This window comes from Sphaeramia orbicularis, chromosome 16 (assembly GCF_902148855.1).
Source record: "Sphaeramia orbicularis chromosome 16, fSphaOr1.1, whole genome shotgun sequence".
Lineage (NCBI taxonomy): Eukaryota > Metazoa > Chordata > Actinopteri > Kurtiformes > Apogonidae > Sphaeramia > Sphaeramia orbicularis.
Window position 1 is genome coordinate 24,490,110 of NC_043972.1, and position 62,258 is coordinate 24,552,367.

General features: G+C 38.3%; 1 protein-coding gene and 1 pseudogene across 2 annotated transcripts; both read right to left on the bottom strand.

Annotated features, from left to right (window-relative positions):
- Positions 1-9,205: 9,205 nt before the first annotated feature.
- On the bottom strand, positions 9,206-53,502 carry LOC115435757 (ankyrin repeat and IBR domain-containing protein 1-like; annotated as a pseudogene).
- Positions 53,503-54,209: 707 nt separating this feature from the next.
- Positions 54,210-59,680, bottom strand: LOC115434947 (eomesodermin-like). Of its 2 annotated transcripts, XM_030157085.1 has the most exons (8): positions 59,457-59,680; positions 57,637-57,945; positions 57,223-57,528; positions 56,977-57,131; positions 56,651-56,772; positions 55,971-56,129; positions 55,645-55,706; positions 54,210-55,503 (listed from the first exon to the last, which is right to left on the bottom strand). In XM_030157085.1, exons 2-8 carry the CDS (start codon positions 57,762-57,764, stop codon positions 54,720-54,722), a joined length of 1,716 nt encoding a protein of 571 aa, XP_030012945.1. In that variant the 5' UTR covers positions 57,765-57,945; positions 59,457-59,680; the 3' UTR covers positions 54,210-54,719. The 2 variants fall into 2 exon arrangements, with proteins under 2 accessions (XP_030012945.1, XP_030012944.1); XM_030157084.1 differs by having other exon boundaries at positions 57,223-57,945.
- Positions 59,681-62,258: the final 2,578 nt, after the last annotated feature.

Consider the following 62,258-nt stretch of genomic DNA (forward strand, 5'->3'; position numbering starts at 1 on the left):
GCATGAAAGAATTTAAAAGGAGGAACAAAGACACAATGGTTAGAGGTACAGGGATGAGGGAGGTGTTGGGGATCACTGGGTGTTATAAAGATGTACAAATATGTGGTATGTGTATGTGTATATGCATGCATATGTATATGTATGTATATGCATATGTACGTATAGATACAGGGTGGGGAAGCAAAATTTACAATATTTTGAGGCAGGGATTGAAAGACAGTGTATGACCAATTAGTTTATTGAAAGTCATGAGAATTTATTTGCCACAAGAAAATTGACATAATAGAAAATGTTTTTATTCTATGTGTCCTCCTTCTTTCTCAATAACTGCCTTCACACGCTTTCTGAAACTTGCGCAAGTGTTCCTCAAATACTGGGGTGACAACTTCTCCCATTCTTCTTTAATAGTATCTTTGAGAAAGTCGACATTGCTGTGTGATGTTCTATTGGTAGCATGTTCTAAAACGCCCCAAATAGCAGAATCCAGAGGGTTTAGATCTGGGCTAGAAGGCGGCCATAAACATGATTCCTAAAAATTGCTAAAGTTGGATTTGTTGCTGTTGTCAACAAGTGTTTTGGTGTTCTTGTGTAAGATTTTAACTTCAAATCATATTTTACTGCATTTCTAACGGTCTTGTCGTCTACCTCAAGTTCAGTTGCCATTTTTCTCATGGATTTGGTTGGATCCTTTAGGATTTTGGTTTTGAGAGCTTTAATAAAAGCTTTGGTACGGTTTTTGTTGCTTCCTCCACTTCCAGACTTTCTCGTAATAGTTTTGCTCATAGTCATTCTCTTCTTTACATTATAAACAGTCTTTATGGACACTCCAACTATTTTTGAAATCTCCTTTGGTGTGACGAGTGCATTCAGCAAATCACACACTCTTTGACGTTTGCTTTCCTGATTACTCATATGGGCAAAAGTTTCTGAAAAGGTATGGATAATAGTGTTAGGTATGATTATGACATCAATATACGTTTGGTTTCAAAACAACTGATGTAGTGCCTGCTGAGAAAAAACAACTAAATGTTCATTGTAAATTTTGCTTCCCCACCCTGTACACTACCAGCCAAAAGTTTGGACTCACCTTCTGTTATGACCCTGGGTCATAATTTGTCTGTTTATGTGTATATGTATATATGTTTTCTGTATAGTGTGTATGTTCTCCCCCAGTCCTGTAGGTGTGCTGTGTCTGTCTTGTGTCTGTTTGTTTTGGCAGGAAGCTGATTGATGGAGCATGATTACCCGGCCCCTTTAAAAATGGCCCTGGATCCACCCGTTCTCTCTCTCCTTGCCTCCTGCCAGCTCCCAACCAAGTTTCCTGTGTGTGTGATCATCAGTCATCGTGTGTTCATGTATGTTAATTCAGAAATTGTTGATAGTTGTAAATAGTATTATAGTAAATTTGATCCTTTTTTCTGGTAGGGGAGGACAGCTTTTTGGTTTCCCATTTTCTCCCGTTTTTTTCATAGGGAGTTTAGGTTAGTTTTCTGTATTTTATTTCTTGCATTTATTTTGGATTAGGAAATTTAGTTTTGAACTGTTAAGAAGACTTTTTGTTTGTTGGTTTAGCCAAACGCTCCCCTAATCCTCCTTTAGTTGTTTAAAAATAAATATTGTGAACTTTAGTTTCGACTGACATATGTGCTTGGGAGCTGGGAGGGGACAAAGTGCGCATATTATGTACTCCCTGGTAAACCCCCAGGCCGGGGCGTAACACTTCTCATTTAAATGACATGAGATGGACCACAGATGGACAACAAGTGTTCAGCATCACTGGGAACTCCTTCAAGACTTTTGGAAAACATTTCAGGTGACTACCTCATGAAGCTCATCGACAGAATGCCAAGAATGTGCAAAGCAGTAAAAAAAATAAAAAAAATAAAAAATAAAAAAAAAGTAAAATGTGGCTATTTTGAAGAATGTAAAATATAAACCACACTTTGAGTTATGTCACACTTTTTTTAACTACATAATTCCATATGTGTTCATTCATAGTTTTGATGCCTTCGGTGAGAATCTACAATGTAAACAGTCTTGAAAATAAAGAAAAAAAGAGGTGAGTCCAAACTTTTGACTGGTAGTGTATGTACATGCATATGTGCCATTGTATTATGTGATTATGTAAATTATATTTGTTTGTAATAACATAAAGCCGGAATAGCCAGTATAGATATGTTTAGACTAGGAAGCTTATTATTGGTATTAATTATTTAAGGAGAAGTTATAGATCTTCTCACTCCTTTTCGAATATGCATTATATTTCTTATGTCTTATGTTTAAATGTTTTGTTTGTTTATCTATTTTTCTTCTTTTTTGACATTCATATTCAAAATAAATACATCAGTCAATCAACTTAAGTGCATACAGTTATGCAAATGATTGTTTTGACTCTCATAATCCAAGTTACTGTAAAGGTAAAAGTTTAAATTCTTTCATGTTTATGTTTTCAGGTGGAGCTTTAAGCTGATGATGATAACAATGAATTGTAAATTTGTATTCATTTATGTATGTATTTTGATACCTTGTAAACTGTATTTGCATTTTAACAGACCCCAGGAAGAGTAGCAGCCACTAGAGTGGAAGCGGAGATCCGTATAAACAATAAATAATACATAAACAGCTGCTATATGAGAGGTTCCAAGTTATTTATATGACTATACACAATCTGAGAACTGGACATGTCTTAGTATATTTGGTCAGAGTGTGACATTTGATGGTGTGGAGCAAAGGACGCTTCCAAAAAATGACCAACACCAGCAGGTTCTAGTAAAAAAAAAAAACACACACAAAATGTACTGAATTTAGTAAAGATTAGAAAATATGCTATTCTTTTTGCAGAGAGGCTGGATCTGAAATGAGCACTTTTGGAGCTAATGTGGTGAGGTATCAGTAAATATATCAAATATGAACAGAAAATGAAGTCCTTAATTGATGATCAAGTAAGTGTGAAGTAATCACATAAAGCCACAGTGATGCATTTTACATTAAGCACTGTTTTTACAGTCCTGCACTGGTTAAACATTACCTACAGGGTGGGGAAGCAAAATTTACAATGAACATTTAGTTGTTTTTTCTCAGCAGGCGCTACGTCAATTGTTTAGAAACCAAACATATATTGATGTCCTAATCATACCTAACACTATTATCCATACCTTTTCAGAAACTTTTGCCCATATGAGTAATCAGGAAAGCAAACGTCAAAGAGTGTGTGATTTGCTGAATGCACTCGTCACACCAAAGGAGATTTCAAAAATAGTCGGAGTGTCCATAAAGACTGTTTATAATGGAAAGAAGAGAATGACTATGAGCAAAACTATTACGAGAAAGTCTGGAAGATACTATTAAAGAAGAATGGGAGAAGTTGTCACCCCAGTATTTGAGGAACACTTGCGGAAGTTTCAGGAAGCGTGTGAAGGCAGTTATTGAGAAAGAAGGAGGACACATAGAATAAAAACATTTTCTATTATGGAAATTTTCTTGTGGCAAATAAATTCTCATGACTTTCAATAAACTAACTGGTCATACACTGTCTTTCAATCCCTGCCTCAAAATATTGTAAATGTTGCTTCCCCACCCTGTAAGTATATGATTTATAGTCTTATTATAAAGTGTTTCCAAATTCCCCATGTAGCAGCAATGAAGTTGATCTCATCTTATCACCTAGTCTGTGGCAAAGTGAAAATATTCAGTGTTTATAGCAGCGGCCTCAGCCTCAGTGTATAAAACTGTACTTTTGAGGCCTTAGAGCATGTCTGCAAACACAGTTACCTTTGGTTGATTTCCTGGACTATACTTTATGTTTACTGCAGCTCCTATCACCTCTTTTTACTGTGCAGAACACGCTCGGTGCTGAGCTTTTTTTGCCCGTCACTATGAATTAAATGTCATACAGATTGATTGATCTGAATGTTAAGATCATCGCTCCTCATGTGATCAGTGTTAGTGATTCTCCTGTTGGAACAGCCGTGCTTTCTCCATCTGAAAAGGGCAAACGGGCCAAAAGGCCAACTTCGCTCCTCTCTTTTGTGCCCACATCGCATTTCGCTGATTAATTATCCCGGATCGTTATATCCAGACTCATTAGTATTTTCTTGTAACTTATAGATGTGTGTTGAACTGCAATATGTCTTCATCATTTAGTAATCTGCCGCCTCACAGAACAGCTGCACTGCAGACAACCTTGAGTGTCCTCATTTTAACAGCAATGATGACTAAATGAGAGAATTTTCTGTCTCCGGTTTTCAGTTTTCGGGGCTTCTCACACTGGCTGTGTCTCTCCTTTTCTATTTTCTGATGCCAGTGGGACTTTACCTTGAAGAGTGTGGGAGCCTGTGGATGTTTGCCTGGGCTCTTATTTCATTTGCATTGCTTTGTACAATCCTCTGATCGCAGGTAAATGAAAGAGTGGATGTGTTTACATCCGCATTTGCTGTGAGAGAGGTTTGAAATTAATTGCAGCGTTGTGCCATTAAAAGCAGACAGGATGCACAGCCTTATTGCTTTTATTCTCAGAATGTAGTGGTGTTGACCTGTGTGCAGAAGAAAGCTCTCAGGAAATGCACCGGTGTCAGACTGATGCAGTTAAATGTGCTCTGTTTACAGTGACAGCTCAAAGTGCTTTACAGTTCACACAAATAACCATTCTGTTGATTTTTTTTAACTCTATTGTGCACAAGACAAATGTGCAGAAATCAAACAAACTCGGCTTAAAGACCGTTGTGTCCGCTCTTTATCAGCCTTTGGCACAGGGGGGTTAAACATACGGCCCATGGACCAATATCTGCCCACCAAAGGTTTCAGTGTAGCTCGTGGGATGAATTTATGAAATGTAAAAAGTTTACACTGAAGACGTTAACGGTCAACAGTGTCACACCGCAAAAATCAAAATCTTACCGAGTGTATTTTTCTCATCTCTAGTCAAAATATCGCATCACACTTAAAATAAGACAGAATCACCTAAAGAGGAACTTTTCAGTGAGATATAAGAACTTATTTTTAGACAATAGGTCTTGAAAATCTTATTTCAAGAAATCTTACCAAGATAATTTTCACTTGTTCCATTGAATTAAGCCAAAATAAATCTTGAATTATGCAAAAAAATCTTGAATTGAGCAAAAAAAAATCTTGAATTAAGCCAAAAAAAATTCTTGAATTAAGCCAAAAAAAAAAAACTTGAATTAAGCAAAAAAAAAACTTGAATTAAGCAAAAAAAAATCATGAATTAAGCAAAAAAAAAAAAATCTTGAATCAACAAAAAATATCTTGAATTAAGCAAAAAAAATCTTGAATTGAGCAAAAAAATCTTGAATTAAGGAACAAAAAAATTTAAATCTTGAATTAATCAAAAAAAAATTACATCGTGAATTAAGCAAAATAAATTTGAATTAAGCAAAAAAAAATCTTGAATTTCACAAAAAAAATCTTGAATTAAGCAAGAAAAAAAAAATCTTGAATTAAGCAAAATAAATTTGCATTAAGCAAAAAATCTTGAATAAAGCAAAAAAAAAAAAAAATTCTTGAATTTAGCAAAAAAAATCTTGAATCAAGCAAAAAAATCTTGAATTGAGCAAAAAAAAAATCTTGAATTAAGCAAAAAAAATGTAATAAATAAAAATCTTGAATTAAGCAACAAAAAATAAAAATCTTGAATAAAGAAAAAAAAAAAAATCTTGAATTTAGCAAAAAAAAGCTTGAATTAAGCAACAAAAAACCTTGAAATAAGCAAAAAAATTATATATCTTGAATTAAGCAAATAAAAATTTTGAATTAAGCAGGAAAAAAAGTCTTGAATTAAGCAAAAAAAAAAAAATATTTAAACAAAAAAAATCTTGAATTGAGCAAAAAAAAATCTTGAATTAAGCAAAATAGATAAATAAATGAATGAATGAATGAATGAATAAATAAATACATCTTGAGTTAAGCAACAAAAAAATAAAAATCTAGAATTAAGCACAAAAAATTAAATCTTGAATTAAGCAAAACAAATTTGAATTAAGCAAAAAGTTTTTGAATTAAGCAAAAAAATCTTGAAAATCTTGAATTTAGCACAAAAAAACCCCAACAACCTTGAATTAAGCAAAAAAAAAAAATCTGCCAATGTAATCAGTGAAAATTATCTTGGTAAGATTTCCTGACATAAGATTTTCCCAGACCTGTAGTCTAAAAATAAGTTCTTATATCTCACTGAAAAGTTCCTCTTTAGGTGATTCTATCTTATTTTAAATGTGATGAGATATTTTGACCAGAAATGGGAAAAACACACTTGGTCAGATTCAGATTTTTGCAGGGTAGAAGTCGAGTTCAGGACCCACATCCAGCCCAGTGCGATCTGAAGTGGCTCAGACATTCATGTTCTATTATAATCCATGCATATACGTTCCTCCGCTTACATGACACAGACTGCTGAACAGGAAATGTGTCCATGTGTTAGCGCCTGATCAGACCCTTTACTACTCTGCTCTGTTTGAGACCATATTGGAATAGATGTGGACCCTGAAATAAAATGAGTCCGACACCGCTGTTTGATCAGAATACTTCCCTCAGATTGGAGAAGGGGACACAACTGCGCTCACTTTTCAGACCAAATGATTGCAGCTGCAGCAGGAGAGTAAAGTGTATTATTTTCCCACAGAAAACTACTCTGATTACAGTTGAATCCCCCTCTGCCTGCCGGTATGTTATCAGTGCACACTCCAGCCTGAGAGCCTGGCTGTTCTTCATAACTACAGAATATGGTTTAGTTCAGCAGAGCCCAGGTGAGTCAAAAACAGAGCGACAATGACCTTTGAAAATGAAAGAAATGATCATCAGAGAAGGCTTTAATGTCAAGTGAGTGCATGTGATGTAAGATGCCATCCTTGGGCCCGGCTGCCTGCGTGCTGTCTGTCTCAGCAGTTAGTGTACAGAGAGACGCTGATGTTCTCCTGCCCTTTAATTTCCATTATGCAGCGTTTAACAGCAGTGGGCTTCATTTTCACAGCCACCTCTCTGCGTGCCTTTGGCATTAACAGCAAATGTTGTGACCCATCCAGTCAGCCGCTGGAACAAACTGCGACTGCACACAGAGCTGAATGGGGCTGTCAGCGCAAAGTCACAACTTATTTTCAGATACACAACTTCCACTACACATTATTTATACGGCTTGTTTATCTACATGGAGCCCCTCTCAAAGATAAGAAATACTGGCTATGTTTTCTTTCAGAGCGATTCCTGTAACCGGCTCTCAGTCTCTTTCATCACAGAAACAAGCTGCCTTCAGATGTCAGAGCTCGTAACGCTCAAGTATCTCATCTCTCTCCGTCTCTGATGTGTGGAACAGCGCTCATCCTGGATGGATATAGCACAAATACTGGATGAAATCTGCCCCAGAGGAGGAGGAGACCCTGGCTGCTGTCAGTCTGTGCGTGGACCTCATTGACCTGGACCTCCATGTGCGTCGAGGGCTTAACCTTCATGACAGACACTGATCATCTTCTACTGAACAAAGACCAAAAGGTCTCTACTTCCACCCTGAAGGAACGCTCAGACATCTGCTGCCGTTTACAAATATACAGGAGAGTTTGGTGTACCCGTGAAATAACACTCTGTCTTATTGTCACATCCCAAAGTTAATGTTCTTCTGCTGCGTTCCAGATGTTCACTAAAGACAGCTTTCAGCCTTTTACCAGGGGCAACTGAAAAGTTTTGAGCCTAACATGGAAAGGATAAAAATATGAAGACCATATTTGGTCCATGAAATCTTTCACATATCTTAATCCTATCCAGTAAATTTCTTGGTCATAGCAACCTTTTTCCCTGTTTTACAGCTCCCTGAACTTTCTGTATCAAGTGTTTCCTGAAAAATGACAAACTTGAGTATCAGGCTGTCATCAAATACACGTATAACCTTTGCCTTTTTTGGTGTCGGTGACATGGGATGTTTCCATTGTTTGGACTGCTCCTTGGTCTCAGGCTGATGGGGATGGACCCAAGTCTCATCCATAGTCACAAATCAGCCCCATACTCAAGTTTGTCCATTTTTCAGGAAACACTTGATACAGAAAGTTCAGGGAGCTGTAAAACAGGGAAAAAGGTTGCTATGACCATTTTGTAGTATTTTGTAGATAGGACATCTGTCTATTATTTTTTCACTTTAACCTACTTTTAAAAACATAAAAGGACAAAAAACACACAAAAAAATTATAAAATCCGATTTGAAAAATGTATTTAATTTATTGCATTAATAACACAAAGATGTTTAACGAACCTTTTCAAAGACTTTAAAAGTGAATATTGGTTCCAAATATTAGGTATAGAAAATTAAAATGGTAATAAATTAAAACTATACAGGGTGGGGAAGCAAAATTTACAATATTTTGAGGCAGGGATTGAAAGACAGTGTATGACCAATTAGTTTATTGAAAGTCATGAGAATTTATTTGCCACAAGAAAATTGACATAATAGAAAATGTTTTTATTCTATGTGTCCTCCTTCTTTCTCAATAACTGCCTTCACACACTTCCTGAAACTTGCGCAAGTGTTCCTCAAATATTGGGGTGACAACTTCTCCCATTCTTCTTTAATAGTATCTTCCAGACTTTCTCGTCATAGTTTTGCTCATAGTCATTCTTTTCTTTACATTATAAACAGTCTTTATGGACACTCCAACTATTTTTGAAATCTCCTTTGGTGTGACGAGTGCATTCAGCAAATCACACACTCTTTGACGTTTGCTTTCCTGATTACTCATATGGGCAAAAGTTTCTGAAAAGGTATGGATAATAGTGTTAGGTATGATTATGACATCAATATACGTTTGGTTTCAAAACAACTGACGTAGTGCCTGCTGAGAAAAAACAAGTAAATGTTCATTGTAAATTTTGCTTCCCCACCCTGTATTCAAATATTTGACATAAAAGCAGATCTTTACATACAGGTTTTTTCCCCTAAAAGCGCTGTAATCAAACACGGTTATCATAATAATTAGAATTTAAACGGTAATGCTAACCGTCTGTAATTTTACCGCGGTTTATCGTTATGCCGGTAATCGTTACATCCCTACTCTCAATAATAATCTACACTAAACTTTTAATTTGGTTGTACATATGTATAATGACAGTAAAAGGCATTCTATTCTATCTATTCTAAAGCTAATTTCAGATTAAACTTACTTCCCTCAGTATTCTCGTAGCGGTGGTTTCAAACACAAGCACAAAAACGCCGTTAAAACTCAACACATAGTTTATTGGCATCACACATCAAACATTGTTCATATAAAGAGGGAATGTATCAAGTATAGACTATGAAAGTGCAAATAGCATTTCAAGGATTAGTTGCTTTACAATAGAAAATCTTGATGAGTTACAAAATGTTATATATATGCCATTTTAAAATAAGTCACCTGGACATTAGAGGTGAAATACAAAGGAAGTACAAACTCCATTTCGACTGGTACCCAGTTCGTGCACAGCATACTGTCACACAAAAAGGGCTAAATACGGTCTGTTCTGGCTTCCATTTGAAGTCCACCAGTTAGCTCCACTAACCATATGGCACTCACAACTTCAAGACACTTATGTCAAGCAATCGTTCTGTACTGTGGCTCTGTACGTCTGCGGGACTTGAATGGAATTTTGTCAGTTTTATAACTCCAACACTGATCAGCGTGTCATTCAATATATTGGCTACTCACAACCCATCTGCGTCAATGGATCTGTTGAATTTTAATAAATACCTACTTCATATTGCAACTTTCCTCTGTTTTAGTGTCTTCGGGTAAAGTAAACGGTGCACGTACAGTAGGTCGTCTCGTTCCAAAATTAGTGATTTTAGCTTTTAAACCACAGAAAAAAAAAAAAAAAACCCAAACGTTTCTCAAGAAGCAAGGTCAAGATGCTCTGACTGCACAAAAAAATGACAAAATAACAACATTTGTTCCAATATCTGGGGGGAAAAAAAAAAAACATGAACTGTTATCATATCAACTCGTAGAAAGTCAGTTATCCTTTAAACGTAATACTACTGGAACAAACGAAAAGCCTCATGCTACAAATATTTCAATGAATACAAATCAAGAGCTCATGTTTGCACACTACAAACTTGATGTGAGAGAAAAAACTTTTAAGGTAACAGGTGTTTTGTCTTGTTTACACCATAAATACTGTGTAATTAGCACTCAGAAAAAGGTGTGACAAAGAATTAACGGTGATTGAAATAAAGGCACTGTGTCTCTAACCGCGTAGAGAACCGCTTCAAACACGTGGGACTCCCCACGTGTTTGAGATGCAATACAACATTCAGGTTTTTCTCTTCATGCGTGACCCTGTAATCCAGGACGTCTGCAACAGCCAAAGGAAGGCTTTTCTTATAGAACAGCTGAAAACCACCCAGTGCTAAGTTACAGTGACTTGGTTTTATTCATTAATTCGTTGAAGTCTGGATGTGATTGTGTGATTATCTCTGTCACTGTGTCCGTCCTGCAGTTGAAAACACGGCTGCTCTGTCAGTCCAGCTCCCTACGTTCAGCTGCTTTACTCCAACATTAATTGAAGATGCGCTACAATGGAATCTGGAGTCTACTGTTACAAAGGTGTGAACTAAATGATATTGAGCAGCCGCAGTGGGCTTGTCAGTGAAAGTTGTTTCTCAAGCTCAGGAGTTATTTCTCATTAAAAGTGTGAGATGAATAACAATTGTCGAGACCGTTCAGAAATGCTTTGAGGAAACCGCGTACTTTTCATTGGAATAATTAATCAAACTTCTTGTGAAATGTTTCACGTCATAAAGAACACAACCATTTTGGTCTTAACTACAGATTTACACTACAGCACACTACAGCTTTTTTTTTCTTTTTTTTTTTTTTTTTAGTGACATCTGAGAATATCACCCAGCCGAAATCTCAAATAATAAAAATATGGCTCGAGACTTTCACATTTCAGTTCAGCTGAGTTGTTGAGATTGTAATAAGCAGGCACAATTTGCTTTGAAGAATCCACTTGGTGACTGCAAACTGCTTTTGCTAGTCAGTGTTTGGCACCTATAAAGTAGGCAGAGGTGGACAGGAGTGACATCTGTGTCTCAGCCTGTAACCTACAGAGTCAGTCTTCAAACTAATTATTCATCTGATCTTTATGTACAGCTGACCTGATCTGAACACATACAGTAGGTTTCTGCTCCAGTGGAAAAAAAAAACCAACACACACACACACCTGCACTCTGCTAAAGTCTCTAAGCCTATGTGTCTGTATCGGATTTCTGGAAAAAAAAAGCATCTTAGTAATTTTTCTATCAGCACAGAATCTATTTAAGGAAACCTATCCTCGAAAATGGTTAATGTTTTCTTCAGTTCCTGTTTTCTTCTCATACAGTTGGTTGTTGTAGAGCTGACGTTACAGTAAATGAAGGAATCCCACCTTCTTCTTTTCAACCAGGTGCAAACTGATGTGTCCTTCATGCTGGTTACATTCGTTCTGATGAGATACTACACATACTCTGCGACTGATTTTGCTATCTATAGTGGTTTTTTTGGCCTTCTGATATCGCTCCGTCCTCTTTGTGCCCGTCAGATCATACCAAGTGCACTTGTTCCTCCCACTCAGAAGAGCTGGTGCTGGGCAGCTGGTCCGACATAGAGTCACACCGTGGAGTGTCGACGTGGCATACCTTCAACGCTCCCCGATCGGCGCGTTCTCCGCTTGGGTCGAGCGTGGCCATGTAAGGCAGCGGCACGGCGTCCAGCCCCACCAGGTCCAACTGGGTCGGCCTCTCGGCGACGGCGCACTCCTTCTCCTCCGTGTCGCCGAGTCTCTGAGAGCAGAACGCCATGTCTCCCGCCACTTCCTGAGGTTTCTTGTTTTCAGGGAGGACGACCACGCCGGATGCGTCGTCCTCGTCCTGCAGGCATCCGTCCTCATCTGCGTGGAGTGCGGCCAGGTTGGAGTCGGTGTCGGAGGAAGTCGGCGGGACCAGGGTGATGCCTTGAGGATTCATGTCATGGAACCAGGCCATGATGTTGCCCAGCAGGTTAGCGTTCGCCGCCAACGCGGAGGATGAGGACGGGTTGTGGCTGCCACACGTCATCGAGTCTATGGTGTCGCTGGAGGAGGAGAAGAGGCCTGTGGAGGAGTTGCTTCCACCTGGATTCACCGGTATGGGTACGGATGCCCTGTAGGTCCTGTGGTGACTGTCAGAATGCTGTGCAGAGGTGGGGGCACCCATGGGAGCAGAGTAGTGGGTGCCGAGTCTAGCCAAACTTTCCCCCAGCTCCAGCAGCTCGGAGCTGCTCAGCGAGGCTCTGGGGAGGGCGTCCACACCCGGGGCGCTCTGTTCAAGACGAGACGGCAGGGAGGTGCCGATCGCACCCAGTGACGCTTCATTGGCTTGGACCTCGTGGATGGACCCGCCCCCTGCCATCCCAGACTCCTGAAGGGACAGCTGAATGGCCAGGAGGATGTTAGGGTCGTCGTCATCCAAAGAGCCAAGACCCTGACAGAAAAAAAAACACAGTCAGTGAACCCGTTTACATGGCCCCAAAAAATCTGATAACTGGAGTAATCAGGTAAGTATAATAATCAGACGCATTCACATGCACTTCAGAAAAACCCCAGTTTAGATTAGGAATGTAATGATATGAAAATTTCATATCACAGTTATTGTGACCAAAATTATTACGGTTATCATTATTATCGCGGTATTGTTGAAATTGTGCTCAAAATGTTCAAAAAGTACTTATACACACACTGAAATAATTTACCCACGTTGTATTTTGGGAAAGAAAGAAAGAAAGAAGAAAGAAAGAAAGGAAGAAAGAAAGAAAGAAAGAAAGAAAGAAAGAAAGAAAGAAAGAAAGAAAGAAAGAAAGAAAGAAAGAAAGAAGAAAGAAAGAAAGAAAATAACAGCATAATATTTTTTTATGTTGCAGAAACATTCAAATATTAACATGCAAACATCAAACACACAAATGTGCATTAAAGATGGAACCTTGTGGACATTGACCATTTTCCGTATCAAGTTTGAGTTGTTTAAGATTCTTTTTTAGAGATAGATAGATAGATAGATAGATAGATAGACAGACAGACAGACAGACAGACAGACAGACAGACAGACAGACAGACAGACAGACAGACAGACAGACAGACAGACAGACAGACAGACAGACAGACCAAAGTGTGGTAATCAAACACGGTTATCATGATAACTATAATTTAAACGATAATACTAACCATCAGGAATTTTACCATGGTTTATCGTTATACCGATAGTCGTTACATCCCTAGTTTAGACGTTTCAAGTCCAGTCGACTCAAACATCCTGTTACTGTCTACTGCTCACATTTGATCACATCACTTCCATTTTCTATGATTTTAATTGTTTTTACACATTTGCAGATGTAATAGAGCAAAATAAATCAGATTAACACATATATATGCACAAAGACGATGGAGTATTAGGGAGAAGTCCTGGTGTGTTAATCTGATTTCTTATCAAATCAGATCAGATCAGATTAGAATCATGATAACTTCAATGACTGGATAATGACTGGAGTAGTCACAGAACATGGGTAGTTTTTATGCCACATTTAAATGGCTGATTTGCATATTAAAATCACTTTAAGGATGGTTTATGATGCAGGTTTTTTTTTAAACAATTGAATAACAAAATATAATGTGCTTTGGTGACATTTACGAGAAAAGTACATCAAGTTATAGTGTATATTTAAATAGAAGAAATAATTACGTCAATTTACATACTTTTCATAGGTTACTGCTGAAGGTTTCTCATTTCTAAGCTTATTTGTCTTTCTATTTAATTACTTATCAGGCGCTAGAGGACACACACAGCAGTGTTACAGTTATTTTATGGATCAAATTGAGATTTGCTAGTGTTAGTTTTTGCTTGAGAGCAAAAGTGAGAATAATAATAATTGTTGGTTTTGTGAGTTCTTTTTAATGAACAGTCAAAGTTTATCATCTTGTTAAAGTCAGTATTTCTGCATGAGATGGAGGAACTCTGCAACTATTACAAGACTGAAAAGTGATAAAAGTGTCACACTGGTCATGTTAACAGACACTGATAGAAGGGATCTCGCTCTTTATTCAAGGTTTCTGCTGTAATTCAATTTTATAGTTGAAATTTTAATCAGCCTTACAATTGGTTTCTAAGGCCCAATTTTCCACTGAATTGAACCTTTGGATTCGTTCTTCTTTCTTTTGTGTTATTTAATACTGTGCAGAAAAAGACACAGAGTGCATTGGGCTTTTTAAAATGGTCATGCAAAACTGAAAACTTTAGTACAATATTACTGAGAAACTGACTGTAAAAGGAAAGCATTAAGAAAAAAAAACAAGCTAATCTGTTTTGGCATTACGCGCAAAGGTTCAGAACCTTGGGTTGAGATGAAAATGTTAACGGTGTACTCACCATCAGGGGAGCTTGTCTACGTCCACCTCCAAGATCCTGTGTGTCATCTGCAGAACAGAAAAGGACAAAAACACAGAGTCGTAATACAGCCATTAAACTGAATCTTTACTAATTTACCCCCTGCTAATTACCGCATTTAGGAAAATCATCATCATTTTAGTAAACACTATGTAGTAATAACTATGTGCCTTCAGCATTTTCCCTAGAAATCTTCTAATTCGCTATCTTCATCTGAAATCAATTAATCCTTCTTGGCACGACTGAGCCCATTCGCTGGCTTCGCAACCGCTAACATTGGCCGTCGTTCACACCGCACTGCCAAATACAAAGCAGCACTGCGATGGATTAAAATGATTGGTTGGCTGTGCTGAACTTTGGTCTGTTACTTTAAGCTGGCTTCTGGTGAAACTGAGGTATTAAAATGTAAGAGTGGATACTTCAGTATATTATTTAAAGAGCAATCACAAACCTGGCAGCATCATTAGTAAATAAAGTGTAGTGTTTTATTTTCTGTATTATCAATATTTAGAAATAGTGGCATATTTCTCTACTGTCACTATGGAAAGCACAGAAGTGGAAACTGTAGGTTCACATTATAAAACTGTGCCAAAATATCCACAATTTTAAAGCACTTTACAAATGGATGGTCAGGTCCCAGTACAGGGGGGGCAGGGCTTCTTGTTAATTGATGGGCTATTCCATCCTCTTTCTTACCTTTGTTGGTATGTGCTTGTTGTTTACCATGTTGGTATGTGTCACTTCCATTATTGTTAGTATGTGATAATTGTTGAAATATATTGTATTATAAGTTACGCAGACTATAAATTAACTCTTTCATGCATGAATTATGAGAATCTTAGTCAATATTTTTTCCTGGAGTGTTTTTATTCCTCTTTAGGCATGAAAAAAAACAATGCAATTAAATTTTTTTTTATGAATCTATTTTTCATGGAGTTAAAAAATGTCCACTCAGCTGGACATTTTTTAACTCCATGAAAATGTAAATAATTTGTGTCAAATACAGTTCTTCATCTTTTCACGGTCATCAGATATGACCCATTTGGACATTCAGAGGCTCCGTAGTTACCGTGGAAACACCGTCATCTTCTACAACATTTTTTCACCAGTAAAACCCATGAGGTTGGATCAATGAGAGTGGATGGAGACACTTAATTAATGATAGATTTGCTGAAAAAGTCGCTTTTTTTCTGTTTTCCCTGTTTCTGATTTAATAACCTTTGAATTTACTCTGAGTTTTAATAAACAGCAACATGATCAACAGATTAAATATAATAAAATACCAACTTGACAGTGAAAAAACGCTAAATACAGAGGATAATATAATAATAAATGATGATAAAACACTTAAGAAAGGTTAAATAGAGAGAAAAATTCATTTGGGAACTGTCATCAAAGAAGCGCTGGGTCTTTATGGGTTAAAAATTAGTAACATTTTATTTCCTAGCCTTTATATTCACTCATGCAGATATTATGCAGGTACTGTTATAGTAGTTCAGTTTAAATTACATTATAGAATAGCTGTCCACTGTTGTGACCACTATGCAAGAAAGGGTTAAATAGCTACTATGTGTAATATACATCAGTTTTCCTAATCTGTTTACTGTTGGTTATTTAAATTATTAGGACTCTAAACTGATGTAACTAGATCTTTAAGGAAGTAAAAGTAATGTGTAATATTGTATAAATGTGAGATGGGGTGGGATTTAATAAGTTTTCTTCTTCCCACTCCTTTTTGAGCAGTACATATTCAATTTATTTTGTTATTACCAGCGTATATGGCAATTGCTATATTGTCTTGATCACCTTTATTTATTAATGTATTTGCTCTGATATTAGTTCCTTGTACACAAATAATGTTTTGTTTTTTTTCTGCTCAAAACAAATAAATGAATGAATGAAATTTTGATGTTAATAATGTACAGTAGTAGTTCACAGGGAATATAAATGTGTAAAAAAATAAGTCAAAGTACTGATGGTGAATAGTGTGTTTTTTTTTATTCTTGCTTCAGTACCTAAAGTGCCGTCGCTTTGGTCATCCTGGTCTGGTGTGTTGCTACGGAGACTGGACATATCACCTCGCCTCCGCTGCCGGTGTCTCCGTCTATACTGGAACTCAGCATATTCCTTCATTCAAAAAATAAATAAATAAATAAAAAAGAACAAAATTAAAAGAGTGAGTGACTGTGCATCTTAACTGTCAATATTATAATGAACCCGCCGACTCTTAACTTGAGATTTCTGGCAGATTGTCAGTTAGGAGAGTTAAAATGATAGAGAAGTAATTAAAACAGATTTTGTTTCACAGAGCGTGCCTAAATTAAATTGACAAAAATAAATAAATAAATTAGCATAGTATGTGTGTATGCATATGCTCCTGTTTCTAATTATAGGCTATCTATTGACATCTAAGTCAGTCTGATTGGTATTTTGATGATGCTGATTAACAGTCAGGTATGTACGAAGAGACAGAGATCCAATTATTGTGATTTACTGATAGGACGGCGGCGGGAAATTAATGACACGCTGCAGCCGTTTGACGAAAAATGATACATAATAAAGTTGCGTTCGCACCTGTTTTAGACATAGATGGAAGACGATGAAGCTCTGCACTCAAGTTAAACTTCTGCTGTATCCATCATATCTTTGGTGTTGTGACAGTGTCATATTCATCAGCGCGTACACTGGTCAGTGATGGCAGAGAAAGTTACAGATCCTGTTTTTGATTGAGGTAGATCTACAAACAATGACCTGCAGCTTCTATTTAAACATCTAATACGTTCATATAATCGTAAGTCTGTCACCATAACTCCGTCTTTCATGTTTCCACCGTTCTAAAAATAGGCCGTTAGGATGGGATCTGCAGGCGCTATAAGAACCACAGAGCGGACCATCTGTAGCTGTGCCTCGGAGGCAGTGTCGTCAGGCTTTGATTATTACTATAGTGTTCCCATTAACTACGCAGCTGAGATACAGGCTCTTAATTAGGGACGAAGAAATAAAAAAAAGTATTTTTAGCACGGTTCGGTGTTTGACATCTGGGTGACATTATCCTCAACTTCTCTGTAGTCTGATCACAAACTAATGTGTTGACAAGAAGAGGTCGTGACAGGCATGTTTGTGGTTGAAACTGTGCAGGAGAAAGGTGACGGAGGTAAGAGGAGGATTTCACCCGGGTTCGTGTCGTTAATTTATTCTTTTCTTGATGAGCAACATCTTTGTAGTTCAGTTCAGGCCAAGCTTAATTAAATCTGTTGTTGTAGCTTGTACACTTAAGTGAATGTGTAGCTTTGTGCACCACCTTTCTCTTTAGAATCAATAAGAGCCTTACACAGTACAGTAAACAAATAGATACACATTAAGGTCCAGTGGATGTGACAGTGAGAAAAAGAGACAGATAACTAGTTTGTTCAATTCAGGCCAACAGTGGACTGGAGTTCATTTCTTATGGAGCAGAACAAGAGGTTGTCACAGAGCCAACAGCGACTCAGCGCTCCGACTGAGTGTTCAGACACCTTTAACCTGATGTCGTGTCAATTATGTCGTGGCACATACACAATGTCCCTGCATCTGAAGCTGTTTTTAGCTTTTTTTTTTCCCCCCATTAAGTCGTCCCACAAGATGTATTTCTTCCACCGCTCTGATATTGTTCCAGGTTTCTTTTAAAATTCTTACAATATCGCGGTGATCTAATTACAAGTGTTTCCTCTCTTGTGCTTATTATCGGCAGGTTGGTATCTAGCTGCTGTTATTCTAGAAGGAGTGTCACAAGGAAATTACAAAACAGCCAAAGAAACACACATTTGTCCGTATTTATTGTGTCTGCACCGAAAAAGGATGCAGGTCAGTAATCAAACCATTATGTGGTCGGCAGTTTTATGACTCAAAGTGTTAACCACAAAGGCCTTCTGCTAATGTGCAATGATCAGGAGTAACCTGAGCAACGTGTTTGCCAAGGTACTGTGCTTTTAATCATTCCAACTGGGTGCACAGGGAACACTGAAACCATCTGGCAGACTCCGGTTTGCTAAATAACATGATGATCTTTGGGTCATCATGGTGTGTTATTTCACTGTAATAGAAAATGCCGAAACCAATGTCAAACCGGCGACATTAAATTTATCATAAAAAATCATAAATGCACGCTTGAAGTTTAAAAAAAAAAAAAAATTATATGGTTGAGGCTGTTTTATTTAATTGTATCGTAATCACAGTTTTTGCCCTGGCTAATTAAACCTGATTGAGTATGATATGAACATGTGCCTGCATTACTTCAGCAAATCAAGCACTTCTTTTTCACCAAAACAGATGCTGAGGCCTGTCTCCCAAACATCGATGGTTTGATGGTTTACAGCCAAAAGCCATAAGTGAAGTGTTGATGTAGGGCTAGGCGATATGGAAAAAATCATATTACGATAATTTTTGTCATCTCAGACAATATCGATATGTATCACAACATAAATCTAATCACTATTTTTGTCAAGCTTAAATTTTCTGTTACTCATAAGTTAGTTGTGAAGACATCAGAAGGTTATTTTTGATTTAATAATGACTTATTTTCTGTCAGAGGTTGAACATGACAGATGTGCTGAAGACATACCTGTCAAGTTTTGGGTTTGAAAATAAGGGAAATTTTTCGCCGCCCACCACGAGCTGTCCCATCGCCCCAACCAAGCTTCAGTGTCCTTTACATTTTAACACAGATGTACAAGAAATCCAAAATACCACCTTGTCAACCAAATTTACAAATGACAATTAGGTGATCAGAATATGATAGGCTTACCTTTGTTGACACTAAAATGCTCTTAACATTTCTATTTTGTGATACAGCCTACATGAAAACACAGAGGGGCATTGAGGCACATATATTTATTTACTTTACATATTTAATTACTTTACATACATTCATTTCAAATGGAATGTTTTTAAGTTAGAAATTTTCATTTATTTCCAGTACACATTTTCTTCTAATGTGCCATGTTCACTCATGTGGCATTTGTGACCTGGTCTGCTTCGGTGGTGTTTCTAGTCACAAATGCTGACATCGTCTGGGCATGTTTCTGTGCCTCCAGCCTTCGTGTGTGCTTGGCAGATTTTTCATGCTAATATCGTTTCTTCCCCCGTGTGATATACTAAATCACTGCAACACACCTTGCAGAGCGCGTGATTGTGCCCCATCACACTCCTCTTTAGAAACGAAAACATGCTGTCCCATTTTTCCAGATATTTACAAGATTTCTTAGTTTTTTTGCCAGAGTCCCTTCTCCATCACATCCATCCATCTTCACATATGTTTTTGTGTTTTCCCGCTGTCGCACTACTAAACTAACACCTAGGTTACTGCAGATGGCAGTTCTCGCAAGGCTAGTGACAGAGCTCAGCTAAGAGAGACAGAAGAATGCGTTTCATTATTATATTATTTTGTTATAATACGGGAGATTTATGGGATAATATTAATAAGGGAGGACAGCGGGAAAGGGGGGGTAAACTACGGTAGTTTCCCAGCCAAAACCCGAGACTTGACCGGTATGGTGAAGAACATTATACAACTGTTTCAGATCAATAAAACAGGTCCATATATCTAAAGCTAAACTAAAAGTCTGATCAGCAGGCAAAAGCTTTCAAATTTTAAAAGAGAACACAAACAAAACAGACCATCTTTACGAAACAATACTGGGGGTATATACGTGGGGGTGCATTCCGTAACTGCCATAACTGGTGTAAACTGAAAATGAAAATGAACATGCTTTGAACGTCTGACTCCCGGCTTCTATGCCGTACCCTACTTTCAGTATTCCCGTCGCCTGAGTTCTTGGTCAATTTTTCTCCTGAGGGAACACTCATTATCTCCCATTGCAGCCCAAACATTAGCATGTGTGCTGCGGCTGCTCTTACGTCTGTGCTGTGAGCGTCAAACCTAACTTGACGTAGCTCTAGTGTGATTGGTTCGGTGCACCACTACTTAATTATGACTGGCTGTTCTTGTGTCGGTCAAAACACGGACGAATGAATTCTATCAAACTTGTATCGAGCATGTCTCATATTTCAATCGAGTAAAAGCTATACTGCAATATATAACTTTATCATTTATCGCCCAGCCCTATGTTGATGTAACAATGGGCTCCTGTTTGGCTCCTGTTTGCTTTTTGTTACTGGGTCCCAAATCATTTACTGCTCAATTCTTAAGAGATTATTTGATTTGTGCATTTTAATAAATTAAGTTATTGTGAGCAAGAGGCAAATGCAATATTTTCTTTCTACAAACACCAAAGAATACACCTGAATCATTTGATTTTAACGTTTTCTTAACTGTGTGTTTTACCACAAACTTAAGATGTCGGGATGAAAATTAACCTCTGATGTGTTAGGTCATGATAGTTGCTTGTTTTAGGGCTGATTAACAGTCAATATTTCAGTCAACGAGCTTTAAAACTTTACCTCAGGTGATGCAAATCCTAAATACTCCCAGTCCCATGTGCCGCCGGCAAAACTGCAAATCAGCAAGAGGCAGAAAAAGTACAATAACATCACTCACTGCAAAAAATACAACGTGTTATTCTTATTATTTCACTGTGGAACCTGGTTTGACATTTTGTTACTTGCAGGTTGTGTGCTACCTGCGCCTGGGGGCCTCTGGAGAGTCATTGGGGGCCACTCCTCTGGCTACGGAGGCCAAGAACTCCTGCTTTTCTGCTGCACTAAACACGCTGCGCGGATGATCTTGTGGCGCGGAGTCCGCAAGTAAGGCCGGTTCACTTTCTGCGCAAGGTCCTCGGTCACCATCTCCAAGTCCGTCTGAAAACACAAGAAAGAGAAACTCAGTCAGGCAGCGAGTGATAGTGTATAATATAAAGTCGAGTATTTAAAAATTGAAGTGCCGCAGTACAAGTGGACCTACTTCAGGGGCCGAAGCCCACTTGTAGAAGAAAAAAAGAAACAACATCCATCTATTCAAATCATGAAGTGGAAAGCTTTAGTCTCACATCTCTAATGACTGTAAGACTGTTGCTGGAGTGAACAGTGGTCTTTTTTTGTTAATAAGTACGACTCAAACCTGCATAAGCTCGTAGATCTCTTTCTTTGTGCTTTTGGGCTCCAGAAAGAACCCATAGGATAAGAGCACTTCAGAATGCGACGAGTCTTTAGTAGTTCTAGGACCGGCATCTTCAATGAAAGTAGTGTCGGTGGGCCTCCTTCTCCTGGGAACAAAAGAGATGTAGAAATTAACATCCACTTCAGTTTCTAAAAAATAAATCCCTTTTACACAGGATGATACGCACGTCTGAACCAATCAGTACAATGTGATGAGAAGGCAGAAGCGTAGTCCTGAAACAAAGCACAGCGAATGTCTGTTGCTGCATTGTACTACATCTACTGTAGATATTTCTGTAGTGTCAGTTTTTGACAGCAAAGGAAAAGCTGAGGATTGTGCTGGGCTTTGTTGTTCTTGCAACTTGAAATCTCTCTTGAGAAACTCCCAAGAGAACTTATTATAGTAGGTGAGAGTCATGCTCAAACTGATCCGATGGTACAGAGTAATCTATATTTCTGATTAAACAAAAGAACTAAGATATTACTCAGGGAAAGCAAACATCTGTCAGGACAGTGTAGCATCCTATATGTATTTGTCATTTCTGGAACAGAAAAAGCTGAAAAATCATGTTTATTCTGTGTCCAAATACACAACGGTCTAAAATGGCTGATTTTGGTGTGACCAAGACTGCGAACTAATGTCTGCAATTTAAACCCTAATATAATTATACAGATTAGATACTGTAAAACTAATTTTAAAAAAAGTGTCGGCATGTGACATCAGTAACATAAAGTAGAGTTGTCTTATGTCACGTCCGGATAAAACATCAAGCCCGATTAGTCGTGTAAATACATCCCCCAGTTTTCACAAGACATGAATGTTCTTGCTTAAAAACTAGTGGGAGCTAAAACCCGGCGCTAACCTGGTTCACGCTGAAGTACAAACGTAAGCTGACACCGAGAAACCAATGTGTCATATTTCCAGAATTTACCAGGTCACCCTTCAGATTCACTCAGTTTCTCCGGGCGTCTCATTCTTTTCTGTTTCTGTTCGTCACACAAGCTGAATTATAGAGCTCCAGGTGAACAAACAATGACAATAATGTAGACTCCCAAGAGGTCATGTTAGGGAAGATGTCAGAATGCTGCAAACATTCTGAATGCTAACTCAAGTCTTCAGCATCAGAGTTGTTTTTCCTTTTTTATCCTATGTTTTTCCGCAGCGATTTTTCATTACATTAATAACGTTGTCACACCATATATTAGCATTCTCATCTCATTATCACTATTAGTATAATTATACATTGGTGATATATTGCAGGCACGGGGACATAAATATAACATAAAAGAGCATAACCGCATGCCTTTTTTTCTGCTGTTAGTTTACAAAACAGAGCAGCTCATCTCTTTTTTTATTCTATTCCACTCATCTCCGCTGGCATGGGATCATCACTCATGCCGTCAGTTCTTCCTCTGTGGCTTCTCCAACGCCTACTCAGACGTTTACTCAAGCATTTTAAGCTAAAAGGACTCAGTGTTTAGTTTTACATCATGTTAATTTGGAGTTTAGTTACTTAAGTTACAATAATGGCAAGATTAATGGTAAAATAAGATCGTTTTTCTGGAATAACTGTAGTCAAGAGGTAGGATGTCGAAATTTTCACATCTCCGAAAACTCTTTTTTTTAGTCATATTAAGTTATTTAAATCAGAATCAACAGCGCTGACATTTAAACCGACTGATGGCAGATCGGGACAAAATTTTGTTGCAATTACATGTGCTAATTAATCTTAAAAGCTCATAAAATTCACAGAGAACAGCTTTTGGAAGGGCATGCCCACTGAATGATAATTAGACCTACTGTTAATAATACATAACTAGAACACCTTTGCGCGCTTCTCTCCTCTTGTCTGTTTCATAAAGCGCAACATCAGAGGACTAGATTAAGATGTGTCCTAATGTGTAATAAAGAGTTGACGTTGTTATGTAAGACTGCACACTCATCACTTCCACTCAGAGCTCGCTGAGGTTGCTCCATCTTCTCTTTGGCTGTTTTTAAAGGCCGCTGCTCCAGCTAACGCAGGAAGACAGAAGCTTTATGTTTATTGTTGGATAAAACTGCCTTGAAAAACTGCAAACCAAACATGGGGAGAATAGCAGCAGTCAGAATAAAACAGTTTCCTTTTATTTCTTTATCTATATGGAAATGAAATAGTCCCAAATATGATTTTATAGTATATGGCATTAGATAGCATGTCCACCTCAGATATTATGTTTTATACTAGTAACAACAGACTGATTGTTAGGCAGGATATATCAAATGTCTGACTCAAAACTATGGCAAAGCTGGATAACTTGAAGCAGGATAATCTGTTTACCTGGTAGCTGTGTTTCATGGTTCTGAAGCGTGTGTAGTAGTGCGGTCAAGTTCCTGAAAGCTCTTGTGTTTCTCTCTCTGCCTGCAAACCGTGATGAGACAGATGTTAGTCACAGTAAATACAACCCAGTGTACGCTGTTCCCCTTTGCAGGAAAAAGCCTGACGCTGTGGTTAAAGAGCAAAGTAGCTGAGCAGCACCACAGGTGAAATCAGAACTTGTGATTGTGAGGAATGTTAGCGTAGGAAGTACAAGAGGCGTTATTCACCTCTCTGCAGGAAGGTTCAAGATGCTGTGAAAGTGCATGGTCAGGAGTCTGGACAGCTTGTTTGTGTGTGTGTGTGTGTGTGTGTGTGTGTGTGTGTGTATATATAAGGACCCGACATACAACGTGGATACTTTCTGAGATGGACCTTCAAAGGGTGTTTTGTCTCTACAGTAAAGTAAACTGGTCATTGTAATCTGCTCGTAGCTTCAGTCACTTGGTAGATTTTAATTTACAAAGCCATTTTGGGGAGACTTCTTTCTTATTTACGTTCACTGTTAAGAGAGTGAAATCTCTGGAATAAAAGCTGTTGGTCTGTAAATGTTTCACTTGATTGTATGAGTTTTGTTTTGTGTCTGCAAATGCTTTCATTATTGTAAACTAGGGCTGGGCGATATGGAACAAAATCATATCATGATAACTTTTTTCATATCGGACAATATCGATATGTATCACAATATAAATCAAATCACTATTTTTGTCAAGCTTAAATTTTCCGTTACTCATAAGTTAGGCAGGTTTCCCTTAATGAAGATATTTCCCATCGCAATGGGACCAACCTGGTTAAATAATGGTTAAACAAATAAATACATTTTTAAAATGGAGGGTTGGAATTAGGTTTAGGTTCTGCATTTTTGTTATAATGGTTAATGTTTCCACTTGTTTATGTGCTTGTATAATGTGTACACTGATGTAATTTATGAATACAAATAGGAAAGAGTTGGTGTCCATAGAAATTTATCCAAAATATATGAGGTCTACACCTGTCATATATGTGGTACATGCCTCTACATTTGGTACAGAGCAAAAACATTTTCAACTGAATATTGTCACAATCTGAAAGAGATTAGAGTGTATAAAGGATATATATCTGTGTCATGGCTATGTTATATGTTTCATCTTTTTTTTTTTTTTTTATTTAACCGACATATTTTTTAGAAACACTTATCGGGTTATAGTTACCTCTTCAGTCATCTCCTTTGACTGCTCCTCCACCTGCTGGATAACTTCATATCGGGTGCAGCGATAGTAGCCTCCAGTTGATGAGCTATGCTTTTTTCCACTCCTCCAGGCAGATCCCAGAAGTCATACTTACACTAGAGGAATAGAACCAACTTTTAGATCCTGATGTATTTAACTGATCAAATGTCATTTCATAAACTGAATTATCACATGTTAGAACTGGTCCAGCACAGTCAAGTCAGATATATTTTGGGAAATGACAAAACATTTAGGAAAAACCTTTTCTGATTGCCACCAGAGAAAACACACAACGTAGTGATTAAGGGAACACATGTAAAAATCTTGCCCTTTCCACTTATACAGGGTGGGGAAGCAAAATTTACAATGAACATTTAGTTGTTTTTTCTCAGCAGGCACTACGTCAATTGTTTTGAAACCAAACATATATTGATGTCATAATCATACCTAACACTATTATCCATACCTTTTCAGAAACTTTTGCCCATATGAGTAATCAGGAAAGCAAACGTCAAAGAGTGTGTGATTCGCTGAATGCACTCGTCACACCAAAGGAGATTTCAAAATAGTTGGAGTGTCCATAAAGACTGTTTATAATGGAAAGAAGAGAATGACTATGAGCAAACTATTAGGAGAAAGTCTGGAAGATACTATTAAAGAAGAATGGGAGAAGTTGTCACTCGAATATTTGAGGAACACTTGCGCAAGTTTCAGGAAGCGTGTGAAGGCAGTTATTGAGAAAGAAGGAGGACACATAGAATAAAAACATTTTCTATTATGTACATTTTCTTGTGGCAAATAAATTCTCATGACATATATATATATATACACACACACACATTATATGTATATATATATATATGTATATATTATATAGATATATAGATATATATATATATATATATATATATATATAGATAATAGATATATATTATATGTAATGCTTGTTGTAGTAGCTGCCACTAGAAGGCACTCATACATACAGGATGAGCAACCACTGGGTATTGTAGAACAACAGAACAACAGCCTCTCCAGTCCACAGCCTATTTGGGTGTAAGTGATTTCTCTCGTCAGGCCAAAAGCACCTCTGCGGGTGACAAGTTAGTAGAAACACAAACCTTAAAGGGTGAGACCTCTGTTGTCTTGGAAACACAATGCTTACATGACACTTCAGTAAAAATCAATACAAAATGACAGTGTGTGGGAGTGGGATGAATGGAGGGACAGACGAGCAAAAAGACAGCATTTTATATGGACAGGCTTAGTGTAAGAAAGTGTGACCATGCTAGAGGGAAAGAAATGGCTGCGAAAAGACAAAGAAATGTTCCTTGGCAACACTGAATCCTGTGTTTCCAAGCAACTGGGGTAAAGCCATTTCTTACCAGGTAATAACAAGTCAAGAGACTGAGCCCTCAGTGGCCTTTCAGCTCGTGAAAGCTCCTCCCAAACTAATCTCCATCTCTAGTCAGCCTCCAGACAGACGATAGAGACAGCCACAGGGCCATCACAGAGACAAACGCAGCATGACTGTCCAGTGCTCATTTCGTGGCCTGCCCTCCAGAGACGGTGTAGTAAGAGACACAGTCATGCAACATGACTCTGTGTGATTATTAGTCTCACACTCTGTTCCTCCACGACTGCCTGAAGAGCCATTTTTCCTGTTTCGATCACCGCTGTGTCACTCTCTCCCTTAATCATTTCATGAAGACTCTAGCCTTTGTTTTACGCTAACCTCTTTACTAAGTGACTTGCAGACTCCCCAGCTGTTTATGGGCATAACAGGAGAATAAGCGACAGCTGTTTAAATGTCATGAAAACAACTTCAATTTCACATTACAGCATCGCTGCTGTTACCTTCACCAGAACGAGAGATTATTGATTGCAATTACAACTACTGAATTATTAACATCTAAGACGTTAATTACAAAAAGACCAACTACTATGAAATAAAACTGCCACTGGAAAATAATGAGCAATGAGTGAAGATGAACGGCTTCATACTAAATAAATGAGATTTATCTGGAGTGTTGAAAGATACTCCAAAGTTTAAGCCCATAACAGGAATACCAAGGTAACCAGAGGAAATAGACCAGATGGGGATAACTGCATACATAGAATACTTTAAACTAGAGAGGATGTTCAACAGGGTTTTGTGGAGAATTGATATTCCAAACTCTCAACAGCAGGGGGAACGTACCAGAACGCACCTTCAACTACCAAAAGCCACAGAATTAACACTATATCTCCACACACTGCATCAGTGCTCATATTTTATTGCTACATACATCTGTACAATGATATTATCAAGTTTTCTCCTTTAAGTAAAAAACTCAAAGATGGTGATTTTGATATTTAGTCAAAATATCATTGTGTCTTATAATCTTTTTGTTAAAAGGTGTGGAAATGTCTGGATTTTGAGATGCACTGCAATGTGGAATTCTGCATCAATGCAGTAAATCAATAATCATGAGTCTGCAGTGTATATGAAAATGATGTTATACTAAGATTATACATGTTTCAGCCTCAAATGGACATAAAGTTATAAAGTAACATTGCTATGTTGTTCTCTTGCATTGAATCGTGGGTTAACTTGACATTAATAGTGACACTGTTTAATTATTACATTTTACTACTATTGAGGTATTAAGAATTTTCCACAAGCACAGAAACAGACAGTCTCTGTTATAACTGTAATTGAGTTTTCCCTCTGCTTGGCCCTGTAAGCTCTGCTCCATCTCATGGATCTATTATGTTCTGTCAATGTTGTCTTTTTGCTTTGCCAAGTTCAGGGTTCAAAGTATCTTCATTATCCCTGAAGGGTAATTTGATTTACAGCCAGCAGTAAATAAACAGATTTTTTAAAAAAAGCATCTAACGTCAGCCATCCAACAGCAACAAATACTGACACCATTCCACATTACATTCACTAGGCCACTGTTACTGCGTGTTACCATGACCAGCACCACCTCACCACTCAATCAAGTTCTCAGCTCTGAAATCAATTTTCTCCAAGTGGAATCAAAGTAAGACCACTTTGTGCCACTGTAATAAGCTCACAAAACCTGTTGGTTTAAGAACTCATTGCTGATTTGTTGCCGTTAACATTTCTACCCAGATTATCTCACTGAATTGGGTTCATTTGTCTCTTGAAGCCGCAGCTCTCTGGTTGGATCTTTCAGAGGCTGCTGGTTCAAGGTTTGCTTTGACTTCATAAGTAGTATATTTTGTGTGTAAAGTGTGACCTACAAAAATGTCTTTTCAATTTAATAGTTAATACACACTAAGAATAATGTGAACAGACTTGGACATACTGTCCTCTTTTAGAGTCTGTCAATCATATAAATCATCCCGGGAGAGCCACGTTAGGTCTGCATGAGAGACGTTCTTACTATTTTTGCAGTTGGAATGGAGACATGATTTCAAGTAATGCTAGAGGCAAATTGTTTAACAGTAAAAGCATGTACACAAATGCCAGGGAATTTCACCTAACTGCTCGCATTCTGCCACCCTAATCCTTAATCCATCAAACACTTTATCAGGTTATCAGATCTGCTATGTGCAATACACAGACGTGATCAAACCTGGACTGCTATGGAACAGACTGCCCCTGTGGTATCTCCTCTATCAGGGCAGCCCTCAGCTATGTTATTCTGGTCAATAATATATACTGTCCACATGCGTAAACTGGAGGGAAAAGTTGTGGACTACGAGTGTTATTGACTCACAGATAGATCAGTCAGCATCCTTAAACATGTATGGCTGTGTAAGTCCAGTAAAGCTGCTAAACGGACCATCCTATTTTCAGTTCATGTTGGTTTGTGACACTTGTGAGATGTTCCACCAGCTCCGTGACTAGACGTGGGTTTACATTTTTGTGTGGTCTGAATACAAGACACCTACTTCTGCTTCACATGGACTTGAACACACTCTCCTTAAAATTCCTGTGCCGTGAGCTAAAATGACTAGGAACCAACCTCCAGAGTTTGGGTAAAAAAAAAAAAAAAAAAAAAAAGGTTTTCTGAGTCAAACTTTCACTCTTTGTGAATTTAAATGCAACACAACAGACTGTATCCACTACAGATCTATAGCACTATAGCACTTGTTGTTGTTGTTCTCCCAGACAAATACATTTTGCATTAGCAGTATGAGTTGGTGAAACCTCCTAACTTACCTTGGCGCACTGCATGTGGTTGCAGCCCTCATTTTTCTGTATCGGGGACTTGCAATTGGCGCAGGATTTGGAGTTAGTGAGCAACCACAGGCAGTTGGCTGCATCCTCATAAGCTTCACTCACACCAGCCACTTCAACAGGAGGGGGCAGGGAAACAGAACAAATAAAGGCATAGTGAGACAGAACGAGAATGACTATTACCACTGCATCTAAACAGGCCGCTGCGCTGAGTGGGAAATTGTCCTGCCTGACTAATGTGTATTGCTTATATATTGTATTTTGCTAACATCTCCCATGATGCTCATGCACCCACCCGCACACACACATAAACGGAATAATTGGCTATTATCAAAGCACCTCCAATGTGCTGTTTGAAATGCCAAGATAAAACAGGAACTGGGGAAATCGAAGGGGAAGATTTTTCCAAAACAAAATAATTGCTTTTATCATTTGACTGCCACATCAAATAAGGGGCACTTTGGAGAGACCTGGGCCATCTTAAATCATCTATTAGAGTGCCCAAAGCGCAATTACTGCCTCTAAACATTCCATATTTCAATGAGTGGGCTGTTCGTTTAAATTCATTATTTATTATCAACATGGTGCATTTTAATTGGCTTAGAGCTAAACTGTTTGTAATTACTGTGGTTGAGTTCCAGGCAATTTAGTTCCAAATCAATCACTTGACAGGGTCCAAAAAAATATGGATGAGTAAGTGGGAAAAGGCCAATAAATTTACCTTTGTTAGGACAATCTAACAGCAGCTTTATTAATCCAATGCCACCAGTAAAAAACAAAGTTAGATAAAAAACAATGTCAATGTGTAACCATTACTCACCTATTTGACAAATTTGTGTAAAAAATGTGAACTCACTATCATGCTGATGGTGTGTCTGCCAGGTCTGATACACACTTACACTCCTCATCGAAATTTTAAGACCAGGAATTTATTGAAAACAACTGTTCATCAGCCCATCAAAAGTTTAAGACCACAGCCTTTAAACGCCAAAATCTGTGCAAAAATGTGCTGGTGAAATTTTTCTGGGTCTACCATTTGACTTTTTTGTTCCATAACCCTCAGGATCTTTTAAGAAATTCAAAATGACTGTCTTTCAGCATCCAACCTCAGCAGCGATGTCGTCTAGCGAGAGGCCTTGCTTATGCAGCTCAAGAATCCGACCATGTTTAAAAAGAGAGAGCTTTTCTGCCTTTGCCATCAGAAGGTCATGACAGTGTGAATACCTGACAGAAAATGACACATTTTTGCACAGATTTTGGCTTTTAAAGGCTGTGGTCTTAAACTTTTGATAGGCAGATGAAAAGCCTATTTCAGTTTAATTGTTGTTTTCAATAAATTGTTTACTTCTTTTTTTTTTTTTTTTTGTCTCACTCCCATTTCTTCTTTTTGCATTCTGAAACTCTACTTAGAACCTTCTTAAGATCCAATAGTGCAAAATGTAAATTCATGCAATTTTGTTTTCTGGTCTTAACATTTGGATCAGGAGTGTATATCTTAAATCTATAGTTTGTACACTTACGTTCTTCAGGTCTCATCTCAGTAACTTTCTGTAGCCATGACTTCCAGGTCTCACAATCACAGGGCTCATGGGCCTCGCCTTGACACTCCCTGGAGTACATATAAAGAGGTATATAAAATTAAATGAACCATGCAAGATAAACAGTCAGCCTGTTCACTCTATGCAAAGTTAAGATGTATCATTAACACACCAATCACCCAGGACCATAAGGGATGCTACGATAACCATTAATCAGCATCAACAGATAAAACTTGACCTTCATTCAGGTTCTCCCTGATGTCAAGGTGAATGTAAAATCTAGACCTGAGTGAAGTGCAACACATGGACCTGCACAACAGTGGCGATTTGCTGTGTGTCTATATTACAGGATGGGAAATGGTATTATTTTCCCTGCTTCGATGCACATCAGCTCTTTGGAAAAACGCTACCTTCCAAATATCAGCTCCATGGTTCAACACATACTGGCTGTTAGACCAGGGCTGTACCCCCTTTCCTCCTGTGCTCATGGTCATAGGTGCAGTAACAGATCAGATCACAGCTGCGCTTTGAATAGCCACTGAATGACAACAGTAAAATGTTAGGAGGACAACTTTCCTCCATTTAAGAGATGTAAAAATTAGGTGAGATCTGTGTGGACTGTCCAGCCAAAGTCTAGGAGATCCTGCCAGCCTGTGGATTAAACACTGATGTTGATGAGTTTGGGCGCAGCTGGCTTTTTGGTAGCCTTTTACTAAAAACCACTGAGAAGTTTTGGATGATTTCGTTATGTGGTATTAACACTACGAATGAATCATGTTTTCAAACCATATTTCAAGCTGTTACAGCACCTGCGGAGTGTCCAGACAATGTGTTTACTGTTGTCACTAAACACTTTAGCTGTGGCTCATCAGATGAGGAAATCGTTTTCCTCATAGTCTGAGATTTGTGCTGCTGGCAACACCAGATGGGCTGTTACAAACCTTTTACAAAAGAGCGTGTTCCATCTAGTTACTCTATCGTTAGACGTGATCAATGGAGTGGTGCTTTTTGGAGAGATGGTTCCCAACAGAGCAATGAAACAATGCTGGAGTAGCTATTAAATTTCAGCTGGCTCCTTGAAAAAGCCTCGCCTTTCTTAGTTACTGTGTTTGTCTGGACGCTGAATCCCCATCAATAATGATAATTTATAACCTGTTTTTTTCATAGATGCATTATTCAAGGACACTTTTTGATGTGGTGATGAATACTGACCAGCAGAAGATGACCTTTGCCACAATCTACAGCAGGGGCTCTAAGGAGGGGAAAACTTAGAGGGTCTGAGGTTGAGCTTCCAGGACCCTGGGTGTTCAGTCGCACAGCCCTTTCACATCCCGCCTCAGGACACCACCGGATTGCTGGATTGTTCTCCACAAAAGCCTGCCGACAGAAGAGGCAAAAGAGATTCAAATCAATCGTCTACCGCTGAATCATAGCTATTTCACTGAAGGAGGCTGTATTACAGTTATTTTCATGAGGGCATTATTAAAATTCTATAAAGTGAAAATTGCTGTATTTTAGAAGTCTGTATTTGTTTTTCTTTTCGGGCTAACATATTTTTTGGCTGTCAATTAGCTGAACACCAGTGGTTGAAATTCTTAGTTTGTTGCAGCGACAATGAAAGCAAATACACTAAGGCGTTGTTTAGATCTCAAAAAGTGAGATTACTGTTCATATCGGCTTAAACTTTGAGACGTAAAGCAAAGTTTACTTTTTTACTGCTCAGTATTTTTAAAACACTATAAAGATTCCAAACAGGCTGATCAACCTCTGCTGGCTTCTGCGTTAGACCAATAATCGCCTACGCTGCCTCCGTTTCCGTTCTTTAGTCATATTATCTGTCAGTCACTATGTATTTTCCTATTATATGAGTATTTAAAGTTGACACAAAAGAAAATAAAGACAGCCCATCACCTAAACAGTGTAAATGGATGGAAAATAGCTTCCAGCTAAATCTGGAATATTTACACAAAGTAATGGAGCTTTTTTTTTTGTACTAAGTGCTCATTAACAGGCATTGCCCTCATCAAATAAACAAAAAAATAACAATGTTTTTGTGCTTCTGATGCCACACATTTATTTGTTGCCTCCCGTAGACATTTAAATCAAGGAGAAACAAATGGGTTTGCACAAAAAAATGATTATGATCAAATTATGTTAAATGTTAGTCTTTGTTTGATGGGTAATAGAAAAAAATGAGACCAATTCATTTTCAGTTTATTGTTTCTAGCTATGAAAGTTAACTTTGAAGACAAAAATGCTGTTTTTCTCCAAAGAACAGATGGACTATTAATAACATGACTACCTAACAGAGTTGTTATTATTGTTTCTAAATGTTGGAAATATAAAAAAATGAAAGTAAGAAAAAAAAATGCTGTTTTTCTCATGAATGTCAGCTGGCATCTGTATTCAGTTTGTCTTTGTCACACTTTGATGTTGGAACTACAGGAATGATGTGTTGTTCTATGACTCTCAACATTAACTGAGTAAAATATTAAATTGTGTTCAGAGAAATCTGTTCAGAGTTGATAGTGTTTGACTTGTCTACCTTGATGTCAAACTGGAGATAGCGCCTGTCCATCTCCCTCGAGACCACACTCTCTATGACCTCCACGGGCACGAGCTGGTAGCAGTCGAACGCTGGGCAGAAGATGTTGTGGGCTTCACCCTCTTGGATCTTCAAATTCAGAAACCTGTGGAAGCATGAACACATCGGGTGCAAAAATGATCACTGAATACACAGGGAATTAAAGGGATCATATTTTGCTTAACCCACTTTTATTAGTCTTGGTACATTTACTTCCCTGCCCTCATCATCACCACTCACTTATCCTCAACCGCCTCCATGTGTCTCCCCCTACTCCCCCCTTCTCCCCCTCTCCCCCAGTCCCTATCTCTATCGCTCTCTCTTTTTCCCCTTCTCTACTCTCTCTCTTTAACCCCAACTGGTCAAGGCAGACGGCCATCCTCCAGGAGTCTGGGTCTGCTCGAGGTTTCTCTGCCTGTTAAAGGGAAGTTTTTCCTCGCCACTGTCACCAGTCACAAGTGTTTGCTCCTGGAGGATTCTGTTGGGTTTCTGTAGAATTGACTTAGAGTCTGGTTTTGACCAACTCTATATATAAAATGTCAAGAGATAACTTTCTTGTGATCTGGCGCTATATAAAATTTGATTGATTGAGTGATTTAATTGGTTTTCCCCTGTAAGTCGCTTTGGAAAAAAGCGTCTGCCAAATGCGTAACATAAACATAAACATAAACATTTATTTGTGTATTTGGACCCTAATAGTTCATCAAGTTTGAATTTGAACCCTCCAGGTGCTGCACAGCTATCTTTATATTCATTTTGGCAAAAATCGAGTGGATTTCTACAACCTGTTTTAATTCCTTCTTAATTTGTTACGTCTATAACTATTTACGTCACAATATTTACACATATAAGGACAAGACTTCTGACAAACATTTCTCTGAGTATGACATAATTGTTTAGCAGCAGCGGCGGTTGTAGTGCATACTGAAAAAATGTCCAAACTTTGAGTTGATTACCTAAAATGTTCAGTTGTTGTTGTATTAATGAACACAAGTGGCTGAACGGACAGAGCAGCACAGTCAGCAACCTGGAGGGGTGGGGCATGAAGTGGCTCATTTGCATTTAAAGGGCCAGCGCTCAAAACCACCTTTCTGGTGTCATTACTCAGAAATGCGGTTGAAGATGGACCTGTGGAGTTTCAGGGTTTCTGCAGGTATCAGCAAATCTAATTTAATGCTTTTTAATGCCACTTTAAACAAATTTAAAGCCCCTGTCCAACTGCAGATACAGTTTTATACAGGTTTACCGTCGACAGGCTTTAATCAGGTTCTGAATAGTTCCTCCTCCAGTCACTTCTGCTGAAACTTGCATTTTCCCATTTTTCCAACATTTGCTAATATTCCCTCCGCTCTTTCGCCACAGCATGAGCACTCTCACAGCACGCTGCTGCATTCCAAGCATCCAGTGTTGATGACAACATGCATCGGCCATAAACAATAGCCAATTAAAGGATTCCGCCTGTCAGTCATCACACTATATTTCCAATCAAAATAATTAAATATTTATATCATCAAAATAAGTCATGAATAACAGTGCTTTTTTTCCATCAAGTGCATTTAATTTTTTAATGCCTCTGGACATGGAATTTAATGCTTTTTAATGCCATTTAAGGCCTTAACTTTCACAAAATCTATTGAAGGACTTTTAACGCTTTTTAATGACCTGCAGAAACCCTGAGTTAATTAATGAGAATTCAGACCCAACCATAGCATTTACAGTTTATGTAGACCACAGGGAAATGTTTTAAAAAGCATAATTCCATTTTTTTTAAAAAAAAGGTAAAATATCACTCATTTAAGTAACAATGCAGATGCAAGTGGATAAAGTTGCATCTCATTTCATCTAATCTCTTTCAGAATCTCACCAAGTTGTGGGATAAGTAAAAAAACTACAACATACCCTTCCCAGCATGCTCTGCAGAACTCATGGCCGCAGGACATATCAACAGGTTCCTCAAAGACGGAGATGGAAGACATGCAGATACCACACTGTGAGAGAAGAAACATGTTTGGTAATAATCTGATCAAACCATCTTTGCAAAACTGTTTAAATATAGTAGTTTTAATAACTCAATACGGTAGTGAGAGTACTGACAAATTAACTTTACCGTTGTGTTACCACGCTGTGATGTTCACACTGATTACTGTTCTGTAGTCAGATGTATTCACTCGCCTACAGAAGTTTGATGAACACGAATTCCAACACACGGGCCTCGTTACACTGAAAGACTTACTCTCACAATAAAAATAAAGCAGGCAGTGTGCTTCAACAATGTAAGTATTGATTTAAGAAAGAGCGCATTGTGATATAATCAACTGTAACCTTTAAACAGGCCCTTGAGTAGACTCGGTCGATTGGCACAGTGCAGCTCAAGGCATGCCGTTTCGGAGCCACAGTAAAAGACACTGTCAGATAAACACAGGCTATAATTTCTCAGAGAAATGACTGATGAAGCAAGGCTGTCAGATTATGCCATTATCTATCAACAACACGGTGCACTTATCGAATAATCTGCGCCGAACATTCACTTAAGGATAAACATCACTCAGACAAAAAAACATTACGCCTTCTGAACCTTGAATTTTCAGAGACTGACAAAAACTGATGTTCCCCACAGGCGGCGACATTTCAAAAGCTTATCATCAATTTCCGGCCAAGTGTCAAAAGTACTGGAAAACAATGCTATTTAGAACTTTTGCAGAACAGTTATTATTCTGCAAGTCATTATCACAGCGCCTACGGGGAAGTTTCATATCATTTCTATAATCAACTAAAGTACAAACACTGTTGAGATCTTATATGTCATGATAGTGTCTAACGGTGCACAAGTTGGACTCACACAGCACAAAGTTAGATTGATAAATTGTTATTAACAGTCAAATTTACATGTTCCTGATTTGACTGTGTTGTACCATAGACTTCCTGTGAATATAATAATAGACCAGAAATGTAACAAAGTAAAAATGTATTTCCTTAACTCCACTTCCCATATCCCTGACCTTCTCTAGGACACCCTGACGTCAACCATGTTCACTATTAGTCTTTCATAAAAACAACAAATCATGTAACAATTACAAAATAAGTTAAAGCCCTAGTACCCACTCAGATGTTATAACTCTGAGGGACATTTCATGTTACGTGACGTAATTTCCCTCTTGAGAAATTATTCTAAGAAAATTGGGACCATGGGAAATGTCAAGTATGTTTGAGAATAATGTAGAACATTCGCACAGAATCAAAATGCCAATGAAACAGAGTGAGCACCAGGCCCAGCAAGCTTCAATAATGACCCTGAAAACCCAGATTCTTTTAGTGGTGATTTAAATATTAAAAAGAAACTGGCTTTTCAGACAGCTGTGAATGAAAATAATACGCAGGATGTTAGAATAAACACATGTACGGTTTTGAAGACTTGTATTGCTAAACTTTTGATTTGTATTTATTATTACTTGTAGCAAATGTTCTCTTTACCTTGGATGATGATGTGATTCACTGACTGACCAGATTAATTGAACAGCTTTTTATGTGCTTTACATTTTTACATTTTAACATTCTCTAATTTTCAGACCATACCTACGCTCTAATTACCAACCACTGGGTTGTGTGGCTGCACCTGCTTGTGTTTTGTTATTGGAGAGACCACGGGCATGAATACTAATGACTGCTGGCAATAACTGCAATTGCAAAATTATGCAGAAATACAGGTGTGGAGGAAAAATTTAAAGAGTTCACTAGAAGGAATGTTATGAAATATGTATAAATGTGAGCAACTCCATTTAATAAACTTTAGCGAATAGTTTTAACAGGTTTTCTTCAACGCTAGCTTCATCTGTTGGTTTTGTAGCAATACCTTGAACCAGGAAACTCACTTTATCTGACAGCTTTGGACTGATGCAATCAGAAAGATGACAGAACAAGTGGTGCCAGTGGTCCCTCGCTCGTATTTGTAGCTTATTTTGCCATCGATCCAGCTGATGTCATCATACCTATGCATGTGGTGGTGTCAGTATATCAATTGCCTCTATATGTGCCAAGTTTGAAGTAAATTGAAACAAAATTGATGTTTTTACAGACATTTGAAATTTTGCCCATTATAAGTAAGTGGGAGAAGAAAAACATTTAAAAAGTTCAAAAAATTGAAACTTTGACCTACATTTCCCAAAATGTAATGACATCTATTTAGGGGCACTGGCCATGTATAAACAACTTTGGTATGAATTCAACCGATAGTTTTGTTGCTAGAATGTTAACAAACAAACAAAGAAACCGAACCAAAAACAATACCCCTTACCTCCCCTTCAGGCTGGCATAATAAATTCAAATGATGTGCCCTCAAAGATACTTTTTTAAACTGGCTTGAAACATGTCTGCAACCTTTTAAACTTTTTAATCAACACTTTCAAGGGAATAAGAGGAATCACTTTGAGGCAACTGTATAACAATTCTTCAAGTTCAAGCTTCCAATTAGTCATATAACCCCAACAGACAAAGTAGGGCATTTTTTTTGGTCATATTCCTGTGTGTCTCACTGATGTGACATAGTTTGCCTGTGTCACAGTGATATTCTGGGTTCCCTTTTAACCGCTTACTGAACTGATATGGTATGCGTCAAAGTGGAGCAGAAGACATTTCTCACCAGAGAAGATCATCATCAGCAGGGATGAGGCTGAATTGGTCTGGAGAGGTGATGGAGGAGGGGTGGTCCGTGGAGTCCGGGGGAGGGCAACGTGTCCCAGGCGTTGTAGCCACTTGGAGGTGGGTTGGGCATCTGTACCCCTGAGCGTTGACAGCATTCTTCTGCATTTTTCATCCAGGCTTCTAAAAGCTTCTCTCTGTCCCAGTCTGGAGCACAAAAAGTAAAGACAAACTGTATTTACAGAGAATATAATATTACCACAGAACACAAAATAGGGAAGCACACCAAGTCTCTTCAGCCCTGCTGCCCCCAGTACCATTTGTGTTGCCATGGCAATACTATGCAATGCTTTAAGCAATTTACACATCCTATACGTCTATGTAATCAGAAGCACATCAGCAAAACGCTCAACAAAATCAACTGTCGGACGACAATAAGCACTTAAATGATCAAATATCTAAAACAAGCTAACAATCCCAGACCAGCGTGTGTAGTGGATAAGTTCATTAAACCAGTGGTTCTGAAACGTTTTACAGTGGAGTACCCCCTGGAATATAGTTTTTAACCAAATATCCCCAACTCTCACTTCAGCATTTTTGATTAATAAAATGAGGCAATATTTGTTCCTGTGCTAAAGGTGTCTGTTTATTTTCAAAACTTTGTTACCAAACAATATATATTTAACTTTATATAAAAATGACAAATCTTCATAAGAAAATTTTGTGCGCAAAATATAAACTGAAAATTCCCCTCTTTCATTAATAAAAAAATAAATAAATTCAATGGTCATTAATAAATAAACAAACTTTTCATCAACAACAACAAAAAAATATTTAATTACTCAAATGAACTCATCTTGAATAATATAAAATACAAATATTCTTAAAATGTTACCAAAGCTTGAACAAGATGACTGACAATAATGATATAAAAAAAATGGTCAGGGGTGTCAATTTTATTATATGAATGTATTTATTGTGTTTTATATTCCAGCATCACTTCTCATTATTTATTTTGTATTCAGTACATGACAACTTATTTAATGTATTTTTTTCCAAAAAAATGTAAGTACCCCCTGGGCTTCATCCAACTACTCTTGGGGGTATGTGTACCCCCATTTGAGAAAGACTGCATTAAACAACAGATCAATGCGACAAACTTTGCACCGCTAAGCTAACACTAAGCAGACCCAACAGTCAAAGTATTAATTCTCCACTGGTAAAACTCATTGAACGAGCCAAAGAAGAGCATTATGAGGCGATGATTATGAATTTTGTCTTATGAACATAACTAAGTTTTATTTGAATGAAGCTTCTGCTACGGTATTGTTTTGTGTTACATTGAAAGGATTCTGACTGGAAACAAATGGCCCAGGGCTTAACAGGTTAAAGTAAATGAAAGAAGCTTATCTCTGTAGAAGAAGTATACAGTGAACTAGAGTATAAAGTAGAGGAGGCTTTTCATTGTGTTTATAAATAGTTTGCTATACTTGTAAGGTAACAGTAGCTTTTCATAAAATATCTTAACAAGCCTCACTTTTAATCCATGTGATGAATAAACCTATTTGCAGAATAAACCGTTATTATACCATTACATTTTTACAAGTCCATCCTGTCCTTTATTTTTAAGATGTGGTGAGTACAATGCTGAAAACAACAAAGCCCACACAAATCCCACTCTGGTGAAAACACTAAGGTTTTCAAATAACCAACAAAGACCTGCTGCCATCTGGTTTTCTGTATTAGAATAGCGGTTCAATCTCACAATGGGACATTTGCACAAGAACAGGTTTGAGAGGTTTTCAGTATAAATATTGAATGAACTGCAGCCCATATTTTCTGACAAAAATGTCTCCTCCTAAAATAAGGAACATGCCCCGGTCAACTGAGCAATTAGGCCATTATCAGCCTCAAAAAATGTTTCGCCACCAATCAAATCCCTCCGACTCTAAATGGCCTCGTTTAGATAATGAATATTGCAACAATTCTCCCCATTTCCATTCAATTAAACTCATCATAACTATGACCCTATCTCTCTGCTTCTGGTCATTAAAAAGGAGGCTGGAATTAAAAGTCATCACATTTAGTTTTAAATATCAAAAATTTGCAAGGGAAATACAAATTGTCAGAAGGAGACAGGCGGGCAGTTTCACACTCAAGAAACAAGCAATGTGATAAGGGCATCGGAAAAGAAAGCTATGGAAATGTAAAAGTAGGGGAGGTGTGGAAATTTCTCAAAGTTTTTTTTTTTTTTTTAACTAGAAATTAATGATGTATGAATTCATAGACTCTACTACTGAAGATTAAAAAAAAGAGCAGACAAGTAATATTCCCATGACAGATGTGAATAAATTAGCCCATTCTGGGGTCACTCTCTCCCTTCTAAGCTCCCAAAAGGACATCTCATATGTAGCACAGACAGCTCAGCAGTCAGCCCACTGAATTAAATAGTGAGGTATTCAAAGAAAAAAAAAAAGTAGCAACTAATCTAAACTTGTGACACACTTTTGTATTCCTGCATTAGCATAATCTTTACCGAGTTATATTAAGTGGGGTAATGACTTTCAAAAGCTTTAAATTAAATAACCAATTTTTTTTGTTGCATTTTTGAAGTTCTGCACACAAATTATTGAAGCTAGTTCGAGAGCTGCTATCTGCCAGCTGCCAATTATATTCAAACTGTGACATGCCTAGTCTATATATGAACACATTTACATTAAAAGGCTGTAGCCCTACTGAAACACATAGCTGCAGAGTGCATGTTGTTAGGTCTGACAGCTCATTTTAATGTGTTACAAGAAATAGACAGAAAGATATCTGGTTGTACATGCACTCAATATGTTTACTGTCATATTAATGTTTCACTATAATATGATACGACACTATAGTTATATTTGGATATACACAACTGATCAAAAGTCTTGGGCAGCCTTCAGCTTTGTTGTTTTTGCAAGGTTGAAATGGGGTGCGTGTCTTTCTTTGTACTGAGAAATACGCAGGAAATATGCACACAGCCTTGAAACACATACACACAATTTTTTTTTTTTTTTTGCACAAACACAGATGCATTTATCAGTCATTGTAATAATATATGTACAACAGGAATTTACAGCAAATATCTGAAAGGTATTCAAAACAGAAAAGCATTTCTGAAAAGGATAGAGAGAGAGAGAGAGAGAGAGAGAGAGAGAGAGAGAGAGAGAGAGAGAGAGAATATACAGCACATTCAAAATGTGTGTCTCAGCTGGATTTTTAACCACAGTTAACAGTTCTATAAAAAACTCATATCTTGATTTGATCAGGAGAAATGACCATAAACAATATTATATGGTATATTGTATAAGCAATATGATGGCAAGTATCTTGGTTGTAACACCAAAACAGTACGAGTTTGTTGTGATGGAAAATATCTAACACAAAATGCACTGCACGCTGTGTATCTTAATAGTGTGACCTTATTTATCATTGTACACTTTACAGCTTTGGATTACAATAAGTCTTTTTATAATATTAATTTATGGTGCCAATTAAGTTGTGTCATCATATTTTAGGGCTTTTCAGATAATTATTTCTCTGCAATTGTTTAATTAAGTTATAACATATGAAAGTGACAAAACACATTTGCTGTTATTGTTCTGCTGTGTTGGTGTTAAAAAACTGTAGCTATAATCACAGCCAAGAGAGACTAGATAACACGGTATAACGCAACTAAGAAATTAAGGATGCAACGATAAATATCAGAAACCTGTTCTTATTCAACCTTATTTCACTAATTCAACAAACTGCAGTGGGTGATATCTAGGGAAATGGATTAGTCGACATGTTGCCACCCTCAGTTGCACTGTTTTCATGACATGATTTGCACAACGCTGTGCTTGGAGGGTCATCACCTCCAGAAAATGAACCAATCTCACAAAGCTGATCCATGTACTTTGCATGCAATTAAATCTTCATTGTTGGTTTTGTTTCCCTCCACTGTCTGCTGAGTTTGAGGAAAGTGGTGGAAGTTGCATGAGGGTGTGTGTCTATGTGCGTGCACATGTCAATTAACAAGAGACGAAAAAAAAATGAGAGCACTCCATTCAGCTGCTCTGTTCTAATTAATTGTGGATGGTTCAAAACGCATGTAGATGGTAGGAAATATTAAGTATACTCAGTGGAATTATTATGGAACACTATCAAATATATCAATTTTCTGTTCAGGCCTATGTGAAAAATACTGCAATGCTGACCTTTTCAAGACAGTGGATGAAAGAAGTGAAATGAGAAAACTACAAGTGGTAGAAAACTTCAAATCCAATTTTGACACAAAGAGGCAAAACAGTTCAAGTGGTTTCAGCCACTTTTCCAAAGGTTGACATGATAACAACATGTTCGGCTATTGACAATCTGAATCCATACAACTGCATAAACAAGATTAGTGGAAAATATATTTCGATCACCCATGAAAACAGCTTCATAGGAATTCTGTCTGTTTTGGACTATAGTCATAAAACAGATTATTCTTAAGTGTAAATTAAGTCAGTGTTTGTGAAACTGTTGTATTCATACCATTTGTCACCTTTAAAACAGAGCATGTGATTTTTGTACTCAGAATTTCTTAGATAACACAAGCCGTCTGTGCCTTAGCTTTTCTTGCGGCAAGAAAAACCACTGATGTGAACCATGAGGATTATGTGAGATCAAACCTATCTAAAGCCAACATAAATTTAAGCCTGATTTAACAATAAATGTTCTCTCTACTATAAACACATATGGTGTGCACTATATGCGTTTCATTTTACCATGTGCACGTAGCAGTGCCTCTGCGGTGAAGAGCGGGGCCTGAAGCATGTCGGCTGTCTCCACTATCAGCATATCCTTCAGCCTACGTAGATCCTGAGGCCGCAGGCCCTCATACAGCTGAAAAAGAGCAGAAGAGGAGAGGTCAGACACAAGGACAGAAGAGGGAATGATAAAAGTAAAGATGGTTGGTGCAAAATGTAATGGAACAGCAGCAAGAATAATGAGGTGTACTCAAGGGAGGGAAAGCAAAGTTAGAACAAAGAAAGAGGGCAAAAAAGACAAAATGAACAAACAACAAATCCAGTATAGATGACTGGTGACGCATGAATGAGCAGATGAGCTCACAGCCTGATGATAAGGGTCACATGCCTGACAACAAACTATTCTGTGTGAGTAATTGAAGCCATTCTAGAGGAAGGCTGTTAGAGTAAGGCAACTTTTTTGTGCCTAAAGCAGCCTCACAAAAATCTGTACTTCTATTTCTTTTGTAATTTCTCATTAATATTGCATAAAAGCGTTCTCTCCTAAAAATATAGTGAAATGTTGTCAAGATCAACAACAGTTATACTATTAAGATATTTTAGCGATTGTTTTCCCATGCATGGGGCACTTCGATCATAGTATACAATACTTGTACCTATTCATTTTGATATTTTAACAGTTGAAATATCCTCTTAGAGGCAAAACAAGTTTTCTGCAACTGCTTCACATGTGAGAATCTGTTTATGGTTTCAGAAGTGTGCACTCTGAAGTTGAAAATGAAACCAGTTGATTCCGACAAACTAAAAGCAATGACATACTATACTGTATTTTATTCTGTACCTCTCTCCGGTCGAGGGCTGCATACTCCGCCTCTATACCCTCTGCCTCAGGGGCAAGAGAGAAGACCATCTGCGACTCCAGGCACAGGGCCAACTCCTTGTGGTGCTGCTTCTCTGCACAGTCACATGGAGTCTCGCGGTTTTCGTTCTCCGCAAATAGGTCTGCTTCTCTGTGTACCAGAAACTGAACAATTGAAAACAAAAGAAACATTCTGTGAATAAAGGGGCACAGATTCTATGCACAGACATACTAAACCACACTGGCTACTCTATGAAATTGAAAAAAGAACAGTAAAACAGTCAGTCTGAGTTTCTATAAACTAATAACAAAAAAAAAGTTTTCCACAAGAGGAGGTTTTGCATCATGTGCCTTCACCCTGCTTCCCCCACCTCTTAGCTGAACCACCCAGATAACTTCTAGTTGTGGGGAATGCACTTGAACATTGTCCAAAATACATGTCCAGAAATGTGGCTTTATTATATACAGAACATACACAGTATTGTTACCACAAAGACAAAAATGGGAGAACTATACTATATACTATATCTTTCTCTTAAGTGTGACTATGCCATTCAAGTTAGATTTTTGCCACATCCAAAGTTATATTGTTGAACATCTTTTAAAGGTTCTTTATTTCAGATTTACAGATACTTGTCGGCAGTAGCTCATGCTGAAAGTCTACTTATTTATACATTGTGCTGGAAGGTGAATGTCTACTGACGACAGAACTGTATATAAAGTTGTATACTGTTAAAGTGAAAGATGAAAAGAAGAAAAAGGCAGTGAAGAGGTTGAGAGAGTCTATTACATAATTATAAGTATGTTTTTATCATGGATGTAGGCGACCAAAATCATTGTTAGCTTAGTAATGGAGTTCATTAATCAGCAAAGGCATGCACAAATCTTCCACAGCACACCTTTATGAAGCAGACATTCAATTATAGGTTTTGCTGCATATGCCACTTTGTGACTTTAAAGAGAAATGAGAAGAAATAACAAGTTAATAGTGGGCTTAAACTTAGTAATGTGTCAGCAAATTATGAACTAAGACTAACGCGTCTCTAGTTCATTTATCTTGGTTCAAAATGTCAATTCGGCTTCAGACAGAATACACAGGTGGGGTTTACACACACATTCCACTTCAAAACTAACCCTGCAGATTAAGGTACTCCCAAAGGCAGATACTGAGAGACACAGTTATAGGTGTATAAATTTTGTATGTGATGCATCCCGTCCCAGGCATTTGTGAAGATGTATTGAGCTACATGGCAAGAGCCCAAATCTCACCTGGGAGTGTTTTGATCTAACTTAATATAATGGATGTGTTGAGCACACAAATTGTTGTCCCTTTACCAAGGTCACAACAGTTCTACTCACTGGTAGAGCGGTAGTGACACTTTTCAAAACATATTCAGAGTAAAAAAAAAAAGAGCAGATATTGAATAATTCCTTCTTATATCAGTGTTACTGTGGGCTCTTTTATCTTCCATTCTCTGAAATTGCTCCCTGTCTTAGAAAGACTCTTTTGTTTTCATCTATATAGTCTTTCATCCATACCTAAAATGAGAATATTTTACATTACCCAAACTGAAATATATCCACATGATTGTATAATCTCACCTCAACACAAGTCTTCATGCCTGAGGCGGCAGCATAGTGCAAGCAGGTGTTTTTCTTGTTGTCAGTGGCATTGATATCAGCACTTTCATACTCTCCACGGTCAAGCTTTGCACCAGTCCAAGAAAGGATGATTTGTAGACACTCCGCACGACGCTGTTCGTCCTCATATGGTCGTGAGATGCGGGGCTGCAGAGCCCCCTCTGAGGTCAGGATCTGAGGTCCCATGCAAAGAAGGTGTAGTGATGTTTCATTGTGCACATTACGCTTATTAGGATTTCCATCTTTGCTGAAGAGAAAAGACCTAAAAATATAGAGCAAACAAGGATTTCAATGAGTTTTGATTTGTTCCCGATATAGCTTAACATACTGATATCTCGTCAAGCTGTTAACTTAAAATTCAATCAAATTTACAGAAGTGACTCATAAAAACCCACACTGCACTGGTTCTGTTCTGTATATTACGAATGCAACAGCTACTTGTTTGTTCATGCATTGCATGGTGCAACTGCACCACCCTGTGATTGTTCATAATAACACATCTTAATCTGTAGTAATACCCTGCTGAGGCAGTGGAAGAGCAAATAAAGGAGGTGAAATCTGTTTTTTTCTTCATGAGCAGCAGAACAACTCCTCAATTTCATTTTTAAACCTTCTTTGTTTGAGATTATCTTTAAAATGGTTCAACACTGTGAACAAGATACTTTGAGACTGCAGTGAAGTCTGTCTTTGCATAAATTATTAGCTATTTTGTGGCTAAGCTTACTAGATAAAATATTAAAACCAAAATTATCTGTGTGTTTCTGTAGTCTTTGGCTGTAGATAATTAGCCACAATAAACTAGTGAGGTCAAAAGAGTGAAAAGACAACATTACAGCAATCAGTCCAGAACCACTGTGCGGAGCTGTGCCATCTTAAGAGCAAAATGAATAGAAAACCTTCAAACATGCTTAACCCTTCTTTATCACATCATTTCATCCAAAATAACTGACAGGCTGAAATACCTGAAGAGACAGAGTGGGTAGTCTTATTGAGAGCTCAGTTGTGTGACACTAGAGATGCTCCCAAGGCTATACTGAAAGCTGAAGCTGGATGATTATCTCCTAGATCTGTCATACTTAACTGTTACCAGTGTAACATACAGGAGAAGAGGACATAGGTCAACCCCATGGGTCAGCTATCCTTCCTTTTCCATGTCTGACAATATTATTTGCACCAAAGTGAAAGCTAGCTTTAACCTCTTCACCACACACCTATAGTCACAAGACACAAGTCTCATCTGTGGAGAAAACTGATATAGAGAGCAAAAAGAAACCGGTCAGGCACAGCAAGCATTATCCAAACCTCATACTCTGAAAAGGGTTCTGAGAGACGACCCCGGGAGAACACAAACAGCTCCTCAAAGAATATTCTGTCTACTTTCAATGATGCTCCTCCATTAAACAACATAAAGACCTTTACAACAGAAATTACTTGAACAGAATGTGAAAGCAAACACCATTTATCGGCTTTCCACTCAGGTTTGAGACCTACCATGTCTAAATTCTCTTCTATCCTTCAATGCATGATGGGAAGGACCACAAAACAGACAGGAAGTCACTACACACAAAAATAAGAACCCATAGTTGTTTTATGGAGTCTCTGGGGAAAGACGGAATTTCCCCATTCTCTTCACTCCTAGAATCCATTAAAGTCCCTAAAACACTCCAGAGGCTAAGGAGATCCTGCCTCTGGATCCCAATGCAAATCAGTTAAACATTGGGTGGTTTAACAAGAAAATAGCATCGACTTTTTTCGGCAAAAAGCTACAAAACCTCAATCTTGGAGAGATGCTGTGCAAGCTATCTGCAGCCACACAGTTTTCATATCCAGGTGAAAGCAAACTCAAAGGCAGCGCATGATGGGAAGACCCTGGGTCAGCGGATGTCCACTTGCACTGCAGTTGCCACATGATCAAAAACTTGCACAACCAAGTTGGAGCTGGTGAACTGCTGGGCTGGTCATTTGCTCTTCTGGTTGCCAAGGCAATAACTACCTTAGAACAGACATCTAGCCTTTGACCACTTCATTTCACCCAAGCACGCACTAGACATACAACCTCAAATGAAAACCTGTCCATCCAAGCAATACCTGGATCGCTACTGTGAGAGAACCAAAAGCGCTGCTACTTGACCTCAACGAAAACCTCATAATAGTACACATGATGTTCAAGAAAGAGTCGCCATCACTGCTGACATCAAATACTCGTAGCTGCGCTGTGATTAAGGAATACCACAGAGTGTTTCTCCACCCCCTGTGGTACAGTGACCTGAACAGTGAAGTCATTCAACACAAGTGTCATACCTTTGTCAGTAGTTCCACTCACACAGAGGCTTCCTTTGGCAGTAAATCATAAAGGTTAAATGACTGTAAATTATATTTTCACCATTCATTTTATAACGAATTTTCTTTCACTATGCAATTATAGGTTATGAGGTTAGTATGCCTCAATCTTATGGGACAAAAAAATAACATTCATCCAATCACTCATCTTCTGAACCCGCTTTATCCTCACACGCATTGGATGCTGGAGCCTATCCCAGCTATCTATGGGCGAAGGAGGGGTACAACCTGGGCAAGTTGCCAGTTCATTGCAAGGCTGACATATAGAGACGAACAACCAATCACTCTACAAAAAATAACAATTATACCATATTTTCTTCATATACAAACTGGGCTTACATGGACAAACCAACAAGATGAAGGTGGGTAAAGTCCTATTGCCAAATAAGCATAATTTACATTTCCATTGTTAAATTTAAACACTTTGCTTTGGTATGCTTTAATCCTATTCAGCTGTTGTTGCCTGAAAACATTTCACAACAAAAGCTCTGTTGTTAAATGCAGGATGTCTCTCAACTGAAACACTGGAAGGCTGTAAGTTTGGAACAGTTACAGGAAACAATGCAAAAATTACATAAACTAGCTATAATATTATATGACCAACCCTTACAGAGGAAGTCAGAAATCCACCAGTAGTTCAGGTAAATAACAGCCGCAGTCACTTTAGGAGGAATATAGTATTTGTCAAATGGATTTCTCCACACAGGATGAAGTGATGCAGCTTTTTTCAAGAGCACTAAGCGTACAACCACTCTAAAATCAAAAACCTGCTTTCATGTACTTGTACATGTAGCGATTTGCCTCACTTTGCTCTTCAGTTTGACATCTATGACAAAGTAAAATGTTCATAGAAATACACCTTTCGTTACCATTGAAACAGGTTAGATTAGATTAATTAAGCTCACCAACTATGTGAAAAACACAATCATCATTATGGATAGGTTTAACCTCAGAGGTGGTATTTGTAATTTAACTCCCATGGTATCACAAGATAAAGAGCCTTCGTAGTCTTTATCAGTAAGTATATGTGAAAGCAACTTTGACATGAGCACTAAGAAAATGTGACTGAATCCAAACAAAGTACTTCAGCTAAGTACTATTGTTATTATCACCTCTATTAGACTTGCTCTCTAGCTTGTTTTCTGCACAAAAATACACTATAGGTACCACAGTCTATGAACAATATATTTTTACCCATTTACTTTTCATACAATATTTGTAGATATAGCTACTTGGTAAGTCTTGAGATTCTCCTGAGAGTCTCATTTTTCAATGCCTCCTTCCTGCCTGTCCTCCAGACTCCACATTTATGCAACAAAATTACTTCATAAATTCAACAGAATGCAGGAAAACAACGGTTGAAAATGAACCTGGGAAGAGCTCCAGACATCCTATTTAGGCTTAGTCTCCTGACTTAAGTTACGATGTATGCTGATCAAAAATCACTGAGTGTGATTATCAACTTGGCTTTTCATCTATAAGTACTTTAAAATAGTGAAATTGGCTGCTGTGAGTGTTCGGTATAGTTGCTCCAAATGGCATCATAGCAGCTAGTTCCAAGCCCTGATATATAATTTATTCAAATCCCAGCATTGTACATGTTTACCTTTTTTTATCATCCCAACTGTGAATACTGTTTGTATATTGTTCATTCTGTACACAATACACACATGTATTTCACTTCTGTCATTCCTAGAAGAGGAATCCTGCCTCTGTGACACTTCCTGAGGTTTCTTCTATTTTTTCCTCTTTTAAAGGGGTTTTCTAAGAGAGTTTTTCCTGAATCGAGCTGAAGGTCTAAAGTTAGACGCTATTATATACAGTACAGATTCCCCCTTGAGGCAAGTGTGTGATTTATGATACCTGGGTATATACATAAAACTAAGTTGAGTTGCTGTTATGGCAGGAGGTGCCATGGCCCACACAGAGCAGGTGCTCACCAGATAGTGTGTTCCCTTTGTGGCTGCTGTGCTTAGCAGGGGAAGGGCCTCATGGCAGTTGGTGCCTTGGCCCACTCATAATAGATCTCTTATAATGGCTGCCATATAATGGCTGGGTGAGGCTTTGTATTGTATCTGCTGCAGTTTTGGGGGGAACTTCAGTTGGAATCAATGATCCCCACACTCCCTGTATGGCTAGCTTAGTGTTTCCACCTTGCGGAGAGTGATAAGGTCAGAACCTTGAGTAATAAATCGAATGCGTCCTTTTAACTACAGTTGTGTCTGTTCAGTCCTTGCATGCATACGGCAGAGCTGCTGACACGAAAGCTATGCTTTAACTCTCTGCTGCCACTGCTGCTGTTGCTGTTCATACAGCCTTTCAAAGCCCCACCTGCACTCTAGCATTAACTTCTAGGCTGACTCTATCCTCTCCAAAATGGGAAAATGTTATCATCGTTCCCCACATGAGGTCAGAGCTTAGTGTTGCCAAACTCTGCTGTAAACATTCAACATACCATTTCATTGTGAGTTGGTTGACTGACATGAAAAATATTTTTGCTTTCATGTGACATTACAGTTACTGGTTGCCATTTTGCATCCAATGTTACATTTTTAAGAATGTAAAATGAACAAGCATCCTATTTGGAGAAGAAAAGAAGGGGCTAAGATGAGAAACTTGTGGGATGGGAAGCTCTTGGAGCCTCATCATATTCTATCTCAGCATGTTGCATTCCTAAGAGGTGCTAACAGATGGCTATGTAGAGAGACAGATGGGAGTTAGACATATAGAGACAAAACATGAACATTTTTCTCTTCTGATGCCGAATACAGTACTAAATAAGCAACTGACTGTTACGAAATACAAGAGGTTGGGTTTGATCACTGAAAGGAGGCCATAAGTGATAATAAAACAAATGGTGTTGTTCAATAGTGGCTGTAGCATGTCGACAAGTGAGAGAAAAACATATTATTTTATAATCTATCAAACCACAGATTTCTGTCCTCCTCTCAAAGAGGAGCTGGACTGAAAGCAGCTTTTAGAAAAATATGTGACATATGTAATTATCGTTTGTCTGTTTGTTTGATTTCATCTGGGCCATATTCTGACCTGAGTAGGCGTGTCATTGCGTGCCGGGCAGCATAGTGTAGTGGAGTGTTGTGCTGGTAGGACTCTCCGTATGTAGAGTTGGGATCCAGAGCTTCCTTGAACTGTGGATTACTCTCATACAGTTGGCAGGCCAGCATCTCATCCCCGTTTATGAGAGCCTTACGGAACTTGGTTGCTGTGTTCCCCATCTCTTCCTCTTACTGCGAGTTCAAGCTCTGACAGATGCAGCAGCCTCTAAAGTTATCTTCAGTCTGTTCAAGTCCAGCAGGGCAGCATAGTGAATTTCCTAAAGAAAAGAAAAGGAAAGTAAAAGGAATTAAACTCCCTCGTGGCTGTGAGTCAAACAAGGTCTTTCTTGCAAAAAAGAAAGAAAAAAAAATGGCCTGGTGACTGAACAAGAGAAACACAAAATTGCCTGTCGTTGAAAAACTCTGGCTTGTTCATCTGATAAGCTACAAACATTTTCACCATGTTTTCAAGGAAATGAGCCCTTCTTCTTGATAATACTAATGAATTCCACTCCCTTGGAATCACAAGGACAAGAGCCGTATCTCGAAGGTTGACTAAACTGCTCTTCATCAAACCCATCTCTGAAATCACCGCCGTACTGTAAACCACCTCCCTCTGTTACTCTTTTTATTTTTTTGTTTTAAAATTGGAATGTATTGCCAGCAAAGCTCACACAGAGAGAAGGACAAGACTTCCTCTGGCATCTCCAGGAGCTTCCGCCTCACCCTGCCAATGCTGCTCATCCCACTGAGGCCACAAGTCATGGCGAAGCAAGATACATTCAGCTGAAGACCAACATGCAGCGAGTCAGCACTTCACTACCGCCAGAGAACCATATGGTCACAGAATGCTTTTTATGTAATGTTTGTGAGCTGCTGTAATTTTAATAGAACACATTATCTCAGCAAATTATATTCCTTTCAGTACTATTGTTTAAAGGCTGCGATTACTCCATTTTAATCTTGAAGTAACATTTTGTGTTCATTTAAAAGGAAACACAAGAAAAGAAAGGGATGATGACTGAAATATTATTTAACCTTATGTCCCAAATGTTCAAGTTTCCATAGGCTTCCAAGTAATCTGCAATCTGTTCGCATGACAATGAAATAATTGTACATATTCATCCCAGTAGAGTCAAGTCTGTGAGTCGGTCTGACTCATTATTTTAATCTGTTACTCATGGTATCAACAATATAAAAAATGCGCAATAGTAAAAATACATGAATCAGTCCATGACACTGATAAGACAGTGAAAGGAGGGAATCTTCCTGGTAACTTTTTAGACATTCTCCAGAAAAATATTACTCAGAGGAGTTTTGATGATATTTTTAAACAACCCAGCGTTCTCTGTACCATTGTAAGTCTTAAACACAGCACCTAATCATTTTTGCACAGCATGCTGAAGAAAGGGAGAAAACTCTGCTGAAGTATCTCTCCACTCTGGAAAAAAGCTATATTAGCCAAAATTGAAACTGTTTCTCTGAAAATACGCTGGTATCCTCTATGCATATGCATTGCTAAACTGGAACTGTGTGTTGACTTAAACAGTAAACTGACTTTCTTAACAATTTTTGGCCTATTTTCTGAATAATGTAAAAACACAGACCAGAATCTGCAAAAATGCAGACAATAAAACAGCCATCATAAGACTTAAACGCTTCAAAAAAAAAACCTGTGAATGAATGCAAAATGTTAAACAAAAATATGTGTTACAGTCATTCTACAGGTACAATATATAACTTGGACTCATTATAACCAAACTAATACGCCTGACTTGAACATGTGAATGCATTATCAGTGTTAATATTGAAGATAATTTGTAGTCATCCTTAAAATGAGACCCTTTCATTCGATTAATACATCACAAATGCAGTATATTTAGTATTAAAGCAAATGATCCACAAGTTTACTTGCTTTATAACTATAACCTAAATCTGTGTTCAACTTGTGGCTTGTTTGAGGACTGACACCTCCAGATCCCCGCACGGATCCAGACAGCAAAACAATCATTCGATCTGCCACCTTTGAGACCACTTGTAAACACCTGATCTTTGAACGCGGTTATGTAACCCTAGATGGTAACGTATTCTGGTCGATAAAACAACTCTTCAAATGGATAACTACTTAAACCCTAGCTGGTAATAGTTAACAGCGTTCCTCCATGGCAGCGTCAACAACACCTCCCTGATAATAATAGTTTACGGATCATAATCAGCACAGACTGTGTGCGTAGCTTGCCACTGGTCATCAAACTCTTTAAAGCAGGCCATTTCCCATGTTGTGTGATGTTTACCATTTGAGCTAACTAGCTCAAACACGGTCGGCGGCATGTTGTTAATGAAACAAATTTCGGCGAAAAACGCGTCACCTTTGTTGCATTTCTGGTAAAGAAAACATTAAACTCTTAACTGACCGTAGAAAGCGTTAGCTGTAAATTACTTCCGTTTCTCAAGATGACTGATTTTAACCATAACACACAACATGTCTTGCTAGCTTTATGTTATTCAAAAACAAAAAAAAAAAAAACATCATGACGCTACCATCTGCGTTGGCTAACGTCAATGCATACGCTAGCGGATCAGCTAGCACGCTAACTATGCTACTAGCCAACTTAGCTAGTACAGTTAATAAAGTCAAAGTAAACAATGCGTAACTAGTACTGAAACTTACGCGGCTTGTATACCTCACTGTAGAAGACCTGATCTTGTAAAATAACTGTCAGTCGCTAGCTCATATGAAAGAGAAGCGTTTTCGTTAAGTGAGGTAATTCTTCCCCCATAAATAATGTGTGCTCAGAGCAGTGATGTTGTTCCTGTCAACTCCCCGTTGACTCTCTGCTGGCTGCTAGTGGGGTTGCCAGGTTCCACAGCATCCCCCAAATCAAGAAGGGGAACAGAGGAAAAAAAGTGCACATTTGTATTCACTGGCGAAAATAATTAACTATTTGGCATGTTCTGAGATGAATAACACTCGTACTGTGTATTATATATGTAATTACTTTAGTTATATGTTTGTATCCTAACACAACTTTACAATCTCTATTTAGAAGCTCACTATTTGGTACTTTACTGTTATTGCACCATCACAAGGGCTTTTTATCTTTATAATTATGGTAAAACAGGACATATGAGACCAATTTATTGCCAGTCAAGTTCTTAAATATTAAGAAACGTTACAGTAATCCACTTTTCGGGCTGTATAAGGTCTACACATGTGACAAAAGCATCCCAGATTTCGTCATCATCAGACTGTTGCCTTATTAAGCTCAACAGGCACAGTTAAATATGTGTAATTCAATAGAAAAGACACTAGAGGGAGACAGAGTCCACAAAACAGGTTTCATTTCGGTGGTGTCAAGATCTGAAAAGTAGTTGAAAGGTAATAAATAAACTCATTTTACATACAACTAACTGATGTATTCATGTAGGCTAATAAATACATACAAGTATCAAATAGTCTGCCTACTATAATGAAAGTATGTTGCAGTGACAAACACTCATGCTCCATGTAACACTTATGCCTTTTATTATCAAATATCTGAACATTACAATGAAAGTATTTACAGCATTATATGCTCACATTTAAGAGGGCACAAATTCCATGTGAAGAGGCCTTCAATAAATAATCTGTAAACACAAAAGCTCAGCAGAAAGGCGAAGTAATGTCTGTAATAATGAATAACACTTAAATAAACTGGGGCACTTCAAACATATTTTGGCACTTCTGAATCTCTAAAACAGAGGACCATTGAATGGCTTCTCAAAAAAGAAGAAAAAAAAAAAAGATACAAATTCAGCCCAGGAAAGCAAATGGACTTCAAAGTAGTCAAAAAAATGAATCTACATTTCATAATAATGATGCTTATTAGGCCACAAACATCATTATGTTGTTCCAGTATCACCACATGATTAAAACCCCCCAAAAAAAGAACATTTATCACAACAAAGACAAATGCTGGGCGTGCATGGAAAAGCAAAACATTGCTTTATTCATTAATGGATTAAAAATGATAAAATGAGGCTCTACTTTCGAAACATTCAAGGGTTTGCGTAAAACGAATAATAAGCTGCCATGCCTTTGGAAGAGGGGGGTTCTTTGCTGTAGGAGCTACTGTTGTTGACAGCAGAGGCTAAATCCTCACACTTAATGTCAGCAGGTGAGTCCTCTGTGCTCGGACCGTTGAGGGATAGACGCCTTCGCTTACAGACCGTTGAGTACGAATCTGCTTTGTCTAGTGACAGAGCAGAAGGCTGTGGTTCTGTCCAGGCTATCAGACCTCCACTGCCGTTCACCTCCTCCTCCATCTGTGGCTTAACCTTGTCTGAGTCTTCTGGGAAACCAGCTGTTGGACTGGGCCTGGGAGACCAGGGCAGGCTGGGAGTGACCTTTCGCTGATATGGTGGTCTGGACCCCCACCCTGCAGTCATGGTGGTGAAGGGAGAGTCAGAGTAATAACTGAGAGCGTGGGATGTTTGCATGGACAGGGATTTGATACCATAAGGAAGGAGGGAACTTGAATAGTCCCCCTCATATGGGCTGATGTCTAACTTGTTGCTGGTGCTGCTGCTGTTTCCCCCCTGCTGCATGGAGGTGACAAACCACCTCTGTGATGCACTGTCTTCAGTTTGTGCAGACAGGAGGCTGTTGGTCTGCGGTACCGCTCTCTCCCCGTTGTAGAAGCGGCTCTGGGGAAGGTTGTTAACAAACTGGTCCTGGAAGAGGGGCTGCATGGTGTAGCGAGCACCAGGGACGATCTGATGTGCACGGGGAGAGTCGGTCGGAGACGGTGTGAGACGGTCGTTCTCAGGAGCAGTGTACATCCTGAAAGGTAAAACGTTAAAATGTCACTGAGTGAAAATCTCTGTTGGACTGATTATGAATGAGGCAGTGTATTTTAGAATTACATCAAACGGTTTAAAGAACAAAAAAAGAAAGATTCTTGTAAGAATGAAAAATACTTACGAATCATAATTATCTCTGAATCCTTTAGCAAAGGGGTTGTGATCAATTTTCAACTGTGTGATCTAAAATAACAGAAACATGGAAGAATAAACTGCTGGTGAAAAGAATGTATAAATCAGTAATGCATTTATAAATGACATGACTGCTCAGACTTAACACTGAATCATATAATATTAAACCAACTAAATGTTTTGTATTCATGGTTTTTCTTTCAGTATAAAATTCAGTCATCGAGCAGGTATCTACAGCTATACACAAAAAAAGACCATCCTCAGAAAATAAGTCTCAAAATTATTTTTATGCTCAGCAGAAAATGTCACACTTACATCAGTGTTCTGGTAAGCCGTGACAGCTATGAACTGGGTTTCTGGAAAAGTGAAGGTCTGAGTCTTCAGTTCATTGCCAATGTCCTCCACTCCATCCTCTGTCACCTCCACTATGTGCAGCCTGGGCTGGTACTTGTGCAGAGACTGCAGGACAATCATCTGAACAGACACAAAATAGTCCAAAACAGAAAGTAAAATAAACAGATACCAGTAATTGTATTGTCAAATGGCAGTTTATTTTTATTGTTCTATTTTTATGATTGGAAACTATCTATCAGGTGTCATGTGATTTAATGGGGACAGAATTTATTTACTGTATAGACAGAAAAAAATTAAGAGTGATTTTCTTTATATTAAATATATACACTTGGCTATTTGATAACATATATTAGCACAGCTGTTGATGAAAAAATTATTACCAAATACAGCAAATAATTTTTTTTCCTGAACCTGAGATTGAAAAAAAATTTATACACTAAAATGGACCAACTTTAATCCCCAGCTGTATCTCTAAGCATAATAATAAAAAAAATTAAAAAAAAAAAAAAAAAAAAAAAAAAAAAAAAAAAACGGTATAACCTATAATATTTAAAAAGCAGTGTGTTTGATATGACAAAATTAATGGGGGTAAAATGGATTGGATTTATTCATCCTTTTTACATTCCTTTATAGATGAATACCTGTGAAGTATTATGGTTGGTTCCTTTGTTGTTGGTGAGTTTCAGTTTGCTGAAGGAGATTTCTTGTCTCATCCAGTGGGCCCCGGTGTTCGGAGACTCCGGATGGATGTACACTTTGTTCCCTGGAAAACCATGGAAATAATCCAAACTTAATCTCTTCCACTTCTTCTTCTTTTTTTTCTTTTTTGCAAATGGCAATCACACAGAACATTATTATTATTATTATTATGAGCAGGCTTTTATTATTACGCACATTTCCGTTGATATGTTTTAAAACTAAATTCTATTAAATGATAATAGTGTCAAATATTGACCTTTTTCAGTACCTTGACTGCTGTTGTCCGCCTTCCCACATGTGACCCACTTGCCCCCTTGAAACCTCCAGTGGTTCGGGTCCGCCAGAACCACCTCCACAAACACATTGTAATGCGCAGTCAGGTTAAGGCCAGCTATGTTAAAACTCAGAAACGGGAACATGCGTCTGCAAGAAAAACCAAATAAAACCAGATGGAATACCACTAATAATACATCTGGTGGACAGGACAGGATGGGGGTGTGAGGGTCCGTCTTACCTGCCCTGTTTGGTGATGATCATCTCGGTGTGGTGCCGGTGGAACTTGAGCCACAGGGGCCGGTTGCAGAGGTAGACCTGGGCCCTCATCCCGGGGCCGGTGCCGGGCAGAGCCATGTTCCCGAGTGCGGCCCCTGAGCCGGTGTAGGATGGGTAGATGCAGCCGGGGCTTTGTCCGAGCTGGTAAGCCGGACTGAAGTGACTCCGGCCGGTGGATGAGGGGGAAAATCCCGCTGGAGGCAACACGGAGCTGAGATGGAGAGATGAGGGGTATCTGCCGGTGCTGGAGGGGCTGTAAACCGACCCACTGGGGGTATAGGGGATAAAAGAGCAAGGGTTGGCTGTTTCTGGGCTTTGTTTAGAACCAGTGGATGGGATATAGTACCGGTCTGCGCCTAGCCCTGGCTCGGTGTACCTGGTGCCAACGGCCGGGTCATCCCTCTCCACAGCCGGGGATTTGCGCCTCTCATCCGGTGCGTCCTTGGTGGAGGTGGAGGTGGAAGTGGAAGAGAAGGGGCTGCTGTCTCCCTCCCCGCCGAGCATGACTATACGGACTAGTCCTTCTCACCTTCACTCAGTATGGTCTCAAAGCCTTGGTGACTTTCTTTGATCCCTGCTGGCTCCTGTTTGTTTCAGATGCTTCTCCGGAGATACTAAACACTCTCGGTGATGGGTGTCTTCTGATAAAACACGTCTCCAACCTTCATCTCTTCCCCCCTCCCGCCTTGAAGTCATTAATTCATGAGAGAGAAACAGGTTTTGGTCAAAAAAAAAAAAAAAAAGAAAGAAAGAAAACACCAACAACAGCTCAGGCAAAGTCAACAGGCTGCTCCATTACGCACTGTGCCAAAGTTGCGCAAACAAAACTAGAGGGGTTTAAGGGAGTGTCTGTGATACTGACTTCAATTCTGAAATTAAAGGAGTCCAGGTTTATTCATAAAAGAAGCAAAAGGCCAAGGACTATGCACAGCCACAGTACTTCCTGAATTTTAAGGCAGCTCCTTTATTTCCTGTCTTGCATTATTGGACACACTGATTAATCCAGGTGTGTGTGACCACAGTATCACAACAAGAAGTAACACACACACACACACACCTGGAATAATCAGTGTGTCCAAGAATGAAAGACAGGAAATAAAGGAGCTGTTTTAAGTTAAGGTAGTATGGCTCTGTGCATAGATAGAGCCAATTTAAATTAAATAATCAGGATCATTTATTTCCTTACTTTCTCAGTTTTATAAATAAATCTGGAAGAAAAGCAAATTCATCGACTACAGTGGAATTAACTATATTTATATTAAATTATATATAAAATCTAATTAAAACTCAAGAAACGCTAGAATAGACCACAATATAAAATTGATGAAAACATCATGCGTAGGTGAAATAATTCTGATCAGCCTTGCGCAAAGAAAGACATGATGTGAATTCATGTTTTTGGTACAATAATAATAATAAAAATAATACAATAGTTACCCCCCTAGTGAGAGCCAATTTCTTGTAAATCATATGACAAACTTAAAACACAGCACTGATTTGGTGGTTTTAAGTGAAAGTTCGCCCACGACTCTTGAAATTCGTAACGTGTTTTGAGAGTTTAAAATATGCCAACCGCACTGTTTTCAGTGAAAACAATTTGGGTCGTTTTTGCTGTTAATTGAAACTACATATTTTTTTGCAAAAACACATTTGACCGGTTACCGGTGCGTTTATTTTGATAGCAAATTTTTAAGAATAACGTTGTAGGTTTTTTCTTTTTCTTTCTTTCTTTCTTTTTTTTTTCTTTTTCTTTTTTTTTTTTGGTTTTGTTTTGTTTTACTTAAAACATCGTGAATATTGCGCAGTTAATCCGAGGCCTGTGTCATTATTCAGAGATAATGAGTTTGCATACATTCAACTCTGATGCGCCTCTGTGTCCCAATGGGGATGCCCGATGTGAAAAAGGGGGAAAAAGGCAATTATTTTTCCGTTTGAAGAAACCTGTGATGTTTCTTGGATTAGACAGTAAAAATCTAAAAATGACAACCAATACAAAACGAAGCAAATGGAAAAGAATTTAAATATATAAACGTACAACTGAAGCCAAATGATTTCAGTTCCTCTGTGGAAATCATCACAGGCGTAAAGTTTTTTAAATTTTACGCAAACAAATTATGCATATATGACATTAGTCCTTTAACTTGTAAAATAAAATATTTAAAAAAAAAATAGAGAGAGAGACAAGCGTAAACTTACCAGGTTGTCTTCCCTTTTTGGTTTGTGCGCAAAAAGCAAAATACAAAAACTAAACTAATATTCAAAGTAAATGTCTACATGCTAAAAATAAAAAATAAAAAAATTAAAAAACTGCAAAGCTGGGTCCGTACTAGTATCTTAATGGCATCATGTTGTGATAGGGTTGAAGAGTAGAAAATCAAGTCTGAGCCATGTGGAGGCGGACTGATCAGAGCGTAAAGGCGCACTCCCGCTTTCACCGCCGCTGTGGCCATGACGCACAGATAGCAGCCTATTATCAGATTCTCCTCTGATCTCCAGGGGAGGGGCAGGGGATCCTCAGCATCACAGACAACGTGTAAGAGCCAAGCTGCTCCCCAATCCACCCGTGAATTGTTTCTTTCATCATCACGAGACATGAGCAGAATATGAGGGTCACATATGATGACCTCACAGTGCTTTTTGTTGGTGACATATTTTAATTCCTGTATGAAGACTCTTGCAGAAGTTTGTCTGTATATGAAGATATTCACATGGAAACAACCCCGGTTTTCATTGTTTTAAATGTGATTCTGATTTATAAACATTGTAGGCTGTAACATGTATGTTTGATGCATCACCAAATACATGTGTACACACTGACACTGTCTGTTCTGTATTTACAATGAAATGAAATCCAAGGTAAATGCACAATCCAGAGAAAATATATGGAAACAATTAGGAGACCACTGCAGTTTCCTCTAAAATCAGCATGTGTGACAGCCATTCAGTTCTTGTGTCTGTTGAATTCCAACACAAACACACCTTATTCTACTGAATAAACACCAGATCCATGTCTTATTTAAGAAGGAGAAGTATAAACACCATTACTGTGGCCATCACTGTCTACTTACAATAAGCAAAAACAATGCTGTTAGTACTGCAAAAGTATGTGGAATCCAAAAATAACGATTGAAAACAGCCCGACTTCTGCTCTGACAATGTTCCCAAACTCTGAAGACTGGTTCTTCTATCAGGACAATGCTCCTGGACTCAGCTAGGTCAATAAAGGTGTGGATGATGGACCACCAGATGAAGACCCTGTCATGGCCAGCCCTATCTGCAGACCACTTTGAAAACTTCTGGAGGAACATGGATGGTCACAAGTCATGGAACATATCTGAGTTTCTTGAATTTCTCTGCTAGGAGCTGCATAAAGTCATCCAACAGCAATGGAGAAGAGAGAAGACACGTGAAAGCTGTCATTGAAAATCAGGGTTATTCCATTTAATACTGACGTCTGAACTTTTAAAAAGTTCCAACATTAGTATTGTGTTTAGAAATGAATATGAGCTGGTTTTCTCTGCATTATTTGAGGTCTGAAAACACTGCATCTTTTTGTTATTTTGACCATGTGTCATGTTCTGCAAATGCATGCTCTAGATAGCAATATTTTTATTTGGAAGTTGGGAGAAATGTTTAGAGAATGAAACAAAAATGCTCATTTTACTCAAACACACACCTATAAATGGTAAAATCAGAGAACGTGATCATTTTGCAGTGGTGTCTTAATTTTTCCCAGAGCTGTATATTCAAAAACGTAACACAACTCCTGTTTTTATTTGTGTAAATCTTGCTTCAGGACATGTATTAGTGGGACATGACATCATTGAAAGTAATGAGTCTCATAAAGTAGCAGAAGTGTGAAAAACCTCAACTGGGGTGCAGATAAGACACCGAAATGTTCTCACAGATTCTTCAATGTAGTCAAGCAATAAGTGAGAAGGAAATATTGTTGTTCTTCTGCAATGCAATGAAATCTGAGGAGAAAAACATATGCTGATGTAGATTGCAAGGAGTGGTAGTGGTGTTTCTGCCAGACAGGCTTCTGCAGTTTCACACATACAGAAGGTACAATGCAGATGACGGTCCACCCCCTTGTGTTGTTCTAGTATAGTTAGGTTGATCACAAAAGAACAAAGCTCTTAAACAGCTCAATCTTTGGCTGCTTCCTCCTCGATTGTCACCACCCCTTCAGTTCAAAGACAACCGCAGTCAGACTTTAAATTGTCCCATTATGATTTGGAAATGGGACACATTTCAGCAGCTTAAACTCTCTTCTGAAGGCTACGAGCCAGACGATGGTCAGATACTACTGCCTGATTGGAGGGTCATTAGAATAAGAATAGCAGTGAGAGGATTACTGAAAGCAACATGCCACTCCCTGAAATACACACGACACATCAGACAGGACAAATGAACCACTTAGGTAAACGATTTGAACAGCAAATACACTTCTGATGACCTCAGCGTTACAAAGTCATGAACTGAAAGTATCACACATCTTGTTCTGGCAAAGCAAGGCAAATTTGTATGTGTAGTACAGTTCATACACAGGGTAAGTCACAGTGCTTTACAAAAACGGAAAAGAGACACAAACGGAAAAGAGAAACACACAATTACAATTAAAACACAAGAAGCACTCAGAGAGCGCAGACCTCCACCAAGGCAGATCAGTGGGCCCCCGTGGCCCCCCCACCCCCGATCACCACCAAAATTTAATCATTTGTTCCTTGTGCCAGTATCAACATTTCCTGAAAAGTTCATCAAAATCCGTCCATACATTTTTTAGTTATCTTGCTAACAGACAAACAAACAAACAAACAGACAAACAGAAAAACAGACAAACAGACAAACAGAAAAACAGACAAACAGACAAACAGACAGACAGACAGACAGACAGACAGACAAACAAACAAACAAACAGAAAAACAGACAAACAGACAAACAGACAAACAGACAGACAGACAGACAAACAAACAAACAAACAGACAAACAGACAGA

What these genes read in the sequence shown, in the direction of transcription:
- LOC115434947 (XM_030157084.1), bottom strand. Translation starts at nt 57,764, where the DNA reads ATGCTCGGCGGGGAGGGAGACAGCAGCCCCTTCTCTTCCACTTCCACC. An exon ending in CCAACCATAATACTTCACAG is followed by an intron (nt 56,130 to 56,650) that starts GTATTCATCTAT and finishes GTGTCTGTTCAG; the next exon opens with ATGATTGTCCTGCAGTCTCT. An exon ending in CGGCTTACCAGAACACTGAT is followed by an intron (nt 55,707 to 55,970) that starts GTAAGTGTGACA and finishes CTGTTATTTTAG; the next exon opens with ATCACACAGTTGAAAATTGA.